Source organism: Condylura cristata, unplaced genomic scaffold (assembly GCF_000260355.1).
Source record: "Condylura cristata isolate star-nosed mole 26May11 unplaced genomic scaffold, ConCri1.0 scaffold00008, whole genome shotgun sequence".
Taxonomy (NCBI): domain Eukaryota; kingdom Metazoa; phylum Chordata; class Mammalia; order Eulipotyphla; family Talpidae; genus Condylura; species Condylura cristata.
In genome coordinates this window covers 41781466-41842376 of record NW_004567109.1, presented here as the reverse complement: position 1 = coordinate 41842376, position 60911 = coordinate 41781466, and the positions used below count along the sequence as shown (strand labels likewise).

The 60911-nt window shown below is 35.9% G+C and overlaps 2 protein-coding genes across 4 annotated transcripts in view; both read left to right on the top strand.

Annotated features, from left to right (window-relative positions):
* The window catches only part of ZRANB2 (zinc finger, RAN-binding domain containing 2), a 14903-nt gene extending 743 nt beyond the window's left edge, over window positions 1-14160 (top strand). Inside the window, exons 2-11 of one of the 3 annotated variants that reach the window (XR_001145265.1) lie at window positions 1636-1688; window positions 1772-1880; window positions 3051-3133; window positions 5762-5838; window positions 6042-6176; window positions 6961-7130; window positions 8569-8655; window positions 10582-10740; window positions 11798-11867; window positions 12398-14160. Coding sequence is in view for 2 of the 3 variants with exons in the window: in XM_004679121.2 (XP_004679178.1) it covers window positions 1636-1688; window positions 1772-1880; window positions 3051-3133; window positions 5762-5838; window positions 6042-6176; window positions 6961-7130; window positions 8569-8655; window positions 10582-10740; window positions 12398-12461 (937 nt within the window). In the remaining variant the exon portion in view is untranslated. Of the gene's footprint in view, window positions 1-1635; window positions 1689-1771; window positions 1881-3050; window positions 3134-5761; window positions 5839-6041; window positions 6177-6960; window positions 7131-8568; window positions 8656-10581; window positions 10741-11793; window positions 11868-12397 lie in introns of all 3 variants that reach the window. The other 2 variants (XM_004679122.2, XM_004679121.2) reach the window with 2 other exon arrangements.
* Window positions 14161-24570: 10410 nt separating this feature from the next.
* On the top strand, window positions 24571-56146 carry PTGER3 (prostaglandin E receptor 3 (subtype EP3)). Its single transcript, XM_012722770.1, has 2 exons — window positions 24571-25619; window positions 54560-56146. The coding sequence occupies exons 1-2, from the start codon at window positions 24723-24725 to the stop codon at window positions 54827-54829; spliced, it is 1167 nt and encodes a 388-aa protein (XP_012578224.1). The 5' UTR covers window positions 24571-24722; the 3' UTR covers window positions 54830-56146.
* Window positions 56147-60911: the final 4765 nt, after the last annotated feature.

The window sequence follows — 60911 nt, the reverse complement described above, 5'->3', positions numbered from 1 at the left end:
AAGAGGCCCGGGTTTTTTTTTGGGGGGGGGGGTGGTTTTGTTTCTTTTTTCCGGCCTGCTCAGCCTTGGAGGTCCGTTCAGCGCGGAAGCACGTGTTTTAGTGACTCTGGTTTTTGATATTGTTGTAGCCAGTGGGCTCTATAGGTTTTTATTGAAGGCCGCTGATATATCTGTACATTTGGAAAAAATGAAAATTATGGAAAGTAAGTGTCAAAAAAAATGAACGCTTAACTCATGCACCAAGAAAATAATTTTTGACTTACTATTTTCTAAACTAGTCGCACATCTAAATAGAACTCATGATAGGGAAGAGGTAAACTTTAGAACAATATTGGGTTGAATTCTGATCCTATTGCTTCTAGTTGCATTCCTGTTGATTCTAGTCCTAACTGTAAGGAAGTTATTTAACTTTGCTTAAAAACTATACCCAGTGTGTGTTAAGCATTTAAATATAGCAAAAATTCTGTTGATACCTATTGATAGTTTTAATAATTCAAATTTTCTAATGTCATTGAAACATTGAATCCCTTTCCCCAGCATTTGTCTTCTATCCAGATTAAAAGCAGTTTAAGTAAAATGGCGTATTTTAACATGATAAATTGATGGCATTTTAGTTGCTTAATTATGATGACCTGAAGGATCTCAAGGCTCTCTAACAATAATATTAAATAGAACAAAACTTATGTGCTATGAGTAACATTACTTGGTGTGGTAAGATTGTTGAAAACATTCAAAAGGTATAGAAAAAATTTTGCTGTGTTGGTCGCTTGCAAAATGTGCTTTTGACAGTAATGACATCACACCCAAATGTTTGAGGTAGTTCTTAGAGAACATTTCAACTCAGTGACAGACATATAAATAGAATGTTATTTCTAGTATGAGAATTATTTCTCTAGAAAATGTTTTCAAAAGTATTTTCAGTGCTTATTGGTATCATAAAGAATATTCTTGGGGGAGGGGGACAGCCTTAAAGTTGGAATGCTTCAGTTTACTGTCCATTTCATGCTTAACATCTTAATTTCATTTAAGCATAACACCTAGAACCTAGTCAACTTTTGTAAAAGAACTTCACATGGCATTATAGCACTTAACATGTTTTTAAAAGCCTAAATACTAGTGTATATTTATAGTTGGTGCCTTTACTTTCCATCTTTCCTCTTTAAGGGCATTTGTTCAAGATCCATGTAACCCTTTATTTATTTTTTTTATTTATTTCATTTTGGATTTTGTATCTCTTCTGATACTTAACACATTTTTGGTGTTTTGTCTTTATTTCTATACTGCTGGGGTTACTTTGACTTTTTCTTGAATTCTGGTGCCTCATCAGTAATTGTTGATATGGAATCAAATTTGACTTAAATTTTGGAAGGGGTTTTATTAATGATAAATGTTAATATGAGGCTACTGACACACAGATATCTAAGTTACTTTACCACAATGTAACTAATTAACTGAAAGACTGGAGTTTCTCTTCCTGTACTTGTCACCTCAAATCTTGTATTTCCATCCAAGTTATAAGAATAACATGACTGAGTTGGTTTTGAAACTTCAGTATCCAGATATATAAAGTAGACATATTTCAAAGTTACAGATTTAAAATATATCTGAAAAAAATGTATCTTGCTTTATTTTCAGATGTGGAAATGTAAACTTCGCCAGAAGAACCAGCTGTAATAGATGTGGTCGGGGTAAGCATTTAAGGAACAGGTCAAGATTATGTATAGATGATTTTTTATTTCTCCAGACTCATACTGCATTTTTCTATTTACAGAGAAAACAACTGAGGCTAAAATGATGAAAGCTGGGGGCACTGAAATAGGAAAGACACTTGCAGAAAAGAGTCGAGGCCTATTTAGTGCTAATGACTGGCAGTGTAAAACGTATGTGTTTCAAATAATTGTTCATTCTTCCATAATAATATATCTAGCCACTACTTGTTAATATTACCCATTTTTTTTCAGGTAGTTACATTGACAAAGAGGTGATTCTTTAAATTAAATCTGATATATAACATAATTTTTTTATAATGGTAATAATAGTTGTTACTGTGATGGATCCTGTATCCCCATAAACAACTGCTTATGGTACACTAACAGCCCCTGACAGAGGATAGTGGATTCTTTAAAGGCCACTGACATATGTTTTCTGTGTGTTTTCTAAAACTCTTCAAAGACTTTACTGCTATCATTTATGTGAATTGTACCATAAAATTCTTTTTGCCTGTCTTTCCTATTACCCCATATTTCTGCTCATAGGTGAATCTGTTATACAGAAGAGAGTCTTTTTTAAATTGCTAATACTATAGATACTAATGTGATTAACCTAGAATTTTCCCTGGGTTTTATAAGCTACAGAATTCAGTGCCCAAAATGATCCTCAAGAATTAACATTTGGAGGATATGTTGTTACTCTCCTTTGAGATGAATTTGGAGACTGAGAAATTAGTAGCATCTTTGTTTACAATGATGTATTTTCCCCTAAGATAGCAAAATTTCTGTAGATGATGTCATGTTTTCATAAAATAACAGATATACCATATGTCTGTTCATATCATATAGCTCTTGTTTTTCTGCTTAAATAGTCCAGTCTGTTGGACCTACTTTCTCATCATACAATATTTGTATTCTTTAGCAAGTATTTCTTTGTGATATAATTTCATTCTAGTTTTCGCCTCCAAGTTAGAATGTCTTTTTTTTTTATTCATACAGAACGGGGGTACAGGCCACAGTGGAAGGGCAGTGAGAGGACTCACCAAAGTCAGAATGGGGAGCAAAACAGACAGTATGATGTATACAGTGCTGAGGGGAGAAATGGTTTAGTCAGGAGAGGTCTGCTGTGCTATGTGGATCACCAATGGGACTTGGGGTTGGACTTGGGATTGAACTTGCACTCAAGCAACTGAGCCATCTTGCAGTGCTGCATCCTAACCCGTTGTACCACCAAGAAGGGCCCATTAGAGTATCTAAATATTTATTTGCTGGGGGTTTTTTGGTTGTTGTTTTGGTTTCTTGGAATATAGTTTATTAATTTGATATTTTTCACTTCTAAAGTTGCAGTAATGTGAATTGGGCCAGAAGATCAGAATGTAACATGTGTAATACTCCTAAATATGCTAAGTTAGAAGAAAGAACAGGTAAGATACAATCACATTCTAAGTAACTGATTTTAGGAAAACTAAGAAGTTAACTGCTGATAATATCTGTCATCTTCTTGAGTTTCTCAAGACCCAACACCTAAGCTTTCTTTTCTTTCCTCTGTATTTTTTAGGCTATTTTTCTCCCTAAACACTAATATTAAGTGTAACCCCTTGACACATTGTGAGGCACAAGTTTAGGTTGAAGCTGAAGCTACTGCTTTAACCCATATGTCTAGTTGCCTGTTTAAAATGTAAATGTCAAACTCGTTATATCAAAACTGAAATTGCTGTAAGATCTGGCTGCCCTCCTGGTTGTTACCACCAACCATCAGCTTCTTTCTTAAACCTGAAATCTGGATTAAGGTTTTCTGTATGACTGCTGCTGCCTCTCTCCTCTACCCTCAGAAACGTTTTTTTCTGTCTCATCATGGCAAAATTGTTATATCTTCTCTTGGAAAAATAGCCATCTATTTGGAGTCTATACATATTCCTCTCATGCCCAGTTAGAACCAGAGTTCTTTTTTATTTTTTATTCAAATTTCAGATTTTTTGAAACCATTTTGATTTTTAGGATGAAGTCAAAAGTTTTTTAGTAATTATGACTTCATTAACCAAAATTTCACTCTCATAAGACAAGAACTGGAGTCGTTCAAATTTATGTTTGATTCCTTATTTTATTCATTATCTTTTTTTCTATCTTTCTGTATATTGACCTTATTCCATGTTCCTCGCTATAAATAGCTGATTGGTGTTGAAGTTGTCAATAAGGCAGTTGTAAGGTTCAAAGGAGCTATTCTTAAGGATGGGACTAACGGGGTAAAAGAAACTTGCACTACCTCTGAAAAGTTGCTTGCTTACTTCTGTGCAATTACATTAAATGATGGTATAATTTAACTATCCAGGCTCCTGTTTTAGGATTTTGGGGCTATTTCTACTGGTTTAACCTTTAACGATAACTGCAGTAGATACATTGTGATACTTATTTTTGCAAATTACTTTCTCAATATATCAGAATTTGGATTGTCAAAATACCAGAATTGTAATTTAGACTTATTTGAAACCTTTATTTGATGCTTTACTGACTCTTACCTTTTTATACTTTATTGTGAGACAAACTTGAGAATATAGTCATTGTAACATTTTCCAAACATACAAGGGTTCTTGGTTGCTTGTTTCATCTAAACTGAATTTAAAGATTAATAAAGTCCTTGAGAGAGCAGTGTTAAAATCAAAAAGTGAAATATGAGTTACCTGTTGAACAAGTTGCAGGGGCAGATAGCTTGTATGCAGGCTCTGAGACTAGAAAAGAATTTGTCAGATTCACTGAACTCTACCTAGCTCTGGAAAAGACATCAGAATTAGGCAAAGGCTGTATAAATCATAGTGAAGAGATTATAAGAATTATAATAAAGATAATGGGAAGTAGATGAAGGATTTTTGACAAGGCAGTAATATGTCAAATTGTCTTTTAATACTGCTGGTTGTTGACAAAGACTAAGGAGGGTAGCAAACATGGAAGCAGGAGCACCAGTTTTTACAATATTACCTGAAGAATTTTAAACCAATAAAATAAAGGACAGATACATACCATGGCTTTGATTCCTCATACTCGCCTTTTAGGAAGATAAGTTCTCGTTTTTTCATGGCAGTGAACTACTGTATTTCCTACATTTGTTATGGATTCATACCACATAACCTTACTTAGATGTTAGTAGTTTTAGATTTTTTTTCTTGTGACATATATGAGAGCTCACATAAACAGTTTTTATTTGCAATAATTGAACCTTACACACTTACAGAAAATTACCTATGTGAGTTAGTTTAACTTTTTCAATCTTACTACAACTTATTCTTTAGCTCTCCATATGTGCTGCGTCTTTTTTATTTATAGTTTTAAACGAACAAAGAACTCTACAAAAGCGCAGTTAGGTTTTTTCTATTTTTAAAATTTTTCTTGAGGTATAATTGACATATAGTTTCATGTATGTAGTGCAATGACTCACTATATATATTGCAAAATAATTACCACAGTAAGTTGCCAATGTCCACCACCCACATAGATAGAAAATTGGTCTTCCCTTGATAGGAAAACATTAAGATCTTTTACTAGCTATTTTCAAATATGCAGTGCAGTATTATTAACTTCAGTTGATATAATATTATATACTTGACCTGTAGCTGAGTTTTGTACATTTGGCCTGACTCTTCACCCATTATTGCCCTCCAGTGTTACCCTGTGTGCTCCCTATCTCTACTACCAATCTGTTCTTTGTATGTACTAGCTTTTTTTTTTGCTTGCGTATGTAACAGATCTTATAGTATTTGACTTTGTCAGACTTATTTCACTTAATAATGCCCTCAGGGTCTATCCATATTGTTGCAAATAGTACATTTTCCTTCTTTGTGGCTGAATAATAATCGATTCATTGCTTATGATTGTGAAATTGTTCTCGAGTGGCTTTTTATTTTAATATGCTTTTTGAAAAACTAACAATATGCTAGATGGATAATGCAGCTGTCATTGATAAAATTTTCTTTTTCTCCATTGTCTGAAGGTGTTTTGAATATGTTTTTGTTAATGTGATTATTGAGTTAGGATAACAATTTATGCCTCCCTTTTTTTAGGGTATGGTGGTGGTTTTAATGAAAGAGAAAATGTTGAATATATAGAAAGAGAAGAATCTGATGGTGAATATGACGAGGTAAGCAATGTATTAGTGTGCAGGCTGAGTTATTAAATGCAAAAGAAAATTTTTTGATGTAACTTATTTCTGTAAATACAATTTGAGTCCTTCAGTTTCTGTTTTGTAAGAAATCATAATTAATTGAATATATATTGATTGAAATATATAAAAGGAATTTCTTAGGAAAAGCTGACAGAGCTATAATGAAACTTTCTCTCTAGTTTGGACGTAAAAAGAAAAAATACAGAGGGAAGGCAGTTGGTCCTGCATCTATTTTAAAGGAAGTTGAAGACAAAGAATCTGAGGGAGAAGAAGAGGATGAGGATGAAGATCTTTCCAAATATAAGTTAGATGAGGTAAATAATTTCTTCTCTAATTTCCCCTTTGCCTTATCTCACATCTCATACCATATGTTATTTATCACACTATAAGTGTTTTGACAAAATATAGCCCTTAGGATTGATAAATTGTTATATATTAGTTCTCATTAAGGCTTTGAACTCTTGCTTTAAGTACAATTCTTCCTCTGGAGCAACAGTAGTGAATGAGACATAACAACTTTCATCTTAGCAGAACTTAAATTCTAGAGGGGAAAAGACAAATGAAGATAATTTAGATAGCAGTACAGTTATAAAGACACATGATGTAATAACATCGTTTAGCTAAATGAAGCTTTTAAGAAATTAATGAGGTATACTTATGTGTCTGGCCTGTGTTTCATGGTGATATTAATCAATTTATTAGTGGTCAGTTCACTGAGGTAATTAGAAGACGATGGATTTCCAGGTAGGGAGATTACCTAAAGTTTAATATAGCAAAGGAAAGCATAAAGGTTTCAACTAAGTCTGAGAAAAGTGGATTCAGGGACTTGAAAGGGGGTTAGTTTTGGAGAATTCTCCACAATTTATTTGCCGAAATGAATATGACTTTAAGGTTTATGTCTTGAAATGTCTGGGACAACTGTCAGGTTTCTTTAGCTGAGAAAAAGTAGTACATAGATTTCAAGATTGAGAATGAATTTACTGAGCTGTAAGTGGTATCATATATCCCTGTGGAGATAACCAGTACACAGAATGACTTATCTTTTCTAGTAGATACATGATATCTTTGTCTAAATGTAATTGACTGAATTTTTGTTAGGATGAGGATGAAGATGATGCTGATCTATCAAAATATAATCTTGATGCCAGTGAAGAAGAAGATAGTAATAAAAAGAAATCTAATAGACGAAGTCGTTCAAAATCTCGATCTTCACATTCACGATCTTCATCAAGCTTATCCTCCCCCTCAAGTTCAAGGTCTAGGTCCAGGTAAACGGGTACAGGTCAAGGGTAACACCAGTCAAAATGTCAGTATCTAACTTCTTTATTTATAAATTTTGTTTTTCTTGACTTATCTGAGCTTTCCTTTTTATTTTAAAGATTTCATTTGAGTTGACTTTTAAAATACAATTTTTCTACCTTAGTGATATGAAGTTGTCCATTGTTTTCAAAATTATGTAATGTAAATGTGACCAAAGTTCATTTTAGCACCAGGTCTTTTAAAATAGGAATAAAAGTTAATCATTACATATACAGAATTATAATTTTTAAGTTCACTGTAGTTTAGATTTTAAGTGAGTGAAATGAAAAATTTTGTTTTCACTGGTCATAAAGGCAAGTACAGAAATTTATTAGACATTAGATGGCTATTACAGTGTTTTAATTATAAACTTTGGCATAGGAATTCTGGATAAAGGCACATAATCAGCCATATTCTGTTGGCTTAGTACTTTATAATTTTGAGATGTTCAGGAATAAGGTTTTAATTGATGTTGTATTTGAACATTATTTTGATAATAATGTAAAATATTTAGATATGTTCTGATTATTGTATTCAACAGTAAAAGTAAGGTTTTACTGCCATAATATTCCCTTGAAGAATTCCTATTTGGAGTTGTGAAATGGGCAATAAATTTGGTATAAAATATTTTTGAGTTTTAAATTAGATTATTTATTGAGTATTATAAAACCTGACAAACTTAAAAGAAAAAGATAGTAATTTTAAAATGAAATGTGATAATCCTTTTCTATGGGCTATTTATGAATAAATTAAAAGTGTAGATTAGATTAATGGATTTTATATTTCATTGGTAATTTTTAGAATTCAAACCACCATATCTCCTTTTCATATATTTCCAGTAATAATAATTATGTAAATCAGTAAACAATTGTGGTTTTATTTTTCCTTTGTGTAAGCTTCGAGTGTCAGTAAAAATAAAGGCTTAACCAGATGCATTCCAATACTTAAAGTTTCCTGCTACGCCGGAGACACAAGAAATGGAGATTTTATAAGAGATATTGATAAAGACATTTCAAAGAAGTTAAATATAAACTGCAATGTTAAATATTCCTGGATGTCTAAATCCTAGGTGACTTATAACTGAACTTAAGTATTCACTCTTGAAAAACTGATAATGTCGAGTGGTTTTGTTTGTACAATTTTGAGTGACTTTTAGAATAACTTAGACAAACTTATAAAAATGATAGTTGATTACTTTTTTAGTTATTATCTTCAATTTTAGCATAAGTATTAAAATAGAATTATAAAGTATTTTTAACCTTAAAAATACTGTCTTGAAAATGTATCTCTAAGTAATCTTTTTTTAACATGGAAATAAACTCTTAATGCTCATCTTTCTTTCAGTGTTCATATCTCAAAGTTCAGTTAAGTTGTCCTGGAAAAAAAATTCCTTCCATGTTGTTCCAGGTCCCGTTCAAGAAGTTCTTCCAGTTCGCAGTCAAGATCTCGTTCCAGTTCCAGAGAACATTCGAGATCTCGTGGGTCGAAATCAAGGTGAATGAGGTAGCATCTCTCTGTAAAGCAGAGAGGAAAAAAAAAAAGGCTGCAGAAGGTGTTGTTGCTTTTTTCCCTCTTATTTTGCTTCTACTTGTCAATTTTATTTTAGCATTAGAAAACTAATGCACTTGCCATCAGCTTAATTTTCTCACTGTGAGATGATGTTTCCATTGCCAGCAGTGTGCCAAGACATTCCCATGATTGAATTAGGGTGGTTGCTTTTTGAATTACACAAGGTTTGTTACTTCTGTGCTAAAATGTGATGAGGTGGGAAGATGGAGCCAGTTCTCATCAATCTCTAGTACATTAAAGTTATGTGTGTGGTGGTATTTAAATAAAATTAAGAGACATGAAATAAAAAGTAAAGATTTACTTCATTTTTAAAAGGCAAAAAATAAACCTGCCTCCACACAGACTATTTTTGCAAGGCAGTTGTTTCATTACTAACAATTTTGGGTTATATCAGATTAGTTTCTGGAAGAGTTTATGCATCTTTCCATTTTTCCTAACAACCCACAGAATATGAACAGTATATGTTAGATACTATTCTTAAATCCCACAGACTAGACTATGGCTAGTCTAGCTAGATACGATGTGATCTTAAGTGTAAATTTTATTTCATTTAGTCAGTTCTATAGAGGGAAGCATAATGGAAAGAAACAAAACTCTTAAATTCTACTCCTGTGACTTTTTTTTAAATAATAGTTTATTTTCACATCATTTTGTGCCTTTTTCCATCTCAGTTGTAATCCCTGTGGGCTTCCCATCACCAAATTAAATATACTACCTTTTTAAAGCTAGTTTGAAAATCTATTGTAGGCAACATGGATTTAAAAAAAAAAAAACTAAAATTCTGCTTTCGTAGAATTTTATACGTAAGGGTTTGTAATAACTCTTACAAAAATTAAACAGTCTGTAGCATTCGAGGGCTACTACACTTTGCCATTTGGGAATAAAGAGTAATATTGCACTTACTAAGTTAATACCAAATTGAATAAATGACTTTATTGTTATTATGTATTATCAGTGCCTTAGTTCTTTTATTTGAGTGCTTCTTAGGAAGATCCTTAAGTCCCAGTTCCCTTTGGGAAGTACTATAAGGTTTACAGAGCAGCCTTCATACTCTTCCCATTTTTTTGATTGCTTATAACTTTCCAAAGAATTCTCCTTTTGGGCTTTCTTGATTTTATTTCAAGCCCAAAGGTGAATTTTTTGGGAAGTTTGAGCTAAATTGCTTCAGCCAAAATATGTAAATGAAGAAAAAAATTTGCACTTAAGCATTTGCAGTTACTTCTACCTGAAACATGTGAATGTCAACACTTCATATTTCATGACTAGTGATCCTTCATAAAAAGAAGTACTGTTACTATAAAGCAAGTTTTAAAGTTACTCATTTTATTTTTCTTTGAATATTTAGCAATTTTATAGCTCTTTCTCATTCCTGTTCCCATCCTTGCTCTTTTTGATAGCAATTTAATGAGTAAATTGCATAATTCCACAAGAAATTGTTATGTTTTTCCTCAGGAAGTGGGATATTGGGATATGAGACAAATTTTTCTCTACATTTTCTAATTAAAAAAGGCATGCAAATGCAGTTGCCTGTTGGTTTGCTATTTTCATATAATACAAAATGAAACTTTAAGAAGTTTATTCAGAAAAAGAATATATAAAATTTGACTATATTAAGCTGGTACTCAGTTATAAGTGATGAGCACTTAAAATTTTAAAAAGAGCTGAAGTATTTAAATAGAGTTGTTTTCATTGTTGAACCAGAAGTCTTCTCTTGAGTAAGCAGTAAGTACTCCTTCTTACAAAATTTTCATAGCAATAAATCCTGTTTATTTTGGAGCTGTCTGTTAACTAAATTATTTGCCTTGTTTCTTCCTTTAATGAAATGTTTGATTTGTTTCTCAATCAATGAAGATCCAGCTCCAGGTCCCACAGGGGCTCTTCTTCCCCAAGAAAAAGATCTTACTCAAGCTCATCATCATCTCCTGAGAGGAACAGAAAGAGAAGTCGTTCTAGATCTTCTTCATCTGGTGATCGAAAAAAAAGACGAACAAGATCACGGTCACCCGAAAGGTTTGGGTTTCTGTAGAAATAAGAATGGGTGTTCTTATGTGTGTTTAATAGATACACTAAGCTTACTAGTGAAGGATCAGATTTTTGTTTTCTCCTTTGAACTTTAAATTGTACTTTTCAACACTGAGCTACAAAAGGCAGATCAATTGCTTTGTTTATTCTGTGTGCTTTGGTCAGGTTGTTCAGAAAAGTTATAGATCAGTCTTCCACTATCCGATCATTTTATTGTTTAAATTTTTATTTTCATAAATAATTATAGCCAACTCTCGGTTATTTCTATCTTTTAAGATTTTAATTCAGAAAATGTTGATGTGATTTAGAGGTTGACTTATGTGCTAATTATGCTATTGATTTTACATTAAAAATTAGAAGTCTGGGATTCTAGGGCATCTAACAGAAAAAATTGACTTTCAGATCATTAGGAATTGTCCTTATTTAAATATATATAAATGCATTTCCACAGCAAATTATTGTTTCATACCCTTTATAAAGAAATTGTTCTTGTAGCTAATACATTTTTCATCTTGCAGTCTGAGTCCTTTTTTTTTTTTTAAGAGAAAGACCTTTATTGTTAATATGTATTTACATTTTTTTTTTTAATTTGGAGAGTGCAAGTGTCATGTCATCCTTTTCAGCAAAAAGCTAATAATTCATTTTCATTAATTTTCTCTTGGTTCTCAATGTTTAAGCATAGTCATTTTAATGGATTATTTTGTAATCTTTGGAAATTTTCCATATCCTTTCCACTTAACTAAGTAAAAATGAGGTAAAATCTGATTGTTGCTGGTTTCAATGGTAGGGTTACCTCATGATTCCTACTTGTACAGATAATCTGTTGTTACATATGTCTTCACATTTTGTAGTTTAGGAATTAAGGTTTCACACAACTAGTCATGTATCTGTGTATTTGTTCTTTTGTAAGAAAATTATTCAATAATTCAGTTATTATTTCTGTTGCTTTTTACCACTTCTGCAAATTTTTACTTTAGCCACATATAATCCCCCTAGTTTGTTGTCATCTAAACTTAATGAACATGTTCTCTATTCCATAAGCCAGGTGATTGGTGAAAACACTAAACAACCCTGAGCCCAGGGCCAACCCCTCGGAACACCACTACTTTACCCAGGTTGATATATTGACTTACTCATACTAGCTGCATGAATATATTCCTAAACCTAACTGTACAGTCATTTTGTATGACAAATTTCCAAGCCGTAAATATTTATGATTATGTATTCTCATACACAGAAGCCTTGCTGTATCATTGTTTTACATATAGACTTCTGTACTGGAGTATATCGGAAATGAATGTAGTCACGTTTCCATTACCAAGTTTATATGGCTTTGTTGTATTTTATATGTAAATTTACACCTTTTTGCAAGGCTTTCCTTTATTACTTTAAATAATTGAGAGGTGGCTATATCTTAAAATGAGATATTTTTAATTATAGAAAATTTTTAATCACAGTTAGAACTGGGCTCACAGCCAAAGCCTAAGTTATTTTTATGTGTATGCCTTTATCTTTGATTTTAGTTATTCTTTTGCCAACATAATGATAAGTTTAATTTCTTAAATTCTCACAAGTTTTACAGAATGACTACTGATATCTTAAGTTAAGCTTATTAAATTACTGCTTTCATTATTATGTCTTCCAGGCACCACAGGTCATCTTCTGGATCATCCCATTCTGGTTCCCGTTCAAGTTTGAAAAAGAAATAATGTATTAAAATATACATCTTTAAAAAAAAAAAAAAAAGTACAGTGCATGAAGCATATTTTTTAAGAAGTTGGTGTCTTAACTTGGTCAGAAGTGCTAAATCTACTAGTAGAGGTGCATGCCTTTCATTGCTTTTCAGAACAATACAGCTGTGTTTATTTGTGAAATTAAAAGTAAATAGTATTTTAAGCCATAATGTTCCAGAATAGCGGCTCTATTTATCATTCATCTTTATAACCATTTGTTTCATTTAATACCATCTCAGCTATATAGCAAAGTAATTTGTTTACTAATTTGAACTCTTGTTTTTCTCATTTCCAAATATGAATTGTTTACTTAAGACAGGTTGTTGTTGAAAACAGTTTATGTTAATTTGGGGAAAGGTGTCAACTTCTTTATGTAAACCTATGTTTAAAGTTATTCTTAGCAGAAAATTAGTTAAAACTAGTTAAACAGTTGGTCACCTAGAAAATTATCTATATGCTGAGGGTGCCTTAGAATCATTTTTTCTCTTATCCAGTTTTACTTTTTGTACCATCACATCTAATGCAGAAAAATCTTATAATTGCAGAAGAAAAAATGTTATTTATTTCACCCTTTCTAATCCATGATTTTGAGCAAGACATTGTTAGTTCATCTTTTCTCTACTGTTAAGTTATCTGATGAGAAAAACATCATATTTTCAGATTGTTTGTCCTAATGTGTTAAGACATGTATGAGATCCCCTTTAAATCTAGTTACCACATTATCACATAGAATAAGGTAAACAAAACTGTGTCATATTTATTGGGGAACAAATTGGTGAAAGCTTCTGAAGTATTCCTCTCTTTGTATTAAAGAGAGTAGAGGCATTGCGAATTTAAGTGAACGTTTATCTTGCAGTGTTTAACTTTAAACACTGCTTCTCTTCTAAGCAGAACCTAAGTTCTGACAAAAGCAGAAACAATTTTTATTCTTGTTCACTTTAAATTACTTATGGCTTAAAATACTTGAAGAGTTTGTTTTTTTCTTAAAATCTGGTCACTCCAGCTCCATTTTGTGTCTGGTTTAAAACAGATTTCTCTTAACAGAGTCTACAGTGACAAGCAAGGTAAGTATATTAAGGGAAAGAAACATTTGTGCTTGCTTGGGGGCTTTTTGTCATGGGGATCAGTGCCCACTTTTCCTTGTTTTTCTTTTTTTGGTTGATGTTTTTTGTTTTTCCCTTAACATTAGTTAATGTCTACTTCAATTAAAAAGTAAAGCATTTTAAAATACATAGTAGACAGAACAGTTTTTGTTTCTTCAAAATGAGTGATTTTTCTCAACTAAAGATGAAAGCAAAGTATGTAGAAATATTTTGATATTTTTACATGAATTTCCCCTTGTTTTTTTATGTCTTAATTTTCTTTGCTACGTTTACCATAGGTTGCACAAGAACTTTTACTCTCTTGTAATTGTGCCTCAGACTTCTTGAAAGTCCACCTTCTAAATTGCCCAGATGATCTTCTAGATTCTACATGTTACCGTTGGTTTATTCTTGTGCTTTCTGTATTTAAAACTTTGGCTGTACTAAATAAATGCAAGGTTATAAATTTAGCTAATAGTAGATTACAGACAACTCAAATGATTATGATTTCATTTGGTTTGACTAAGCTGTAATAGTTCATTTCATAAGGAAATGATGCTGTAGACAAATGTAAATAAAACCTGTGAGTCAAGCATCAAGTGGTGTTTGTTAGAAATAAATTAGAATTTTTAAGCTCTGGTTTAATGTTTATTTTTAATCTAATTACAGTCTTGTTACTTTTGACTTTACTTTTAGACTCTTCACTTTCACCTATCCTTTATATGTTGTATTTATATATAAAAATGCTTTCTTTAAAGTACTCTAAAACCGTGATCATTATAGCCTTATTTTGGACCTTTTTTAATGGAGAGTGCACAAATTATATGACTGTTCCATCAAACAACAGTACATTTTTTTCACATGGTAAAATAGTACTTCAAATATGCTTTATGAATTAAAGCTTATAGCATTCAATAGCTGTCCATTTTAACTGCTACGTTTTCTTAAATTTTCATTTGGAATCTTATCTAAATAATACTGAATAATACCTTGTAATAAATACCTAAATTCAGGGCAAACTGTCTACAAAAGACCTGCCTGTAGGCACAATTATGAACGTAAAAACAAGTCTATTCTCCATGGTATCAATTTCATGTTTATAGCCAGTGTAATGTTGGTACATTAGTAGGGAGTTTTTTCCACTCTGCTTCCTCTTTTTAACCTAATAGTTAAAAAAAATTTTAATAGAAATAACCTTTTAGTTTACCTGATCTGTAGATATTTACTTTCTACTTTTAGAAAAGAGGGTGATGGTTTAAAAGTTTACAGTATATAATAAATGGCTTGCAGGCATTATCTAATTGATTCTGTTGTCTTTGCATACTGGTGTATATCTATTTTAGGGAAAGAATGGTTCAGCTTAAGGAAGTTAAAAACTTGCCTAAGGAAGCTATGGAGTGGCTAAACGTGAATTTATCACAAGCCTGGTAGCATATTTCATTATTACCTTTTAAGATCACCAAATAACCTGTTCCAAAGATAAATGTTAAGTCAAGCTGGTCAGATTTTTTTTCACCTCGTTATTTGATAAAAGGGTATTCAGTCATTTGTATTGGTAGATAGGGAGACAACATACTAATTTGGAATAACATTAGATTTTCAGAAAAGTTCCAAGGCTTATACAGTTTCAATTACCCATCAACAGTGTTCATCATTGTTAGCATTTTTTGTCAAAACAAAGAGACTAACATAGGTATGTTGCTATCAATTATAACCCAGTTTTTTATTTAAATTGCACCATTTTTTCATTACTCTGTACCAGACCTAATCTAGTTCAAAATATACTTAATTTTCGTGTCTCACCTGTGGTCTAATCATTATTCTTTCTTTGCTTTTGATGAATGGCAATATTGAAGAGTTCAGGCTGTATAGGTTTCATGTAGCATATGCCCCATTAGTTTAGTTTTTCTCATGATTTGACTCTAGTTATGGGTGTTTGAAAAATACACCATAGAGGAAAAACTTGCCTTTCTGACCACATTTTATTGTATGTATGATAATTAATTTTTAAAACATCTCACAAAATACATTTATTTTCTTCATTACCACAGTGTTAGTTCCGAATTACAGTATTTACAGATTCCCACAGTAACCTCTTCACTCAAGTCAGTACATGATAATCTATATGCCATCACAGGATTTAGCCTTCATCACTTGGTTATGGTAGGATTTGCTCAGATTTATCCCTGTAGTTAATATCTTTCCCTTAACCTACTCTGTTCTTTGATATCAGAAGGTTGTAGCATAAGAAAAATCAAATAATCAGGTAAGTTCTCAAAAACTTAGTGGGTGATCTAAAATACAATAGATCTAACATTCAAGGAAGTATGAAGACCTTGCTGGTAAACTCGAGATAGTGGAAGAAACATTCATAAGATAACTTCTTATGTAACAAAAGTCTGATAAAATGGTAAAGATCAGTCCTACCTGAATGAAAAGGCCAAAACTTAGATTTGACTTGAGCTGTCTAAAAGAATAAATTTATAGATGAATAACGTGAACTTATTTTCAGAGATTTAAGGTTCAGTTGAGTTTTTGAGGGACCAAAAATACTGTGGTTGGGCCCTCCCTGGTGGCGCAGTGGGTTAAAGCACAGCACTAAGAAGCTTAGGCCACTTCTGCATGAGTTCGATCCCTGCCTGCCCCTGAGGTGACCCACATGGCGTGGCAGACCTCTCCTGACCCTCCCACTGCTCCCCTCAGCAGTGTACTTGGTAGCTCTACCTGCTCTGCCCCCGCTCTGTCTCTGGTGAATCCTCTCACCCTCCGTATCTCTGGCCTGTACCCCAGGTCTGTATGAATAAATAAAATCTTTTTAAAAAAAATTAAAAAAATACTGTGATTGTGGAAAAACTTGGAGAATAAAATAACTTCACAATAATGCTGTCCATATTAAAATGAATATTGAACAGTGACTGAAAATGAATTAAGTTTATATTGGATTCAACAGAGTTTTTTGTCTCCCCCAGAGTGAAACAAAAACATATGTGGCCTTACTAGGTTAAACAGGCTGAGAACTTCCAGTGAGAAAGTACTATGAAGTTGGCTTGAATAGGTGTGGTCCAGGGGTAGATTAGCAAATGGTACTTGATTTCTATATTCCCCTCCAGTGAAAACACTGATTTTTTTTTCTTTTAAGGTTTTATTTATGCATACAGAACTGTGGTACAGGCCAGAGATGCAGGGGCGAGGAGAGAATTCACCAAGACAGAGTGGGTAGCAGAACAGGTAGATCAATAAAGTACACTGCTGAGGGGAGCAGTGGGGGGTCAGGAGAGGTCTGGGATGGTGTCATGTGGATGGATCACTTTCGGGGCCTGGGATTGAACTCGCACTGAGGCAGCAAGGGTCAGTTTTGCGGTGCTACTCCAACCTGCTGCACCACCAGAGAGGGCCCTGATGTGATTTTCTACTTCATGCTAGCTCTTGGACCCTGAGTAGTTCTTTGTGCCTTCCATTAATTGTTCAGCGAATACTGACTTGTTTTGACCCTCCTTCCCCATGTCTTCATATATTTCACATATACTGATGCTTAAAGCTTATTGCCTACCTACTCCCGATAGTAGCAGTAGCTATATTTCTATTGTGTATTTCCCCTTAAATGCCAGTTTCACAAGATAGAACAGTTATCAAACAAGTCAAGAAAATAATGTTAGGGCATAAGCACTAAAAACATGGTTTACTTAAGTGATCTAGTGACTAGAGGATAATGTTTACACTGAAATTGGTAAAAATTATGTGTAGCTTCCAGAAGCCATGCAAAACCAGGAAATAGTGCAGTAGCTTTAAAAGTATACAGGGCTCTCACTAGTGGTGTAATGGGTTTAAAGCGTCACATTATGAAGCTCCTCAAAAAGCACTGCAGCACAAATTCAGTCCCTGGTCAGGGAGCTGACCCACATGGCGAGGCAGACCGCTCCTGACCCTCCTGCTCCCCTCAGCAGTGTACTTTGTCAATCTGCCTGTTCTGGTCTCCACTGTGTCTCTGGTGAATCCCTTCATACACCACACCTTTGACCTGTACCCCTGTTCTGTAAGCATAAATAAAATCTTTAAATAAAACTAGTGTATATAGAAAACACCAGCCTGGTTTTCTATATTCTGTATAAGAATACTGATGAATTGCAAACTTTTGATTACTCAATTCTGTTTCTCGTATTAAAGGGCCACTGGAGTATATTATGAGATAACAATATGTACAGCACACAGGTTAAGAAAACTGGATGTTATTACAGGGTTAGACATGAAGTGTTCTGTGTTTTAAAGGTAGTCTCAGATAAATCCCAAGTAACTGCTGAATATGATAGACACATGGAAAATACTAGAACTATAAATCCAGGAGAAAGCAGAAAAAGGAAACAAAAAGCTAATAAAAAGTTGTAGGTCTAAACCCCACCATACTGGTGATTTACATTAATATTACCAGTTATAAGGCAGTGGTTGTCACTGGATAAATGAAGATTGCTCTACAAAAAAACACTAAACTTTGTTGGTGGTGGCATAACATTTTAAAAATACAGTAGTTTGTTTTTATATCATTTTGTGCCTTTTTCCATCTCAGTTGTAATCCCTGTAGGTTTCCCATCACCAAATCACTCATGTGCAATCACCATAGTCCAGTGCACTTCTTTCCCGGCACTGTTTTTGATCCCATCCCCCATTCCACCCCTGTAAAATGTCTCTGGTATATAATTGTTCATTTTTATTTTCTTGCCTGGTCCTTTATACTCCTGCTATGAGTGAAACCATCTGGTATTTTTCCTTTTCTTTCTGGCTTATTTCACTAAGCCTGATCTGTACCAGCTTCATCCATGTCGCTGCAAAAGGCATGAAAAAAACACTAAACTTTGTTTTTTTTTAAATTTTATAACAGTTTATTTTTACATCATTTTGTACATTTTTTTTTTACCATCTCAGTTGTAATCCCCACGGGTTTCCCATCACCATGTCACCCGTGTGCCATCACCATAATCCCGTGCACTTCCCTCCCCACCCACCACCCCCGTTTTTGAACCCATTCCCCACTCCACCTCCGCAAAATGTTTCTGGTATATAGTTGTTCATTATTTTTGTTATTTTCTCGCCTGGTCCATTATACTCCTGCTATGAGTGAAACCATCTGGTATTTTTCTTTCTCTTTCTGGCTTATCTCATAAGCATGATCTTTTCCAGCTCCATCCAAGTTGCTGCAAAAGACGTGTTTCTCTTTTGGTTGCTGAGTAGTATTCCATTGTATATATGTACCACATCTTTTTAATCCAGTCATCTACTTTTGGGCATTGGGCTGCTTCCATGTTTTTCCTATTGTAAATAAAGCAGCAATAAACATCGGGGTGCAGGTGTCTTTTTGAATCAGTGTTTTTGTGTCTTTTGGGTAGATACCTAGGAGTGGGATTGCTGGGTCGTAGGGCAGCTCCATGTTTAGCAGTTTGAGGAATCTCCAAACAGTTTTCCATAGTGGTTGTACTAGTTTGCATTCCCACCAACAGTGCAGGAGAGTTCCTTTTTCTCCACATCCTCACCAACATTTGTTGTTACTAGTTGTTTGAAGATGTGCCATTCTCACTGGGGTGAGGTGGTATCTCATTGTGGTTTTAATTTGCATCTCCCTTATTACGAGTGATGTTGAATATTTTTTCACATGTTTGTTGGCCATCTGCATTTCCTCTTTGGAGAAGTGTCTTTTTAGCTCTTCTGCCCATTTTTTGATGGGGTTAAAACACTAAACTTTTAAGACTAACATGGCTAAAAATCTAAGATGATGCTAATCAAAAGAACTGGTTATATGTCATGAAGGATTTGGAAAAAACTAAAGGGTTTCATAGTGGAGTCTTGAACTTTTCAAAATATGGAGGAAAAATTGAGAAATTCATAGTGGCGTCTTCACCTCAATGTAAACATAAAAATAAGGATAAAGACATGTCAACTACATGTAGTTAATTTATTAAATGCCTAGCAACCAGAATACATGTCCTTTTCAAATACAGATGGAACATTTATGGAGATAAGACTGCCCAAAGCACAAGTACATACTGTGACAGTTCTATATTATTGATCAAGTTGGAGCACAAAAAACCAGGTTGCTAGAATTTATGGATCTGGATGATGGTAACATGTTAACCAGTCCTTTGCAGTTCAGATATATGTATTTCACTTCCTCAGTAAATTACTCATCTAGAAATACAATTTAATGGAATGAGAACATGTGTTGAAAATCATTTATTGAAAGTCTATATAGTAAATTCAGGTTAACTACTAGAATAATTTTAGAGAAATTGCATAGTTCATATGCCAGCCACTTACATTAATACCTTACATATCTCTAAAACACACTTTCACATTGCTATTAACAACTCCAGGTTTTATTTGAATTCCACTAACTTGCTACTAACACTTAATTCAGGATCCAATACAGGATACTATATTGCCTAATTTATGTCTCCCAATTCTCGTTTGATTTCTCATTCTTGTTTTTCATGGTCTTTCTTGACAATTGAATATTAACTAGGTATGCTGTAGATTGACATTCATTTAGAGATTATTTCCATGATTTGACTGGTGTTATGAAGAGGAGTGAAGAGTATCCTTACTGCATTGTAGCCACATGACATTACTGGTGATGTTAACCATTGCTTGGTTAAGATAGTGCTTGTCAACTTTCTGCATTGTAACAGTACTGTTACTCTCCATAGTGTTTTTGGAAGTAAATTAGAAAGTCTAACATGCCAGAAGGGAAGAGGAGTGAATACTCCACTTCCTGGAAGTGGGGTAGTGTCTTAAATGGGTTTGTCGTCCACTTACTCAGTCATATCAGTATGGACTTAACATATATTTAGTTTATAATTCACTATAATTTGTTGCTCATAATTGTTCCAGTTCAGTGTCTCCATTCTTTTGTTTATTGTACACTTTAACTCTGGTAGTACTAGATGCTCTAAGTTCATCTTGTATTTCTGCCAAAGTTAGCCATTTCTTCAAGGAGCACTGGTATTAGTGGAGAAAGGTATTTAGAAATCAAGACTCAAGTACCGGGCTATATAAAATTTTAATTTCATATATGAAAAAATGGAGTTCATTTGAGAAATGAATTATGCGTTTAATAAACGGAACTAGCTATCCATATGATAATCCATCAAAAATAGTCTGTCTTGACAGAAAGTGAAAAATTTTAAGTGTCTTGTAGTTTTAAATCAGTATTAAAGGAAAATAAAATTTTTTATTAAAAATACAAACATTAGGCCCTCCCTGGTGGTGCAGCGGGTTAAAGCACAGCACTAAGAAGCTAAAGCCACTTCCGCATGAGTTCGATTCCCGCCTGCCGCCTGCCCCGGAGGAGACCACATGGCGAGCCAGACCTCTCCTGACCTGCCCGCTGCTCCCCTCAGCAGTGTACTTCGTCAATCTGCCTGTTCTGCTCCCCACTCTGTCTCTGGTGAAGCCTCTCACCACCCCTGAGCCTCTGGCCTGTACCCCAGTTCTGTATGAATAAATAAATAAATCTTAAAAAAAAAAAGAAAAGAAAAAAAAAAATACAAACATTAAAGCAAACATATTCCAAAATGTAACTTGGATATAGGAATTATGAAAAGAGACCTTCATAACTTTCTTGAACAGAAATCCCTAAACTCAAAAGAGAAGATAAACGTTTTTCTCAACAATGTTTTTTAACTTATAGTACTAAATAAATAGGACCCAGAAAGAAAATGCAAGTAGAGAAATGAGAGGTGATATCTATCCAAAGAGCTAGAAATTAAGATCATAATTTTGTAATTTAGATTAAAAAAAAAGAGTCCTGCACTGAAATATAATCTACATAAGTATAAAGACTGGTTCTTTTATGCACCTAACAGTACAGTGTCAGACATAAGAGCAGGTGCTCAGTAACTATTTCTTGTGTGAATGAATGACTTTAAAATATGCTGAAATTAGTAATTGACTTCCTGGAGCAAGAATTGCAGATATTTTCCATCATTAGTCTGGTATTCAAGGATCTGGTTAGCTGAAAATTTTTTTATACGTATCTTAAATGTTTTATAAGTAAATACTAAAATCAAGCCTGATCTATGTTGTAGAATTTAAAATGTAAGATGAAGGAGGCATAAAATTAATTTTTTAGGCTAAATTTCCTAGGGCAGGATTTCAGTTAAAATTATATAGTGGGTAAATTATATACCATAAAAACGAGTTGAAATGTGTGATCTTTCAATTACCTGCACTCAATCTTTAATACTCCACCAATCTATTGGTTAACCAGATATGCCAGTTTCTGCACTCATTAAGAAACAAGATAACTATAGGTATGTATTATTGAGTAAACCTGTAAGATAAAAAAGGTAAGTAAATTATGTAAAAGTTTTAAAATTGTTTTAAAACTAAGCAAGCCATTATCATTTAGAATAGCTCTAATGTAGTGTACCGTCTTCATCACTAGAGGGAGCTGGCGTTTCAAACAACACAATTCAGTGTGTTTCTGTTTCAACACCAAAATGCTAGCCACAATTCAGCTGCCAGCATCTTTCTGTGACTCCTCAGGTCCCACACACCACTTGTTTACAAAGTGAATAACTATAAAACAGATGACTTAGAATAGCATGAAGCAAAATAGTAAAAAGAGAAGAGTGTTTTACAAAAGACCTGAAATGCAATTAATTCAGTGCATTGGTATGGAGGTTAAGTAGAAGAGGCTGACATTAATTTTCACGTTCTGCACGTCCTGACATATTTTATTCTTCCATAGTTCAATTGACTATAGCATACAATGCAGCGAATTCCAATATTCATAAATACAAATGAGAATTTGGGGATGTAACTGGAGAAATTAACTGCTTTCTTTGCTGTATGACTTAAGAAATGGTGTTTCTTTAAAATACAATTTAAGAATTTTGCTGAAAAATTAAATTTGATAAGTATTTTCATACAAATACTTTCAGTAAAGCTTAGCTCATGTTTCAAATGACATTTTAGGCAAATATTTTCCATTTATGGTTTAATTCAAAACGTGTTTGGAAAATATTTTTAAAAACCACAACTCCTTTGTAGCTATTGTTCTTATTAGAAACATCACATTTTAAACAAAATTTCAAAAGAAAAATTTTTTACAAAGAATATCACATTAGTTATGGCTAATGCTTATTGGTAAAATGTAGTTTAAATTGCATTTTTGCATACTCCTTTAAAAACTTTGGTGGCAGCAAAGAAGAATTAAGCCATAGCACTACAAGCTAACAGTAGCCGCTTTAGTGGATGTTCCATCTCCAGCCATGGAGGTGACCACATGGCGTGGCAGACCTCTCCTGACCCGCCCGCTGCTCCCCTCAACAGTGTACTTTCTCAGTTTGCCTGTTCTACTCCCCACTCTGACTCTGGTGAATCCTCCCTCACATACCCCACTCACATCTGTGACCTACACCCCAGTTCTGTATGCATAAATAAATTTTTAAAAAAATATATATATAACCATATAATATTTTTTCAAGCTCTCAAAAAGTACAGGACAACAGCAAAGAAAAAAATCCCAGGAGAATGGAGACATTTCTCACCTACTACTCATGTACATTCAAAAAGGATATCACCTAAGCTAAGAAAGGCAAGGAAATTAATCAGACTTGCTCGTAAAGTCAATCTGAAGTCTATAATGGTCTTCTAGTGCTATATGATTAATTTCTTAAATATGAGAAGTAGGTCTGTAAGTAATTTTTAAAACCTTATTTTCTGTACAATGTGAAAAGGCAGGAAAACCAGGCCCTCTATAGATTTGGGAGTAGCTGTTCTTGCCCTTGATTTTCACCTACTGAAAGTGGTTATGATATCTATATAAAGTACACTGTAGTTCAAACTAAAAGATAAGTGCTGTGAGACCTTGAACATACCCTTTACTTCATGGCATCTCAGTTACCTCACCATAAAAGGAGAGGGCTAACAGCAACACCACCATGAAGAACTCTGATAGAATGGAGAAGTACTTGTAAAGAAGCCAAACATCAGCTTATAAAAAATGTACTACGCTATCATGCCTGTCTTCATTAAATTTCTGCTATTTCAAGGCAAAATTTCCACTTGGTTTAAGTTATTCATAACATCTAAAAAGAGGTTTTAGTCCTGATTGTATGAGAAGGAGCAATGGGTGGAGCAGGGTTGGACACTGTAAGAGCTTGTTTCTCTCCTGCTCTCTCACTCCAACTCCCACAGGCTACCAGCAGTCGGTTTCATGATACAGATATTCAAGTGACTGCCACATGCCCTAGCTTTTTCCTAAGGGAGAGGGTAGAATTTAGGTAAGGGGGTGGTAGTGAGATTTCTTCATCTTTAAATTCGACTATCTTTTTATTTCGGGTTCTTGTACCTGTTTCTCTATGCCTGAGATACTGTTAGGTTATAGCTCCAGTCTAGTTTGGGACAGAAAAGCATGGCCTGCTCATGATAATTCTAAAGTCTTGAAGCAGAAAGAGAAAAAAAGTTTATGTTCAGCTATGTAAGAAGTGTGTTTTGCCTAGATAGCTCAAGCTTAGGTAAATTACACTTGCCAGAGTTAAAAAGAGCCTCAGGAAGAGGTTCCTGGTCAAGCTGTGGATGGCAAAGGAGAAGGGTGGGCTCCGTTGTCTTGGCAGTTGAACTGGGCTCAGGAGGAACTGAGGGAGATCTTTTAGCCTCCTTTCACCCCCAAGGCAGAGGATTGGAGGGGAGGCAAGCAGGAAGCCCCTACTGGGCAAACTGTTGTTCCTGGTGCTGGATCATTTCGTGCGGTATCTTGATGGTTTTCCCAGCCAGGGCAGCAGCCAGGCTGCAGCCCTGAGGCGCTCAGCTGCTTCTGCTTCCTCCTCCCACTGCACTTACTCCCACGCCCACTAGCGCCCCGCCCCTCTCGTCTTATAGAGGGGGCCCGGCACCTCCGTGTCTGCGGAGCTAGAAGCTTCCCAGAGCTGCCTGCGTGGTCTGAAAGCCCACGCGCCGCGGCGCCGCGGCCCGAGTGGCCAGGTGAGGCGGTGGCTGTGCCCCGCAACATGGAGGGCAGCCCAGCCCCAGCCCCAATCCCAGCCCCAGCCCCAGCCCCAGCCCTAACCCGGGTTGCCAACAACCTACGCCGCAGTCCGTTCCCAGTCTACCGGCTCCCTCCGCTGCTCTCTGGGCGCCATCCCCTGCTCACCTCGAAGCCAACATGAAGGAAACCCGGGGCGACAGCGGGAGCGCCCCTTTCTGCACCCGCCTCAACCACTCCTACCCCGGCTTGTGGGGTCCCGAGCAGTCCGCAGAGGCGCGGGACAACCTCACGCGTACGGTAGGGCCGGGTGAGGACTGCGGCTCGGTGTCCGTAGTCTTCCCAATCACCATGCTGATCACTGGTTTCGTGGGTAACGCGCTGGCCATGCTGCTGGTGTCGCGGAGCTACAGGCGCCGGGAGAGTAAGCGCAAGAAGTCGTTCCTGCTATGCATCGGCTGGCTAGCTCTCACGGACCTGGTCGGACAGCTGCTCACCAGCCCGGTAGTCATCTTCGTGTACCTGTCCAATAAGCGCTGGGAACAGCTCGACCCGTCGGGGAGACTGTGCACCTTCTTCGGTCTGACAATGACTGTCTTTGGGCTTTCCTCGCTCTTCATCGCTAGCGCCATGGCCGTCGAGAGGGCGCTGGCCATCCGGGCGCCGCACTGGTATGCGAGCCACATGAAGACGCGCGCCACCCGCGCGGTGCTGCTCGGCGTGTGGCTGGCGGTGCTCACCTTCGCCCTGTTACCCGTTCTAGGCGTGGGTCAATACACCATCCAATGGCCCGGGACGTGGTGCTTCATCAGCACCGGCGGCGGGGGTAACGGAACTAGCTCTCCCCACAACTGGGGCAACCTTTTCTTCGCCTCCACCTTTGCCTTCTTGGGGCTTTCAGCTCTGGTGGTCACGTTTGCTTGCAACCTGGCGACTATTAAGGCCCTGGTTTCCCGCTGCCGAGCCAAGGCCACGTCATCACAGTCCAGCGCCCAGTGGGGCCGGATCACGACTGAGACGGCCATCCAACTCATGGGAATCATGTGCGTGCTGTCGGTCTGCTGGTCACCGTTGCTGGTAGGTAGTTCCAGGGGCTCAGGAGGGCTGGATGGGGGTGTGGCCGCTGAGAGAAGATTCACAGAGGCAGCCCCTGTAGGAGTGTGATTGCAAACACAGAGCATTAAGCAGGCCCACTGTGCTGGCTCTTCCTTATTTGCCCTGTAAGAATTGAGTTCCTCAGTTACCTGCTGAGCACATTCCAGGTGCTAGGCATTGCATCAGCCTCTGGCTATGCACACAGGTGATGAAAGGGCTGCTCCCATTCTAACTGCAAAGATCAGGCTAATGTCCAGGTATCATTTCAGCATGTGTGTAGATATACCTCCTAGGTGTATTGGAAACAATGGTGAGGACAACTGTAACTTGATGTCGGAGTATTTCTCCTTATTGCAAATAGTTCTTCCATGTCAGGGTCATTTTAAGCCTGCAAAAGTATCCAATGGCCACAGTTGGTAGACATGACCTTCTTGAAGCTTTTGAGCCATTGCACACTCTCCAGGTCCACCTAGTATAGTACTAACCTTCCTTTCAGGTTCACTGTATTGGAGTTAGATTGAAGACACACCTTGCAGCTGCAGCCAGCCTCAATCATTGGAAATAGTGTGTTGGGCTCTATAAAGCTGTTGTACCAAAAATCAGTCAGTGCTACCACCAGTTGGTAACTACCTGTGAGCAACCTTTGCTTGCCCTGTGGTCATCAGGCAGGCTTGGAATAGGAGGATTGCTTTTCCCAGATCTGCGCAGGGGCATCAGCCAGGGAACAAAAGATACTCACATTTCCACCTTGTCTAACACCCAGCTCCTATACTGTATTTCAAGGTGTTCCTCTGTTGTATTTGTAGCTAGAGATTTCTGTGGGTAAGTGCAGCTTATTAATTCCTGATGAATAGATGCTTATTTAGGTCTCAAGCAACCAAAACAGTTTGCTGCAACAATTTTTTTTCCCCTTTCTGCAACAGAACAGTGTTACAGAAAGAGTCAGTTGGTCCCTGTCATAGGTATAACCCATTATATGGTCAGATCTGACAATGATTAGATGATTAGGGAAAACTTTTGAAGCCAATACTCTTTTCAGGAACCATTCAAATATAGTCTTATTCTTAATTGTAGGAAAATATAACATAACATATGTCATGTTAGCTATTTTTAAGTGTACCATTCAGTGGTTTAAAGCACATTATCATTGATGTGTTCCAGAGATAGTTTTAAATTCCTTTTACTTTAAAATAGAACTTTAGTTCTATTTACCTCACCCCCCTCACCTACATTTGACAAGGCAATCATGCCAGAACACCTGTATTTCACTAGTGTATTGTATTTGTAGCATAAGTCATGGCTTCCAGTCAGTAATGGCTGGTGACCAGGAGAGTTATATTGTGATCCAGCCACTCAAAAGTCACTGTTTGGTCACAGCTCTGTATTCTAAAGAGTTCTAACTCTGGCTCTCGTCATCACATGGCTTATCAAACCTGCACTAATTTGTTGAGCAGTAGGGTAGGTAAGTGATCAGACAAGGGTAGACAAATAGTTCTAATTAGTAAACACTACTAAACATGATCAGTCACAAACATTAATGACAAGTAGTATCACTTTTTACCATGGTCATTTTAATCATACCCTTTGGTTTACTCTAGCATATATTTTATATCAGAAAAAATATAATTAGGTTGCATATATAAAATGCTTACTCACACAGGAACACAGATTTATAGTTTTAAGTAGGAGAGAAACTATGTAATATGTTGATATTTCAGAACTTTGTAATACTATGAGTCTTAGGAAGAATTTAGATCATTTCTGAAAATGTCATGTAGAATGTAAATGAAATGTACATTGTAATGTAAAATGGCCAAACTTATTCTCTTAAAAAAGACTGCATTTGGAATAGTCCTTTTAAATTTCAATTAATATCTGAATTCAGGTAATATTTATTGGTTTGCAGCACTTTAACAGTTCACATGAAACACATTGAACATAAAGTAAATTCAATGTGATCAAATAGAAGAAATGCATGATTTCTAAAATAGGTACTTTTTAAACTAAAGGAAATGGTTCTATCTTGTTTTGTACACCACTGTAATTAAATCTGCAAATATCAGAAGGATCTACAGTACAATGCTGGGATTATTTCAAAGGAAAGAAACTGGCAAAACTGCTTTCTTAAGTTAGGGACTTTAAAGAATGAAAACACTAGAACATAGTGAATTGAACTTTCGTGTACTGCTAACAGTTAGAGATTTTTTTTTACATTTTATAGATTACCTACTAGCTGTTGTTGACTTGGGCAAGGGGACTAATCTAATTGACCAAATACCTTACTTAAAAGGACCCTGAAAAGTCATGGCAACATTAAAAATATTAAATGGTTACAACTGGGAAGAGCTTCCACAAGAAAATAACATCCCAATTGCTATAGGCTCCCACTACAAAAATATTTAAATAGAGATTTTTCTATGGTGCAAATAAAACTTTCTTTTTATTTCAAGGAATTTTACAAAAATACAACACATAATGTGAAATTAAATGATAATGTAGTGGAAAACAATGTCACAGACAATCTATAGGTCTTAGTCATTAGTCATTCTTGATGTGAGGCATCAGATTCTACTGGAATCAGCCAGTTAATCTAGCAATGCAATGTTTGACTTTTTTTTAATTGTTATTTATGAGCTACCTTCACCAAAAAGTGCATTTAATTTTCAGAACATTCAAGTAGGTATTCAGCAAGAATAACCTTAGGGTGTTACTGAGAGAAAGCCATGAGTTCATTTTGGACTTTTGTAAACTTGGCACTCCCCAAACAGTATTATAGTGTTCTTAAAAATAGTAAATATAATAATTGAAAAGTGCAGTATGGGAAACAAAGTTCTTCATCTACAACTTTGAAACTAGATAAAACCAGCCTAAGACACTTTTGCTTTTACCCCCAACCAGTGAGTTCCTGCTTTATCTCTACAAATGCAAACTGGGAGGCTTCAGCTCAAGATATTTCACAGTACAGGTGTGATTCATTTTAATTTAAAGAATCACTGAGATATTTTGACAAGTCAAATTTGCCTTACCTATACTACATGTAGCAAATATATGTGATAATTTTTTATAGACATACAATAATGCTGTTTTATAACAGAGTATTATTCAATGGAAAAGAGTATTATCAATGACTAATCTTCTCTACCTATTCTTTCTGTAATGTTTTTGGCATTTTACTACATTTAGGAACTATTGAAGGTTTTCAATAACTTATAGATTTATTAAAATTTGGTCAAAGAGGCCCTCCCTGGTGGCACAGCAGGTTAAAGCACAGCACTAAGAAGCTAAAGCCACCTCCTCATGAGTTCTATCCCCGCCTGCCCTGGAGGTGACCCACATTGGCACGGCAGACCTCTCCTGACCTGCCCGCTGCTCCCCTCAGCAGTGTACTTTATCAGCCAGCCTGTTCTTCTCCCCACTCTGTCTCTGGTGAATCCTCTCACCGCCCCTGCACCTCTGGTCTATACCCCAGTTCTGTATACACAAATAAATACATCTTAAAAAAAAAAAAGTTTGGTCAAAGAATTATACACTGTGCAGAGAAGCATAATTCCCCCATTAATAAGTGAAACAGAGAACAATACAAGAGAAGATGCAATTAATACTTCTGGTGATGGGAAGAAATCCCATCTGAATTTGCCAAAATAAGCTTCCTATGAGAGGTGGATGGCAGGGGCCCTCCCTGGTGGTGCAGCTGGTTGAAGTGTAACACTACATACGAAGGTACTGTAGCCACTTCAGCATGAGTTTGATCTCCAGCCAGGGAGGTGACCCACATGGTACAGCAGACCTCTCCTGTCTCACCTGCTGCTCCCCTCAGTAGTGTACTTTGTCAGTTTGCCTGATCTGCTCCCACCTGTCTCTGGTGAATCCTCTCAACACATCTATACCCCAGTTCTATAGGCATAAATAAATAATTTTTTTTTAAAAAGAGGTGGATGGGCCCTCCCTGGTGGTGTAGCGGGTTAAAGCACTGCACTAAGAAGCTTGAGCCACTTCTGCATGAGTTCAATTCCCACCTGCCCTGGAGGAGATCCACATGGCGTGGCAGACCTCTCCTGACCCGCCCGCTGCTGCCCTCAGCAGTGTACTTCCTCAGTCTGCCTGTTCTGCTCCCGCTCTGTCTCTGGCGAATCCTCTCACCCTACGCATCTCTGGCCTGTACCCCAGTTCTGTATGAATAAATAAATAAATCTTAAAAAAAAAAAAAGAGAGAAAAAAAAAAAGAGGTGGATGACATTCCTTAACCTAGAGACTGACAGTGAGAGTGCCCAGGTTCCAAGCCCATGAGAACAGAGCATGTACCAGGAAATGACCCAGGAAAAATGGTTTTGAAAATGTTCATGGGGCCAGATTGGGGATGTAAGATGAATGTAGGATGTGGACTGCATTCTTTTGCCAATAAGCAGTAGAACCTCTATTTGGGTTTTCTTAGTGGGGAAGAGAGTTTCAAAAAGGTTGGCATGACTCTGTGTGTAGATATTTTGGGGATGGAAAATTGAGATCCCTTGTGACTTCCTATTGCAGGTCCTTTTAGCCATAGGGTAAAGAGTAGAAAGAGGTGAAGCAGAGAAGAGAAGGTAAGAGAGGACTAATGCTATTAGAGAGGCTGATGATTGAGTTAAAAAGTTTCTTACACATATACTTTGCCCTATTAACTGTGGTAAATATTTTCTCGTACATTACCTCATTTAATTGCATCTTGTAAAGATGCCATCACTACTAACATTCTTCAGCTTTATACAGAAACTCAAGTATAAAGAATGTTAGCATCAGATTTCTTATTCAAGATATATAAGTTTGGGTTTACTTTTAGTATTTTTTGTTGTTTATTTGTTTGATTAGCTTTCATGGAGGCCAGGAATTCTCATTTTAATAGCCTTTCTGTGCATGTTATCTGTACAGTGTGGACGTAAAACTGATACACAAGACCATTCCATTTTTAGTTTCTCTTATGTGGAAGAATCAAGCATCAATAAAACAGAAAGGCAGTGGCCCACGGGCTACCTCAAGGGCCTGAGATCTATCCCCAGCCAGGGAGCTACCACACATGGCATAGCAGACCTCTCCTGTGCCACCCACTGCACTCCTTAGAAGTGTATCTCAATATAACTGCATATTCTCTTCAGTCTGTATCTCATGAATCTTCTCACCTTTCTACATCTCTGGCTTACACACCAGTTCTTCTACAGAAAATAAATTTAATTTTTTTTAATCTTAACAAAAACAAAAGAAATTTGAAAGGGGCTTTTGGTAAGTTGATTTTTGTAAGAAAGGGAGCTCCCAAATTACTTGGATTTTTAGATAATGCACATAGACTGATGCTGAGTTATTTAAATGCTATAACTAGAGACTAGTATAACATGAAGATTAATGAGATAAATCAGAGCTTTAAAAAAATGCAGATTTTTTTTTTGTTTATCAGAGAGAGCCAAGAATTAAACAATTCTTAAGTCATCATATTTGAAGAAATTCAGATGGTCTGGAGTTGTAGCATAATTGTGACTCATTGACCTTTCTCTTTTGAAAAAGCTGTGAAGGTCAAATACTCAATTGTGAAAGTTTCCATAGGTTCAGATTTCTGGGAATAACACTCAGAAATAATGTGCCACTAGCCTTTATAACAGATTGTGACTCTTTTGGGGGTAGTGGTGAGAGATACTGAATTCATGGTGAAGTTTTCTGTCCATGCCTTGCTTTGCAGGGATTCAGGGACTGATGTCCTACATAAAACTCCTTACATTTGTGTAGTATTTTTATATGCTGCCATATTTATTTCATTCATGATGAATCAGGGCTGGAGAAGCAGGCCCAGAGTCCAAGAACTCCAGGCAGGCTCTTTCTCAGGAAAAATTCAACATTGAGACCAAAGTCACAGAAAAGCAAAAATTTATTGATAGGCAAGAGGAAGGACAGGAAAACTCTCTGAACAGAGGGTTCTACAAGGGATAGCTGCTGAGGGGGCAAGAAGCATGAATATAGAGAGCAAGGAGTTGAGGGTTGGCTGTTAGTTGGCTCCATATTGTCCCTTACTTATTGGCTGGGTCCATGGAGGTTTCTTAGGTCCATGGAGACCTTATGAATTTGTCCAACATTGCCTGGCCCACCTTTCCAAAAACTAACTTTGTCCCATTGCTTTAGCACTGTGTTATTGTGTTAGTGTTCTGGACATTCCACTTTTTACTGGATTGTGGGGGCACCCTCATGGACTATAGTTGTTTGCCAATCAGACATAACTAGACTTAAGACATTTGGGCTTGGGAAGCAAGGTGCAGGAGAACCACTTGGTTCCAACCCTTTGTTTCTCAATCAGGCTGATAAAAGTCTTGGGGACTTAGAGCACACTGTTCCTAACTGACTGTCTATACCCATTTCCTAACTTCCTCCTTCAATGTCATGCAACTCTGAGAACTATAATTTTAATATCAAATTCTGGCACCCACATTTTTCTCAATTATTTATCATACTATAGAGGTTATTAATGAGTTTGTATTTTAGCTATGAGTAGGCTTCCTGAAAATTATTACATAGCATCTAAAGTCCCTCTTTTCCCTAGAAAAGCCCAACATTCATATATTAAAGAATCACCAAAGAAGTTTAACTTTTCTTGGAATCCCTTTGTATCACATCTCTTAAGTGTATGTCAGCATTTTATAGCAAGCATCATAACTTATATAGAAAAGACATTTGGATGGTATGTGACTTCTTTACTGAGATATATACACACACACTCACAAACACACACAGAGTAGCACTGAAAAGAAGAAATTCTTTGACTCTACACTCATAATACCTCTCTCCATTTTTCAACTCTGTACTTTGCCTTAGTCATTCAAAAAAACAGGTGCCCCATGGACACCCTTCATGGGTTGGCTAAGACACTGTTAGAAGTCACTTTGCTCCATACAACTTCCTTGATCTTCTGTTGACAGCGCTGAGTGATCCCATGCTTTGGGTCCACAGCACCTACCATGCATCTCCCTGTCATTGCCTGAGTCACATGTCATTGGATGTATTGGTTAATGAACTTTGTGTTCTCTTAGACTTCTGAGTGCAGGTGTTCATATTGCACATTATTCTTTTCCTAGGAACCATTATAATTGCCTACCATACAAGGTATGCCCATTCATGCTTATTAACTGAATATCTAAGCACTCAAATCAGAAGACAAGGTCTGGTTCCATTTATATAAGCAATTAATCCATGTGGCCTTAAATAATTCATTTAATATTTCTTTGCAAACTATTTCCCTTTTTTCTATAAGTAGAAATGCAGACACCTCCCTAACCCATTCTATAGGGTTACAATGAAAACCACGATAAATATAGAAGAAAATAATTGGGAATATCCTTCTTATTAGGAATATTAGGATGATATTTACTGGATGATCATTTCCTCCAAGCAACTGGAGAAGACAAATGATGGTTTGCAACTTGAGCAGTTACAGTTTACTGAGGGAAAATGTGCTGGAGAATGTAACTTTTTATGAGAAAATAAGAAAAATAATAAACCTCTATGCATAAATTTTTACAAGTACTTGTAACTCATGCCTTCTTTCCTCCCCCATGCTGCATTCTTTCTGCTCTGGAATCCTTTCCTCCTCTATACTGCCAGTTAACTCTCTAAGTCTAAAGCTGACTGAATTCTGTTTCTGCTTTCTCCCTAAGCCTAGGAAGTAACTGCTACCGACTGCTCTGACCTAAAATCTATCTTTCCATCAGGGATTTCTTTTATTCAGTGTGATTTGGCCTCATGAATGTTTGAGAAGAATTAATTGTGCAACTAATGACTGGCCGAGGTCAGATCATTCTGCAAGCTTCTTGAAGGTAGAGCCTGTACTTTGGTTGTCTTATTCACAAGAGACAAGAAATGTTGGGGCTAAGCAGATATCTCCCAGAATGTATCTCCCACTGATACATCCCAGAATTGCATTTACTGGATAGCATGTCAGACCATACCAAAGCATGAAAGTCACAGAATGTGGCCAGGCCTTGCCAAGGCATTAATATGATTTGTCATACACAATAGCACAAAATGTCATTTTCCTATCCAGTGGAAGACCCAGACATTCTCTTGTGAAACATTCATAAGAAGGACATTGCAGTGTCTTATTTTGGCATTTCTTCAAAATCTCTATTATTATTTTACCAGAACTAATCTTCCCTGATAACTATTTAAAGGGCCTTACATCTAAAAATGAAAAATGGTGGCAGCAAGGAAAATGGAGACTTGATTTTCCACACGTAATTATATTGGAAAAAAAGAAAATTCATTGCTAATCTAAGTAAAAGTCATGTAACATAAGTCAAAGAGAAATCCTATGCCAAATAACATTCTTTTAAAAATCTTGGTGAGGGTCCTCCCTGGTGGCACAACAGGTTGAAGCACAGCACAGGAAGCTATCATAATCACTGCAGCACGAGTTCGATCCCCAGCAAGGGAGGTGACCCACATGGCATGGAAGATCTCTCCTGACCTGCCTGCTGCTCCCCTCAGCAGTTTACTTCATCAATCTGCCTGTTCTGCTCCCCACTCTGTCTTTGGTGTCTACCTCTAGCCTGTACCCCAGTTCTGTATGCATAAATAAATAAATCTTGGTTAAAAAAAAATCTTGGTCACAGGATAACAAAAGTTCAGGTTGAACTGGAAGTCTACTTATTGTAAAGCAATTATTGATTCCCCCATATATCTAGTGTAATTTCAAAAAGACTTTCTCACTAATCCTTTCATAGTTCCTGATAGTAGACTTAATCACATGTCCCTCCCACTTACTAAGCATCATAATCTGTGATTGCAGATGTGCTGCTGTTGTGTGTGTTTTGTGAAAATTTGAAGATGGATGTTGTTAATAATGACATTATAAAAGACAGTCTGCATCTGAAACATAAATTAAAAAATTAAATTAAAAAGGTGCATTCTAGGGACTCCTCTAAAAGTGAAGTGGAACTTTCACTGTGTTCTGATAACATCTTGATACCATTGGTGATGTTTGAGTCACCAACTAGGTTGTTGTTGGTAGATCACCAACATCCATGTTTTCCCAAATAGGTGGGACAACTATCTAAAGAGCCATGAGGCATGAGCAGCATTGTGTGACCCCTGACCTGTGGGAACTTCTTTCTAGTTCATGAGGAGAACAAAACGGTTGCTGAAGAAGTGATTGAATGTCCCAGAAAGAATAGAGCACTGAGGGCAAGGGACCCGGGTTCTGGTTTGGCTTTTCCACCCCATAATAGGAGTCATTTTATCTTTCTGATCATCCCTTACCTCATTTATAACCTTCCTTCTCCAATTCTGACTTTCTAGGTCTCTAAAGAAAATTTTCTAAAGAAAATTGTCTCTGTTGTACCTACTGTATTAGATGGGGTGGAAGGGAGAACTGCTCAAAGACTGTTTACGAAGGATAGGAATGCATACACTGGACAAGGCAGATCGGCTTATCCTTTTACCCAGTTCATTCTGTACTTACAAGTGTTTGCTATGTGTCTGCCACTGCTCACCATGATAACACAGTGGGGACCAGATCTGTCTCTTACAATTAAGTGTGAAATGCTTAATAACTCTAAGCACTCCGTTCAGTGTTAGAGTTTGTAAATCCTTCTGGCTAAGCAGCATACAATCTGTGCTACACTTGGTAGGCTTGAGAGTAAACCAGACAGACATACTAGCTTCTTTCATTAAACTTTCAGTCTAGTAATGTAGACACTAAATAAACAATCCAATAAACAAGTGCAGCCACTCTGATGGCTGTTCTCTCTCCCACATGGGCACTGCTGCAGAAGAACTGTGTCTGGATAGACAGGCCACTCAGTTCCCTTGGCTGTGAGGGGCTGGTGGGCCGTGGCTGCCCAGGCTGTAGAGAGATGGCACCATCACTCAAGAGTACATTAATTCTTACTCATGATTCTAGACAGAGTTCATTAGAAATTTCCCGGGCCACCACCACATAGACTGCATGGACCCTACGGGCAACTGGACACAGGCCACATTCTAATCCAGAACTGGCCTTCCTCCTGGGTCCTTAGATTCTGGGTTGTACCCAGATCAACTAATGACAAGTTTGCCTTTCTTTCCAATGAACTTTCTTTAAGATATTCCCAGTCTTCTCTTGCTAGTGAATGCAGCAAAACTACCCTGCTCTAAACTTCTTGGCTTCAGATCTTGGGAAAAGATAGGTTTCCTGGCCTTTTTTTATTTTATTTTATTTTCACTGAGAATCCCTAAACTAAATGGTCTACTTCCTGAGTAGTTAGCAGTATATATGTTGTATGAATTTTTCTCTGTTTTACCGCATAGAAACAAATTGGGGGAGGGCACAGTATCTGGTACCCTCCCAACAAACATCTCTAAAACAATGCGTATGTTATGAAGGCAACAAAAGGCACTGAGAGGCTAGCAAAGTAAACCATTTTCTTGATGCATACATAGGGAGAGAGGTACTTAAGCAGAACTGCTTGAGGAAATATGTTTATGGTGAAACTTGAAAGATGATACTTCAAAAAAGAGCAACATGTGAAAATATCAGAATAGGAAAAACATGGAAGCCAGAGGAGCTGAAAGAAAGCCAGATAGATGGATTAGTGTAAATAAGAGGTGAAGGCAAATAGGTAGGAGGGGCCAAACCATTTAGAAGCCTGTCATTTGAATTTGGGAGTTCAAATTTTTACCTTAAATACAACAGAAAGCAACTAAAACCTTTGGCTTAGGAAATTTGATCTGCTTTATGGATGAAGATCCCTCAGGTTGCCTCATGAATTAAAGTAGAGCATCAGGGTCCTTGAATACTAAGGTCAGGTGGAGATGTAGAGAAATTAATAAGGAAACACATTTTTCTTTTATGTTGTTTTTAAAGAAAGGAGAGAGAAACAGCTTGAAATAGAATTAGTGGGGTAGGAGAGTGAAGTGGAAGTTTGTATGAAACAGGAAAAAATTGAGCCAGGTATCTGTTTCGACTAAGGTACAATTGAGAATGTCAAGAAATATGATGAGTCAAATAGGTATTGAAGGAAGAGGGAGGAATACATTATAGATTACCTTGAAGATGAGAAATGGGAATTTGTGTTGGGTTATTGGAAAAATCATAATTTTGCTTGAAAAAATCATTTTTGCTTGAAAAACATAGAAAAACCATGTAATGACTTTTTCAACAACCTCATATTTTGTCTTGGGCAAGTTGAATTACTTTTCTTTACTTTTGTTCCCTCTTTGTAAAATAAGAAGTTTCACGTTATAAAATCTTTTGGTTCATAAACGTCACTTAGTTAAAAAAAAAAAAAAGCTCTCTTTCTAGAATATTCTTGGTAAAGTTCCAAACCCCAGAAACTTGTAATTAAAAGAAATGTGTTGCAGGGCACAAAGAGATTTTCTTAAAGTCAAGCATTCTGCTGTGCATGTAGGCCAAATGTTTTTACTTTGTTTCTTACAACATTCCTCTGGGTAGGTATTATTAGCTTCAACCTAAAGATAAAGAAGAAATGAAAGCTGGAAGAGGTTGAGTGATTGGCAAGGTAACAGGACTAGAAAGTGATCACACTTGAAGGTCAAGCTCTTTCCTTGAAGCCTTGGTACCTCTAAGTAGCCCAGTTCATCTCAAGTTGTTGTTTTTCTTTTCCCTTATATTGATTGAAATCTCTCTTGCTCCCATCCTTTGATGATAACAGTAGCCCTTGGAACAATACAAACCTAAAGGCATTTAATTTTTAATTATATGCTATTTTCTGTCATTAGATATCAAAGAGTTGTACTAAGTTTATGAACAACAAAATAGCATGGAGTTATCTTGACATTGTCAGGGATTCAAGCCATGATGTATTAATTCGTTTTACTAACACAGACATACATATATACCATTAAGTACCATTATTTTACATCCTTATTAATTTTTCCTTAGGAATGGATTTAATTGACACTATTAAAAACCAATTGTGTATAAGGAACTGTGTTATAACCTGCCAGAACAACAGCTTAGCCCTGAGTCCTCAAAACATGTATTGTCTACTAAATGATTCCCTGAAAATAACTGAAGTTATAGCTAAAGTAAAATGTTATTTTCCATTGCTAATTTTTAATATAGGAACAAAACTGAGGACCACTTAGAATTTATTCATTTATAAATTCAGTGATTGCTTATGAGCACACACTAAGTGTCAGGCCTAGTTCTATATACTGAAAACAATCATGAAATAGGTTAGTCTTCTGCTTCCAGGGAGCCTGCATTTTAGTGAAAGGACAAAGTCCATCAAATAAACTAGAATTCAGATTGTGATAACTACTGTTAAGGAAATAAAGCAGCCTGCTGTGTTAGAGGGAGCCTGGGAGCTTTAGTAGATTGAGTTGTCTGACAAGAATTCCTCAAAAGTTAACATTTAAGCTGAGACCTGGGTGAAAGGAAAGAGCCACGCAGGAAGAGCATGCTGGGCAGAGGGAACAGCATAGGTGCTCCACTGAATTGCTGAAAAGGTAGAAAGACCAGTGTGGCTAAAGTGAAAAGAGAGGGAAAGAAGAGGAGTACTATCATTGAGATCAGAGGCAGTGTTTAGGGTCAGACTGTATAAGGAGTTTTAGTATTATTTAATACTATTTTAAGAGACCACTGGAAGGTTTGAAAAAGTAAAATGACATTACCAGATTCATATTTTTAAAGGATCCTGGAAGCTATGTTAAACAGGTATGCAGAAAGGAAAGAGTAGGAACACGGAGATGTGGTAGAAGCTACTGAAGTTTTCTAAGTGAGATAGTGATAACTAGGATGGCAGCAGAGAAGTAGAACACTGAACATAAAGTGTTTTGGAGATAGAGTTTACAAGGCCTTTTGAAATTTCTATAGTCCCTATACTGTGATTCTAACAAGAAGTAGTGTCCTGTCTTTCTTTGGAATGCGAGTAGTGAGGTGACTAAATGTCCAGAAGTAGGTTTCCATTCCACTCATTAAGGAGAAAGTAACTCTTCCAAGCTTACAAAAGTAATAATGGGCAGAGTCAAGATTAAGTTCTAAGGGGTGAATTTTTTTTAAAATCAGAATAATCACAAAGTGAATAAGCAAAAGTTGCTTACAAAATAGCAGGATGTCATGCAAGTATGAACTCCAGAAGATACACATCAAGGTTAAGAGTTAGTTTGAGAGAGAGAAAGAATGAGAAAGACTTGTTTGATTCACATAAACTGGAGAGATGACGAGATGAGGAGACAATGTGAGGAGAAAGGAGGTGGCCCCCTTGGAAAACTGGACTCAGCATTTCCTACTTTGACTTCCTGCCACTGTCAGAATCTTCAATTCATACTAGCTCCTAAGAAACAAACCTAAGATGCAGTTTTGCCACTACTGGTTAGAATCTATGTTATTTTTTCAAACCTTTTGGTTAGTAGATGTATTTTACAGTCTGTGAATAGCTTTAGAACTAATTTGCTCTTTTCATAATCAATTTGCTTTTATAATAATACGTTGTTTCATTGAGTGTCATCATGAAAGTCTTTCAATATAGTTATCTTTATTTCTTCTTTTTTAAATTTTATTTTGTAACTATAAGAAGTAGTTATGCATAACAAAGTTTCAGAAACCCACTTCATCTTCAAAGATTTAAGCTTAGAAAATTGTTCAGTGAGTTGAGTGTAAAGTGAGGTTAACAGTGGAAATGAGGTGGCAGTATAAGTCTCTGAAAGCTCATAAATATTCTGTTGATACCTTAGTGAGGTGATCAGAGAAGAAAAAAATAAGTTCTTTTTGTTCTTTCTTGATTTTTCCATAAAGAGTAAGTTTTAGTTTGGATTTGAGCTTCATCTGGTAACTTTCTCTTATAAATCAGTAGATCTGCTTGCAGCCAACTTACTGAGTGGCAGATTTTTTTTTTTTTTTAAAGATTTATTTATTTTTGCATACAGAACTGGGGTACAGGCCAGAGGCTCAGGGGCGGTGAGAAGCTTCACCAGAGACAGAGTGGGGAGCAGAACAGGCAGATCTACGAAGTACACTGCTGAGGGAAGCAGCGGGCGGGTCAGGAGAGGTCTGGCTCGCCATGTGGTCTCCTCCGGGCAGGCGGCAGGCGGGAATCGAACTCATGCGGAAGTGGCTTCAGATTCTCAGTGCTGTGCTTTAACCCGCTGCGCCACCAGGGAGGGCCAGATTTTTTTTTTTTTAATGATAGTAATTTCCTCCAAGAAAAGACTAGGGCTTTGCCTGGATCCAGAAGTAAATTTCTTAAAATAAGCTTTTATTTTCTAAATGATATTTAATACAGATTTTTTTTCTAGTATTTATTTCTAGTTAAATTGTGCTTTAGATCATTTCCAAGAAGCATGGGAATACCTTTTTATTTCAGAGCTCTAAATTTGGTTCTTGGTTTCAAACAACAGCATCTGACTCTCAAGCACATGATGCCTCTGTGAAGACCTGGGACATCCAAGGACCCACAGACAGTTGACAAGCTAGATTGGGAAGACAGGGAGAACCCAGGCTTTTCTGAATGCTGAGCCTTAAGGCACACTGCCAGTGTCTTGGCTATAACTCTTGCTGCCTGCTGCTGAGAAACATCCCTTGTTTGAGAGCCCCTTTGTTCTTGGTATCACTCATTCAAAATTCAAAGTCCTGGACGCAGACCTGACCTGTTTTAGCTCTGGGTAATTTGCTTTTTGGTTATACCAAGGGATCACTAGAAGAATCAGGATTTTGAAGTAGGAGGTGTAGTAGAAGATAAGGGCTGGGATTTTTTAATTTTTTTTTTTTTTAAAGATTTATTTTATTTGTGCGTACAGAACTGGGGTACAGGCCAGAGGCTCAGGGGCGGCGAGAGGCCCCACCAGAGACAGAGCGGGGAACAGAACAGGCAGATCTACGAAGTACACTGCTGAGGGGAGCAGCGGGCGGGCCAGGAGAGGTCTGCCACACCATGTGGCCACCTCCGGGGCAGGCGGGAATCGAACTCATGCAGGCCCCACCAGAGACAGAGCGGGGAACAGAACAGGCAGATCTACGAAGTACACTGCTGAGGGGAGCAGCGGGCGGGCCAGGAGAGGTCTGCCACACCATGTGGCCACCTCCGGGGCAGGCGGGAATCGAACTCATGCGGAAGCGGCCCTAGATTCTCAGTGCTGTGCTCTAACCCGCTGCGCCACCGGGAATGCCCCAAGGGCTGGGATTTTTCTCCCATCTAGGACACAGAAAAAAAGATCTTCAAAATTAGGGTGCTAGTAATAGGAGATCAGTGTTCATTATTACTATCTAACTCATCCTTAACAACATTATAGTAGTAATTTTGTACCTTTCAGTGTGTGTCTGTTTATTGATGAGTTCGTTGATTGGCTGGAAGACTAGTGAAATAAGAAAGAAACAAAAAGAAGTTTTCAAAAAGTGCTCAAGTTTTAAGTATACTTAGGTTGACCTCATTTATTAGAGATGATACGATACAGTGTGGCTTTGGACTAAAAAGTGAAATTACAAATCCAGATTTAGAAACCTCCAAAACAAAAGAACACACTTACTGACTGCATAAGATTTACTGCGTTGAACTTTTTCTGTGTATTATCTAAATCTTAAGTACAGTTTGGTATTTTTCATTTGAATCATAACCCTAGAAATTTGTGGCAAACTCCAGAACTCTTTATGCTATAAAGCTATTTCATATTGGATGTCTTTTTGTTTTTTCAGTATACTAAAACATTTTCAGATTACTTCATTGAAATGTACAAAAAACAATAAATTAAGAATAGTCAAAAATCACAGAAACTGGTTGTGTCAGATAAATGCAGTAATTAAGAGATTTTCTATTGGTTCATTAATTGACCTTTTTACGTGCTTCAGTTTGTAGAGTTCCGGTTGTGAAAAATCTCTATAAAAGATAAGAATTTTTGTTTATTTTACAAAAAAAAAGGACTCCATTCAACAAACATCTGTACCTGAAATTTAGGAGATATTTTCTATCAAGGTTCATCATGTACTTCATCCAATTTTGCAGACTTAGAATGTTCATATGCAGTGGTAAGGTTTTATTAGGCAAACATTTTTCTGCTAGTATGATTCACAAATATTATTCTTTTCACTCAACTATTTATAAAACAAATAAAACTGTTTATTGAGTTCTCTTTGCTTAGTGGGAAAGTGTTTGACTACAGTCAAAATTAGAAAATTTGTTTTGACAGTTTAAAAACTTCCAGTATGATACAGTGCAATTGGGATTCTTACAAATCTGCTGTCATCTTTTTTTCTTATAACTATGGAGAAGAGAAAGAGGCTTAGTGAAACTCACTGCATTCACAGTAACTCTCTAACATGGAATTCATGTACTAGCTAGCACCCTTAAAATCTTGGATTCACCTATACTTAACAATTCATTTTCCATTCCTCCCTAGGCATCCTTCCCTTCAGTCATAGAAATCAACTTGCTTTTCCTAAAATGATTTCCACAGCTTCACACTTAGACATGTGAACCCTTTGTCTTTCCCTTTATAGAGGTGTCTGCTGTTTTGGGTGGTAGTGCTTCCCTGATCTTGGAGAGAGAATTAAATGCCCCTCCTCTGTATTCTATAGTACCTGCACAAAATGAGCTTTATCACTTTTATTATGCATAGTTTTATTTACAGTTGTCAAAATAGTTATTTTGACAATGAAGGTGATTACCCACAGTAGACACATGCTTATTTTCCAATAGGCACTGTGCTAAGCCTCACAAACATATCTCATTTCTTCTGTCAACAGTACTCTGAGAGAATATTGCTATCTCTTTTTCACATGAGGAAACTCTGCTAAGTTACTTACCCAAGGTCCCAAAGCTAACAAGAAATAGATATGACTTTCAAATCCCGATTTGTCTGATTTTATAGCCTATGTGATGAACCACCAAACTGTATGGCCTCCCTCTTGTTGATATCATTTATTTGTCTGATTTACTATTTAAGATTCAAGACCTGGCTTTATTTGTCTATTAATCTTCCCAGTTCATAGTAGCCACTCAGTAAATGATTGTAACTGAATGAAGAACTGACCTTTTAAAGAAGTCAAAAGGAGAGTAGATTTGGAATTAGAAAATTGAGATATAAATCCTGACTTTATGAGTTTTCTACATTACATGGCTTTTAATCTTCATGTCAATCTGTCAAGGCAGATAATATGTATATGTTTTATTTTATCTTGTTTTTTTCAGTTGCTGGGTAAGCAACTTGGTTTGAGGCTCACAACTGGTAAATGTTATTGAGCAAGGCAAAGTCATGTGATTTGTATTCCAAAGACACCAATCTAGTTTATATCTCAAGAATAATGGTACTATTTATACAATTAAACTTGCAAATATTGTAAAAATCACTTTATGTTTATTTGTTACTTTTGTCTCCATGTCCATTATATATAAAAAAAAAAAAGATAGATTTTAAAAAACTTTAGGATAAACAAGGATGGTGGAGACACACTTTGTTTTGTAATAGAAGAGAAAAGTTATGGAAGCAGTGGATGGAAGCACAAGAAAACAACTGATCTACTGGGTGGTGTCTGAAGAAGAAGAAAACAACAACAAAAGGATGTTTGGGAAGATGCCCTGGGGATAGCAATGAAATAATGAGGAATTTTAGCAAAAATAGGAAAACAATGAAAAGGTGCTCACACGTTTAGTTAGTTTGACCTCATTCTTTATGAGATGATATGATACTACGATACTCCTTCTGATTTCTTTTACTTAGCATAATTCTCTCCAGTTCATCCATGTCACATTTGGCAAGAGTTCATTTGTTTTATATAGATGAGTAGTCTTTCATTATGTACATGTAAAACATCTTCATAATCCACCACTCACTTAATGGTAGTTTCCATAACATGGCTACTGTAAACTGTGCTGCAATGAACATAGAAGTGCATATATCCCTTCCAGTTAGTGATTTGTATTCCTTCCATAGTTCCATTTAGTGATTTTGTATTCTTTACATAAATACCTAGGACTGGCATTGCTGAATCTTATGACTTCAGAATTGATTGTTCTGGAGGAGGATAGAGGGTAGAGTAGGGGACAAAAGAGAGAGGGGACAGAATAGTCAATGATAAAGGACTATGGTTACTTCCATGGTGGAGGTGGGGTGGTGGCAGACATCTGAGGAGATGTGAACCTGGTCTCTTAAATCACACACAGTGTTGTGTACCAAAATTATCTCAAGAAAGGAAAAAGAAAAGAAGAAAATTTCCCCCACATGTCGTGTTTTGGGATCATATCCTTCTCCCTGATTAAAAAAAAAAAAAAATTTCTGGTTACAAGAATGAGATCAGCCTTAAACATTTACGCTTCCATGAAAATAGAGATGCTGATGAGAAGGCAAGTGGTAGAATTAATGCTGGGTAGATAACCAATAGTGGACAGCTCAGTGACATAATTTTGCATTTAATTGAGAGAATATATGCAGAAGCCCCTTAAAAAGTATAGTTCTACACTATTACTAGATCTATATTGAGCAATGTTATGTGATTGTTGGATGCTTGAAATAGGATTACTGCATTTTAAAGATGCAGTAAAATACAATAGAGTTTGATGATTTAATACAAAGAAATTGTAAAGTATGTCAATAATTTTTAGATCGGATACTTGTTGAAATAATTCAGATATATTGAAATCTATTAATGAATCTACTTATTTCCTTTTACTTTTTAAAAGTGTGGTTACTATAAAATTTAAAAGGATTCATGTGGCTTATATTTGTGGCTTGAATTATGTTTCATTTGAACAATTAAACATAATTAAATGAATGCTTTTCTGATTGTTTTTAGCTGGGAAAGCTATTTTAATGAAGTTTATTTAAAAAAAAAAAAAGATTTATTTATTTGTGCATACAGAACTAGGGTACAGGCCAGAGGTACAGGGGCGGTGAGCGGATTCATCAGAAAGAGTGGGGAGCAGAACAGGCCAACTGACAAAGTACACTGCTGAGGGAAGCAGCAGGTACATCTGGGGAGGTCTGCTGCGCCATGTGGATCACCTCCAGTGTGGGGATCAAACTTACGCTGAAGTGGCTTTAGCTTCTTAGTGCTGTGCTTTAACACGCTGCACCACCAGGGAGGGCCCATTAATGAAATTTTTAAGAGAACCCATAAAAGCAATATTCTGGCCCAGTGGCAAGTGGGGAGCTGGATCTTTCTAGATCCAATAACATCTGTTCACTAATTCCTGAAAATCTTTTCTTGAAAATACTTAATGAAATAATGATGTTAAACTGAAATCAAAAAGAGCATTCTCTCTAAGGTAGTTATAGAGATAATTTTATAAGTATTTGCATAAGATCTTTTCTAGAAAGTCCATAGCATGTAAACAATGCCTTCATGGAACTTACATGTTAAGGAGAGGGAGCACTAATGAGTCTGGGATCTGTTTATAATCCATGTATCACAAGGCTTCTGCACAAACCCTCATGGATAATGGGACCAGTTAGGCACAGCAAGTTTCTATTCCTTAATATGTCATAGCCACATTCTTCCTTAAGGTAAATGAAGATTGCTCAGGGTTTTGCTCCTCTAGCCTCTATGCATCAGGGGCCTATCACCTGTGGCTTTGAATGCAGAAGGCACTTGGGAGAATGGATTCAGGGTACACATTCCTGATGGCAGACACCTGGAATATGAATTGGGTATGCATAAGTGGCACACCTGAGCCAAGAGATTGATGTAGGTGCAGTGGAGAGCATCTGAGAATGACTATGGGAGAAAAGAGTTTACAGAGATTTGCAGAGGGCCCAAGTTACTGTGTCCCTGCTGGCTTGTTTCCCCTAACCTGTAGGGATAATACCAAGGGCTTTAAGTTTCTCTTTCAAGCTGCCTGAACTTACCAGGCCTGGAAGGGTTGCAGAATACTTCCTAATTGGAAATTCTATGTCTAGAGTAGTATATTTAATATCTGGATACCAGTAGATGTTTGCTGTTGCTGTTGCTGCTGCTAGCAAAGAGTAACAAATAATACTTACATCGTACAAATCAGGGACACTGAGCATTTGAGTTTACAGTGTGTTTTCATACTTATTAACACTGCAAACCTGTGAATGGGTTGCAGGTATCTATGTTTTCAGTCCTGTTACTTGGTTTAGAACAGGCAAGAGGATCACCATAAATGTCTGGTTGCAGCTTACCCTCTTTCACAAAAGCGAAAATTCAAAAAACTTCTTCCTGTAAAGGTTGAGGCACTGAAAGCTGACTTTCCTGTCATGATCAGGATATCACAGATGTTCTTAATGTCAAAGAGTAAAGCCATTTTGGGACCCTAAGACCCTCAACTTGTGGGTCTGGCATAGTACAATTACTTAGCTCTTATAGTCAACTATAAAGAAAGCTGGTAAATTTTATGAGATTGTGTTTCATATTTGGAAAAGGAAATGAACTAATACAGACTAGGAAGTGAACTAGGAAGTGAACTAATACAGACTAGGAAATGAACTAATACAGACTAGGAAGTTCCTATGCTAATACTGGCTAGAAGCCTAACATTGGCAGGGAACTTTGTAAATAATTTAAATTGTATTAGACTGTGAGGGTATTTTAAATATTATAACAAGTTAGAACTACAATCTTTAGTCTGCTCTGTGCACATAGCATGAAACAGGATGGGGTTCTTTGGTATATTATGACTGATGCTCCATGAGTCACAGAGGATGTTAATTTACCACTAAATATCACATTCTCTTTATAAAAGTCATAATGAATTTGTTAATTAAAATGTTTGATCACTTCTAGTGTACCAGACTGTTTACCTTTGATTTGTACCAACACTGACTCCCTAAGAATTCAAACTAATATGACCTCATGATGGTTCTAAGAAGGACCATGCCCTAATATTTTACCAGATTATTTAATAGATTATTGTTCATATACCTAAGTTTCCAGCTATTCTAAATTTGGTGCTTCTTTTCCAAGTGTGAAAAAACATGTTTATCAGGAAAAATTAGATAACAAAGAAAAATGTAGAGAAAATGGAAATGAAATTCCCAGAGATAGCTGTTTCTAGTCTTTCTCTATATTTATCAAGTTGCTTTTTAAATGGAATTATGCTATGTAATAGCCATTTCTTTTCTTTTTGTACATAGTATTGTTTTTTTTCAAAAACAAGAACCTAAATGGTAGCATTGAGTGTATGTAAATATGCATTGGCAAATATTATGCTTATCAATGAATATTCCATAATTCAAACAGTGCCCTATTGCTGGTCATTTAAGTTTCTCTAATTTTCTTTTACATTAAGGTAAATTTCTCTGCATACAAACTTATGCAGAGAATCACATCTCTGATTCCTTCTTTAACCATTAAGTCCTTTTAATTGTCTTTAATAATGTGGTTCTCTGAGCTTTTGCAGTTTAAATGAAATTGCAGTTTGAAGGGGAAAAAAGCATCTTAAATCTTAAACACTTTTCAAGGATAAATTTCTATAACCACTGATAGATATGTTTTGATTTTTCTCTTGATGCCTGAGATATAAAGGTTTAAAATAAATCAAGATATCTACTCTGGCAACTACATATCACCTATATTCCAAGGAAGGAATATGTTGCATAGTTCAGACTTTGCTTTCCCCTTTCAACCAGGATTTGAATACATACTTGGTGTAGGGTAAATGAAGTTGATCAGGCCTTTCATGCCATTGGCCTCTGTGGCTATCACCTGCAGCCTTGATCTCATTAATGCAGAAGGTGCGTGGGTGTGGGACAGGTGTGCCTGATTATGGCGACCCGAGCATGAGTGTGTGCGCATGTGCAAGTGTGCAAAGCTGTGCCGTGGAGGGAGGGGATAAAAGGGCAGTGTTACCTGGGGAAGAGAGCTCCAGTCACTATCTCCCTGCTGGTTTGTTTCCCCTGCTTACTATTAAAACCTGTGAAGACAATGCCAAGGGCTCCAGAATTTTCTTTTAAATCACTAGAACCAATGGTGTACTTAGTCTGGGGTTGCTGCAAAACACTTGATCACTAACATTTTTACTGTTATAATAGATAAATATTTACCTTTTTATCAAAGTCTAAGCCCTAACATATGTTCACACACGGAGCAATATGGAGCCGAATCACACAAAGCGTATTATTGAGAGTGGAGAGTAATTCTTACACACTAAATCATACAAACAGGCTATAAGCTCTTAACAATTTTCAATTCCCTTATGTCATGATTAGATAAGGATTCTTTAGTACAAACTTTAATTTTTTTTAAAGATTTATTTATTTGTGCATACAGAACTGGGGTACAGGCCAGAGGCTCAGGGGCTGCGAGAGGCTTCACCAAAGACAGAGTGGGGAGCAGAACAGGCAGATCTACGAAGTACACTGTTGAGGGGAGCAGTGGGAGGGTCAGGAGAAGTCTGCCGCACCATGCAGGTCACTTCCAGGGCAGGAGGAAATCGAACTCATGCAAAAGTGGCTTCAGCTTCTTAGTGCTGTGTTTTAACCCGCTGCGCCACCGGGGTGGGCCATTCAAACATTTTTAAAGTATGAATTTGAGAAGTTTTCTTTTAAGCATTCTACTAGAATAGAAATTTAAGGAAAGCAGATATATAAATACCCTATTCATTTCCAGGCAGCAACATTATCTCTAATCAAAACTTTTCCTTCTGGAAACATATGCAATTGCCTGAGGCTTGGGAAGAGGTATGCTGTGTAAATTGACGTGTTAATTGTTTTTATCTCATTTTAATATTTGCAACTCCACTTTTAGAGAAGATATTTAGTAAGCATTTATTAATCGTGTTTTAGAGAAGCAAGAAATTAAGATCCTAACTTCAGTAACTGCCCCCAAATTAGAGGCACAGCTGAGTCAGATTTATGGTAGACCTTTAACTCTCAGCCAATGTTTTCCTAAGTCTGCTACTTCTAAAAAAATCTTCCACTAAAACTTCATGAATCTTGTTCTTTGTTCCTTACACTTGCCACATTCTCACTTTGTAATTTTCCTCTCTCCTCCATTTATCAAAAGACATATTGGGGTTTTTCTGAAGAAGATTTTCCCCTTTTGGTCCACATCTTGTATCTTTTGGTTTATCTTCTTTATTAAATTAAATCTGTATTAATTTTTGCAACTTTGCCCCTGAATTCTGCAGGAAAAAACTAAACCATAATAGTGTATGTAAAAGACCCTCCAGTGCATGCCCATTGTTTATGTGGGATTAACAAACACAGAGAGGAAATGACTTGCCCAAAGTGACATGTGCTGGCAGAAACAATCAGAGAATTTATTTCTGATTTTTAGTTCATTGATGTTTTGAAAAATTGTATAAAATTTTAAAAATAAGAGTAAGAGTAAAGATGAAACGGCACAACCTGTAACTTCTTTTTATATGTATGAACTGTTTGCTTCCAAACTTTTCAAGTTCGGTAAGGCAGGAGAGGCTTCTGAGACAGCAGAATCTAGATTGTGGGCATGATTAGGAAACCTGAGAACAGATTTGTAACCAAACTGGAAAGACTATAATTATTTTTTTTTAATCTTCGGGTAGGTTCTTCCCATGAAATTCCTTCAAATTATGTAATTAAGAGGTTTGAAGGGCCTGGACTGGTTTCAGTATATTATAATGTGTTGCCATTTGTTAATCTATACAGGGAATTTCCAGTACAACAGGTTGCTCTCCTTACCGGAACAAGAGAGGAATATGGAAAACAAAACTTCACAGATAAAAGCTAGCTGTGAAGCAAGTTTCATGACATACATTAGTAATTACCTGGACTCACAAAGGACACATGCTGGAATTCAAGGCCTCGTAACCAATTTTATTCTATTCCACACACATTAACTTTTCAGGGTTTACCCCTTTACCATTTTCATTGATATTTGTGGCCTATAAAAGAACCAAGGTTCTTTTGAGCCAAGGAGTAAAATACTAAAGACTTTAAAATATGTAGTTATAAATCCTGCTGTAATAAAATGAAATCCAAATAAACGCAGAACATTAAAATGTCTCCATGGTTAATGCTTTGCACATTTAAAAATCTGCTGTTACTGTAGAAGGAACAGATCACTTTTTTTAGGATGGAATAATTGCCCTTGACAGTAGGCAGGGATGGAAAAATTAGAGGTCACCGATAGAGTTGTTTTCCTATTATCTGGGTTCGGGTACGAAAAGTGCTCTCTGTTCCTGCTGATAACCAGGGGAGAGGCGAGGGGCCTCCAAGTCATGTGGAGCCTGGGGGAAGATGCTGGCAAAAGAGTTATAGTTCTGTTCAGCCAGAACTGGTCTCACTGCCAGCTTGACCAAAATGTTATATAAGGCTGCTCAGAAGGGGCAATTGTGCAGAACACATATACATGCATTTGCTAAAGAAAATTGCCTCTATGCTAGTCTGGCTGAGTGTCCTGTTTTCTTACATAAGGAGTAGAACTGGATTAATAGGGGTAATTAATTCTACTGTAAGTCTATATCATTTTGACAAAGGTTTTCTCCAAAGTTTGAATGTCTAATAAATATTCGCAAAAATTATAATCACTCTATAGCTTCTTAATGCAGATGGATATTAATTTGCATTTATGTTTGGAATTAGATGAGAAATTTGGAGGCCTATTTCCATTTGTGCTGCCATTTAGAAATGGTAGTATCATGCTTACTGACTCTAATTTCAATTATCTTCATATTGCACATCTCATGGTTTCTGGGAAAAGCTAGAGTGTCTCTCTCCATGTGCCTGCTATTGCTTACAGAGCTTGGTTTCATAATTTCATAATCATTGCATTGTCAATAGTAAATTGCAAAAATTACTGTAAACTAACCAATATAAGACATATGAAACTTATATTAACTTAATAAAATAATTTAAAATTATTAGCCTTGTGAAAATAATTTTTAAATCATCAAGGACTGTACAAAATGACAAAAATCCCATTTTATAAGTGATTTTGAGAATTTTCTTGATTATAAAAAGCTGAAGGGCCCTCCCTGGTCACACAATGGGTTAGGATGCAGCACTGCAAGCAAGCTGCAACCACTGCAGTGAGAGTTTGAGACCTGTCCTGGAGGTGATCCACATGGCATAACAGACCTCTCCTGACCCACCTGCTGCTCCCCTCAGCAGTGTTCTTCAGTCATCTGCCTGTTCTGCTCCCCGCTCTGTCTGGTGAAGCCTCTCACCGCCTCTACACCTCTGGCCTGGGCCCCAGTTCTGTATGCATAAATAAATAAATCTTTTTTAAAACAACAACAACAACAACATTCATTTAAAAAAATAAAGGCTGAAAAAACTCAATCCTTTATTTTATAAAAGAAAATAAAAGTGTAACTTAAGTGAGATTTCAGATCTTTCTAGATCAGGGCCAGAGCACTTCCTAGAAGATGGTAAGTGATCAAATCAATTTAATTGGGGGATGAGTGGAGGAGTTGAAAAAATTAAGTAAAACTTTTACAATAGTTTATAAGAAGAAGAAAAAAAAAGTTAAAGGCACATGTTTTCCTTAAAGGTGACCAATTAAAATGTAATTATCCATTTTGTTAAATACACAGTGATTTTACTTAATATCACTAGAAAAACAATTTGTTTTTACATATTGTAAATTTAGAAATTGAGATAATTTAGGCAGGAATTAAAATAGTTTACTTTATTTATGCTTTTAAAAGTTTCCTAAGAAAGTGAACAAAGTAAACAACTTGCTAGGATGTTTTGTCTATGAGAGCAAACAAGTCATTTTCAAGTTCATTCTTCCCCATCTCCTCTCAACATTAGGAGAGTTGACACTCTAGGAAGGTTCATTTAGTATTGCAACTCTACAAACCACTACAAACTTGTTAGCAAAAACCAAACAAATTTCTTCTACAGTTCTGTCAATTTGAAATTTGATACAGTCTCACTGGGCTAATATCAAGGTGGCTGTAAGGCTGCATTCCTCACTAGAATCTCTGGAGGGGCATCACATACTCACTCACTTTATCTCCTGGTCTAGAGGCCTACTTTAATTCCTGACTCTTCAGCTTTAAAACCAGCAACATGGCATTTTTCTAACCAGTCTTCTGGCCACATCTCCCTATAGAGTTGTGTACACTACAGCTAGGAATGGGCTCATATTTGAAGGACGCATGTGATTACCTTGCACCACCCAGGTGATCCAGGAGAATCTCTTTGTCTCAAGACCATTAACATTAATCACATCTACAAAATCTTTTTTTGACATGTATGATAACATATTGACAGATTCCCTCTATTGATTCTAACTAATATTACCAGAAAACCAGAAATTCATTTTTTGATGTTGTAAGTTTAGAAACTAAGATAATTTAGACAGGAGTTAGGATAAAGTTACCCTATCACAATGGGAGGTTGTGTGTACTTTACAGAGCTATTCATAGAGTTACTAGTATGCATAAATATATAATGAATTTAATTAAATATAAATTTTTAGATGTACTATAAAAATTTACAATAAATTTAAATATGAAATTTATTAAATACATTTATTTGAAATATTTATTAATGCAGGGAACAATCACCAACTTACTCTAAATAAGACTTCGCTAAATCACTTAAAATGTTTTTCTATACATAAAATTTTCAAAATAATTTAATAATTACTTGATAATAAATTCTCGTTTAATTGAGAGAATTCTATTACCTTACACTGGTCTGTATATTTTATACAATTTTATTGTAATTACTATATATTATATGCATAATACTATCTTCTGTTCTTTCCTCTTAATTCTTATTAAGAATATATACATTCTTATATATTACATAACATATAAAGCTGATTTTATTCCTAATGTTAGAGATTTATGTGTTAATAATTTCTTACTAATATAAATAATACTTTTATGAATACTCATTTATATAGCTGATTTTGCTTTTATTTAATAAATCCATGTGAAAAAAATTCCATTTAAAGAAATTACAAAGTCAGAGCATATGACTATATCATATTTGTCAACTCACTCTCTTCTTATTTGTTCACAGAACCAAAATCTTGCTCAAATATTAGTTGGTGATTTTGTCATATTCCATAACGTAAACCCCAAAAGATAAATATGTACTCTTTACCAAACCTGGAAAATTCCATCCCTTTGAGAGTGATGGGTTGAAGAATAACCTGCCATTCAACTCTCTCCAATCAAGCAAAGTTGAAGTTTTATAGTTGATGAGGATTTGAGCTGCGATATAAGATGCTAAGTCTGTGATATGTTAAAATCTACATACTATCTGGATGTCTATACATGAGAGGAGAGCGGGAACACTAAATTTGTGAGACTGGAACAAGAGCAAAAGCTATTGCAGAAGATGAGACAAAAAAAAACTGGAACAAGAGCAAAAGCTATTGCAGAAGATGAGACAAAAAAAAAACTATTTAAAGATGACTGATATGTAGATGTGTGGGGCCAGGGTGACTGTGTTAGAATGAAAGTGTCATTGTTGGGGTTGTGGGCTTATGGCTTAGGATGTTTGGATGCTGAGGGATGTTGACTTTAATTTGGGATTGTGACCTGAGGACAGAACATCCAAATAAGTGTGGGCTTCAGGAAAGGGGTTGGGTTCATAGTAACATGCTGTGAAGAACAAATGCATGTATGCCACATTTATAATTTTAAATTTTCTAGTGGCCACATTTTAACAGGAAGTAAAAAAAAAAAATGAGTGATTTTAGTAGCATATGTCATGTAACACTATATGTAAAAATGGTGTTATATGATCCTTACATTTTCCAACATCTCAGTTTGCTCCAGCCACATTTCAAGCCCTTACGAGTCATGTGTCTCTAGGAAAAACAACATAGGAACCAGGTATAAAGTCTTCACCTTCTTTGTTTGCAAATGTTTGTATTGTTCCTATTCTCTTTTTGCTCTATATTTCTTTATATTTGCAGGGATGAATAGTCATTTGTGTTACACACTCCTGGTGAAGGAACTTGGAATAATTATATTTCTATGAGTAAGGTTGCTGGAAGTAGCATGAAATAGTGCCCAGTTGCTTTCCAAGGTGGCTAAGCTCACACTCCCCAATAATAAGTCAACCAGTACCCCACATCCTCACTAACAGGAGTAGTGACAAGTCTTCATTTTTGTCAAATGAGTGAATATAAAATAGTTTCTTACTTTGTAGTCATTTGCATTTTTTTCTGATGATTAATGAGCTTGATTCACTCTTCAGGTGCATAGGAACCTTCACTTTCCTCCTCTGTGAAAATGACATTTATTTATTAAAACATTTATATCGAATATGTCATACTGTATTTTGTTTATATAGATACCATTGAGTATATTCATTGAAAATATCTATTATTATCTGCTAACCACTAGTCTAGGCATTGTATATATACTAGTGAGGAAAAAAAATCACCAACTTCTGTGTGTGTGTGGGTTGGGGGTTGGAAGGAGAGTGGGAGACTGAAAAGTTGTCCTCTGGTGTTAGTGACATGCTTTTAATCTGACTCAGTCATTTTACATCATTAAAAGTCAGTTTACCAACTATAAAAAGCAGATGGTAATAGTGTCTACCTTATATTGCTCTTTATGTGTATATGAAGTACTTGATACAGCACTGGCAAATTGTAAGAATTCAGAAAATACTAATGGTAGTAATAACAATGATGTTGAATTTTATCCTTCTTTGCTTTTATTCTTTTATTCAGTAAAATTTTTCAGGACTACTTTTAGTTAAGAGGACATGTGTTTTGGTCTTGTTGAAGTTGGTTCTAATTTGGGTGTTATATTATGATGTTTTCCACAAAACACAGATAATTGTGGCTACTTTGAAGATGTGCTATTTTAAAGCATCTTAAATCTAAGCATATAAAGACCCTAAGGACATGCATTATTTGAAAACTGCATCATGTCAGGTAGCCAAAAATGAGGGAATAGCTTGTGTAAGCCAGGCCTGTGTTCTATGAGTATAAATGTTACCTAAATTTATTATTCCAATTCAATGACCAATTTACTGTAAGTTGACTATGTGTAAAACTTTGTGTAAAGGAGATGCATATAGCCCTATTAATCTTTGGAACAATTTTATTTGTCCCTTTTTCTTAGATAATGATGTTGAAAATGATCTTCAATCAGACATCAGTTGAGCATTGCAAGACACAGATAGAAAAGCAGAAAGAATGCAACTTCTTCTTAATAGCTGTTCGCTTGGCTTCACTGAACCAGATCTTGGATCCCTGGGTTTATCTGCTGCTAAGAAAGATCCTTCTTCGAAAGTTTTGCCAGGTAGCAAATGCTGTCTCCACCTGCTCCAGTGATGGACAGAAAGGACAGCCTATCTCATTATCCCATGAAATAATACAGACAGGAGCATGAAAGAGAACACTTAACTTGCATGTCCACAGCTTTTGGCAATCCTAAACCTTAATGTGAATTTAGGCATCTCTGGTATGCCATTGAAGTGAGATTTTTTATGTAAGGCTAAGTGGCCTTAGAAGCATAAATAATACCTGTTATGCCAAAAGCATTGAAATATAAACAAAGAAAACTACATTAATGGCAATCTAACGTTATGCCATTTCTTCTAATGTTATGCCATTTGTGTAGCTGAATGTGCAATTATTAATGAGATAAAGGAATTTTTTTATAAGCCATTTTGGCAGTGGTGGGGTGGAGTTGGGGGTTGCTAATATTCTGGTATACAGAATACACAAGGATTCAATGCTTACATCATCAAAGATAAAGCAGCAAGTCTTTTGTCATCATTTAGGGAACTTTGGTTTTCTGTGTTCTCTTTCACTCTCTTCCACCCTGTCACTCTTTTCCTCTTACATTAAAAAATATGTTGATTTAGGATTAAAAAATGTGTAATGTATCCACGGTAATCATTGGTACTGATGTTATTTAAATATTGCTCAATATGTAAATTAGCTGCTATCTTACACCATTAAACTTTTGGTTGGGTTGGTAGTTAGGTTTACCAATTACCCAAAGATGAGCCCATTCCACTTATTTCTAATATGGCAGGATTTGTGACTTTCCTTCTTGCTAAATGTTATTCCTTTTCAATGTATGTTGAATTCCTAAAACCTGAAGAAGGTCCATAAAACTAATCTTGAGAGTCAGTGAAGTGATTTTTCAGAATGCTATTTAAAGACTTAGTTGGGTACTAAATATAGGTACTCTGGATAATTATCTCCTCTGGTTTTTCCACCCAGGTATTCCCCAGTCCCTTGGATATTTAAATATTAACCACAGTTATAAGATCAATAAATATTTTGTAGGTTACATAACTATTTCTCCATAATTTGAACTATTATAGAATAAGAAAATTAATAATATTGACCCTCTTACAGTCCTTTATCTTTCCTCCCTCCAAACAGATCTTCTAAATATTTAATATTAAAATATTTTTCTTTCTACATCTGTACAAACTGATAGGTAAGCTTGGCTATCTATGCACAAGTAGATAACTATGTTGAGTTCTGAGAATTGCACTTAAAAAAAAATTCACCCAAAACACACCAATGTTTTACATTTGACCCACACAAAATACCCATATTGAGTTCTTTAGAGCATTTTTCAACTCATTAACATTTTCTTGTGAAGATTTAAATTTGTAGCATCTTTTTTGCTTTCCTAATTTAAAAAAAAGAACTTGAGTTGTATATATATTTCTTTATAGTTACTACATTTTTCTTTGTGTTTAATAAGCATTTGGGATAGAATTAATATTAGCTGATACAGTATATGTGTGTATATATGTACACATGTAAATATATACATGTGTGTATAGACACACATATATATATTCAACATGTATACCAGTATAGGTCAATCAGAAATAATTTAAATAACTGTATCAAAACGAGTGAGAGATAAGATCTGACGAGAATTCTTGTGTCATTTGTAATGGTTATTCTACTTTAAGTTTTACAAAAAAAGATAATTAAAATAACCTATATTTAAGCTTCTTTATAAAATCCCACTATGACACAGGCTTGGATTATCCCATAGGTTGCCAAATGAGTATGGGACAAAGCTATCTACTTAAGCAGACCTTAATGACCAGCTGAAAAATGACCAGCTCTAAAAACAGTCTTCTGACACTAGGTAATAATTAGACACACACAGTGTGTGTGTGAGGGTTAGGGTGGTGTGAGCATGACTGAATTATTCCTTTTAGTACCTAGAACAACACTAAGGATATAGAAAGTGTTCAACACATATTGTTTAGTGAATAAATTGATAAATGTCTGTGAAGACCCAGTGCACATCAGTGACCTCCCCCTATATATTGAAGTGTTTCATGCCATTATAATCCATCAAGCTGATAAAGTGAGCAATTCGTTATTTAGTTACAAAAATATGAATTTTTCTTCAAATGGGTAGTGCCATATTGATGTACAACAGAGCTTTCTTTGTATTAATAATTTAAGGAATTGATATTTCCAGATAATAATGGAAATTACTCTCAAAGAAGTAGCACCTTTCATTAAAACACAGCATACATAAAGACAAAACAACCTGAAACATATACTTTACCTACAAAGTTAACTCCTGCCCAGGAATACATGGTAGAAGTGGATAAAGGACAGTTTGAACAAGTTTGAATAGGAGTTGGAAAAAGAAAAATTATGGCATTTGAATTTTGTTTTCTAAGCAGATATTTCTTAATACAAATTGACTGGTAGGAAATATAAAGCCCCGATTATTTCAACCTTTGGGTGCTAGTTGAGGTTATATTTCAGATTTGTTGTTAAAAGGCCTTAGATATGGAAAAACTAGAAATCAAAAGTCACTGCAGAAAAGTATGCTTGTTTCCAACTTTAAATTCATTGTCCTTTAAGTGCACTGTTATTTATTAATTTATCCACACATATATCTAAAGAGTAAAAAATATATGCCTAAATTATAATAATTCCTAGTTTTTGCAGCATTGATAAAAACAAACAAAAAACCTAGGAAACTACATGAAAATAAGTTATTAAATGCAGTGTAGAAATACATGTAAGATCAATGTAGAAATATATATAAGATCAACTATTATAGAATTTATAAAGCAATGCTGTGTTATAGAAAGGAATGATGACATGCCATCTAATAAGAACAGTTTACACTTTCCAGGCAAAATAGGATATCTTGAAAAATAGTTTAAATTGAGGAAACAAAATGTGTGGTCTCAAGACGTGCCAGGTTTATCTAATGCTGTACTTCAAGATATTAATTATGACATATAAATGAGTATGAATTAAAACGTACATATATTTCTACTTAAATCTTCTTTATTACATGAAAGAGCCGTCTACCAGTATACATAACAAAATTGCAAAAGCTCATTTTCAGAGTTTTTAATTTGTGTGGTCATATCATTAAAATAACATTAACTGTTATTTTAATAAGGTTATCAATCTGTGGCATTGTTCTAATATTAGACTTTTGAGTGCATTAGGCCTCTCATTTATTTAATACTTCTTGGTTTTTGTTGGTTTTGACCCAAAATTAGTGATTAACTTTTAATCTTCCCTGTGTTAACATTTACTATTTCTTTTGTGTTGATATTAAGCCAAAAGATAGAAAATCTGGCCATTTGCTCACAGAGCATAAGCAACAGAAATATTTCCCTTTGGTGAAGCTGGGATTGTTTTAAAGAAGCATGAACAGCTTTAAATTTCTAGTATGCCAATATCCTGATATATGGGACAGACCCAAATCTGTTTTCCTAATGTCTGCTTTGATGAAACAATTTTATTATGTAAGGAAAGATAGCACCGTCAGGAACAAATCAGGTTTTTTATACTTTTTGAGCATTTTGGAGATGATTCCACTTCTAAAGTTATTTTGAAATATGCAGTTCTCATATACTTTTGTCAGTTGCTTTATAATTAGAAAATTTAATCTTTTAGTTGAAGTAAATCAGATATCTAGTCAAAAGCTTGCTTGTTACCAGAATTTAATATATAAAATAGTTCCCATACTTTCAGTTTCTATATAAATCAAGGCTGTAAAGTTAAGCTGAGAAAAGTAAATATGACTGATTGATACACATCAGCGTTCATTCAGTTTTTGATAGGACACTTATGTTGAGCAGGCATGGAGGGTGAAATAGAGGATGTAGAAAAATTCATAGAGGAAAAGCATTACATTTCCAGCTTGGTAAAATTCTTTATCCTGTGAGGTCCATCAGAAACAAAAACAGTAAGGGATATCATTTATCTTCACAAACTTGAGACAGTGGTGAGTAGCCAGTGTCTTTTTGTTTTAAAGCAGGTACTAAGATCACTTAAGTTATCATTAAGTGCTAAATTCTTTTTCCTGTCAACTCCCCTTATATATACAATATATATGTGGTGTGTATACATATTTATATATACATGTAAAACCTTCCTTGTCTTTTACCAGATGTTTTTAGCTCAAACAAGATATAATTTGATATTTCTGTAAGTAGATTTAAACTCCACACTGATTAACTTGATTTGTTTACAACAAATGAATGTGAATAATTTACATGGAGTGTCTAAGTAAGAACAGAAATCATTGACACTTTAATCAACAATGTAAAGTTCAGCATAGAAAATATGTTTTTCCAACTCTTCTACTCAGCATCCCATCCCAACACACTTGATTTGATGGGAAGTCACAGTTTTGTCACCTCTATGAAACTTTTGGTAGTTAGTTTTAAGTATATGGAACATATCTCGAGTATGTTTTAAAGGTAAGTCTTCAGTATTGTGGAGACAAAGAATTAAAAATGACTATGAAAAGTACATCAGGATTTTGATGGCATTCAAGTCATAGCTAGTCTGTATATTTAATAAATGTATGTTATTTATGTTGTGTTTGTGAATGGAAAATAAAGTTGAATGTTCTGAGATGTCCCTGTCTTTTTTTCCTGATGCCAATTCATATCAGGGATATTTTACTTATAATTGTGTTAAGTATTTGCTAAAATCCTATTTGATGTGTTTGTCAAAATAACAATTCAATGTAATCAACACATCATGCTATCTAGAACAATTAATTTATGTTGTCTTATATTCTATAATCATGTAGAGTACAAATTATCATTGATTTACTAAAAATATAAATGGTTTCTACTCCCATTTTTAGTGTGATGATTTTTTTTTTAAAGATTTATTTATTTGTGCATACAGAACTGGGGTACAGGCCAGAGGCTCAGGGGCGGCGAGAGGCTTCACCAGAGACAGAGTGGGGTACAGAACTGGCAGATCGACGAAGTACACTGCTGAGGGGAGCAGTGGGCGGGCCAGGAGAGGTCTGCCACGCCATGTGGTCACCTCCGGGGCAGGCAGGAATCGAACTCATGAGGAAGCGGCTTTAGATTCTCAGTGCTGTGCTTTAACCCGCTGTGCCACCAGGGAGGGCCGATTTTTCATGTTTTAATTGCAGAATTTTCATTGTTAATACAAAAGCACATTTATAAAATCTTCTAAATTAAGTTCTTCCTCTTTCCTGTGGGTCCTAGATTAACTTACGGGCAACCAACCTAGGAGCTGTCATTCAGGTTCTTCAGTAGGTTTGCATTTAGGCATTGGTGTGACTTGATTATTGAGTAGACAAATGTTGGTTGCCTCACCACCTTGTTCCATGGACTCATTCAGGTCACTGTCTCTTCCTTCTTCAGTGAAGGAAGAAGGAAGACCACAAAGTCAAGCTCATTAAACTCATGTTGTATAGAACATAGACCACAAAGTCAAGCTCATTAAAAGCACTTGAAGCTTGTCTTCCTTTCCTCCTAAGAAAAGGCATTTAGGGGGATCTCTGCCCCTTGGTCCTCCTGAAAATCCTAGGTCTCTCACCAGCTGGTAGTCTTTCTTCAGTATAATTTCAGGTTAATAATTACTCTAGCTACCTTTCTGATAGGTCAGGAGTTTCTGCCAGAGTGCTGGTGATCCTCTATGGCACAAAATGTAACAATACTTGGTTACTTGTCCTTGGAGAATATGAGATCTGATATCTTTAGGTACCCTTGAGGGTTATTGTGTTTACCTAATAATAATTTTGAGTAAATTCAATTTGGAGGATGGGTGCTCAGAATCCTAGTCAGTCATCCAGGTTTGTATTTTCCTTCAACATGTACTGTGGGCTGTTATGGCCCATTCTAGTAGATGCTAAGACAGATTTTTTTTTTTAATTCAGCTTTTAATGAATTTATAATCTAAGAGAGGAATAGAAAATAATTTGATTACAGACATGAGTAGAAAAGCATATATTTCTATGAAAGCTATGGAAGAGATGACACTGAGATAGGAAATCATTGCCTGTAGGAGGAATATTTATCTGCATTTTGGAGAAAGAATTAGATATTAACTAGGAAGAGGAGGGTAGTTTAGGATATTCTTTTCATTTCACGCTCCCCAGTGAGGTACATTGTCTAAAACATTCAAAGATTTATTTATTTATTTATTTATTTATTTATTTATTTATTTATTTATTT

Coding starts and splice junctions, on each gene's coding strand:
- PTGER3 (XM_012722770.1), top strand. CDS start 24,723: ATGAAGGAAACCCGGGGCGACAGCGGGAGCGCCCCTTTCTGCACCCGC. Junction 25,620..54,559: donor TCTGCTGGTCACCGTTGCTG/GTAGGTAGTTCC, acceptor CCTTTTTCTTAG/ATAATGATGTTGAAAATGAT.